At 35.1% G+C, this 60,948-nt stretch overlaps 6 protein-coding genes across 9 annotated transcripts; 3 read left to right on the top strand and 3 right to left on the bottom strand.

Moving 5' to 3' along the window:
- The first annotated feature begins 4,127 nt into the window (after positions 1 to 4,127).
- LOC148587036 (receptor-like protein EIX2) lies at positions 4,128 to 7,326 on the top strand. 2 transcript variants are annotated; one of them, XM_088514936.1, is made up of 3 exons: positions 4,452 to 4,476; positions 5,284 to 5,571; positions 5,716 to 7,326. In XM_088514936.1, exons 1-3 carry the CDS (start codon positions 4,452 to 4,454, stop codon positions 7,293 to 7,295), a joined length of 1,893 nt encoding a protein of 630 aa, XP_088371062.1. In that variant the 3' UTR covers positions 7,296 to 7,326. The 2 variants fall into 2 exon arrangements, with proteins under 2 accessions (XP_088371061.1, XP_088371062.1); XM_088514935.1 differs by having other exon boundaries at positions 4,128 to 4,476; positions 5,284 to 7,326.
- A 172-nt stretch (positions 7,327 to 7,498) lies between these two features.
- On the bottom strand, positions 7,499 to 10,887 carry LOC132174064 (rop guanine nucleotide exchange factor 14). The gene is made up of 6 exons (XM_088514851.1): positions 10,503 to 10,887; positions 9,561 to 9,715; positions 9,401 to 9,475; positions 9,038 to 9,307; positions 8,356 to 8,703; positions 7,499 to 7,945 (listed from the first exon to the last, which is right to left on the bottom strand). The coding sequence occupies exons 1-6, from the start codon at positions 10,885 to 10,887 to the stop codon at positions 7,568 to 7,570; spliced, it is 1,611 nt and encodes a 536-aa protein (XP_088370977.1). The 3' UTR covers positions 7,499 to 7,567.
- Positions 10,888 to 13,797: 2,910 nt separating this feature from the next.
- Positions 13,798 to 22,473, top strand: LOC132174066 (receptor-like protein 15). 2 transcript variants are annotated; one of them, XM_088514718.1, is made up of 4 exons: positions 14,125 to 14,149; positions 14,957 to 15,244; positions 15,389 to 16,089; positions 21,508 to 22,473. In XM_088514718.1, the coding sequence occupies exons 1-4, from the start codon at positions 14,125 to 14,127 to the stop codon at positions 22,408 to 22,410; spliced, it is 1,917 nt and encodes a 638-aa protein (XP_088370844.1). In that variant the 3' UTR covers positions 22,411 to 22,473. The 2 variants fall into 2 exon arrangements, with proteins under 2 accessions (XP_088370843.1, XP_088370844.1); XM_088514717.1 differs by having other exon boundaries at positions 13,798 to 14,149; positions 14,957 to 16,089.
- A 92-nt stretch (positions 22,474 to 22,565) lies between these two features.
- LOC148587035 (rop guanine nucleotide exchange factor 14-like) lies at positions 22,566 to 30,683 on the bottom strand. The gene is made up of 7 exons (XM_088514719.1): positions 30,632 to 30,683; positions 25,471 to 25,860; positions 24,667 to 24,821; positions 24,507 to 24,581; positions 24,144 to 24,413; positions 23,472 to 23,819; positions 22,566 to 23,061 (listed from the first exon to the last, which is right to left on the bottom strand). The coding sequence occupies exons 2-7, from the start codon at positions 25,853 to 25,855 to the stop codon at positions 22,684 to 22,686; spliced, it is 1,611 nt and encodes a 536-aa protein (XP_088370845.1). The 5' UTR covers positions 25,856 to 25,860; positions 30,632 to 30,683; the 3' UTR covers positions 22,566 to 22,683.
- An 11,059-nt stretch (positions 30,684 to 41,742) lies between these two features.
- On the top strand, positions 41,743 to 45,078 carry LOC132174068 (receptor-like protein 14). 2 transcript variants are annotated; one of them, XM_088514991.1, is made up of 3 exons: positions 41,743 to 42,091; positions 42,907 to 43,134; positions 43,289 to 45,078. In XM_088514991.1, the coding sequence occupies exons 1-3, from the start codon at positions 41,743 to 41,745 to the stop codon at positions 45,076 to 45,078; spliced, it is 2,367 nt and encodes a 788-aa protein (XP_088371117.1). The 2 variants fall into 2 exon arrangements, with proteins under 2 accessions (XP_088371117.1, XP_088371118.1); XM_088514992.1 differs by having other exon boundaries at positions 42,067 to 42,091; positions 42,907 to 43,097; positions 43,375 to 45,078.
- Positions 45,079 to 45,398: 320 nt separating this feature from the next.
- On the bottom strand, positions 45,399 to 53,287 carry LOC132176205 (rop guanine nucleotide exchange factor 14). Its single transcript, XM_059588342.2, has 8 exons — positions 53,090 to 53,287; positions 51,594 to 51,784; positions 48,324 to 48,713; positions 47,403 to 47,557; positions 47,243 to 47,317; positions 46,880 to 47,149; positions 46,188 to 46,535; positions 45,399 to 45,776 (listed from the first exon to the last, which is right to left on the bottom strand). Exons 2-8 carry the CDS (start codon positions 51,667 to 51,669, stop codon positions 45,399 to 45,401), a joined length of 1,692 nt encoding a protein of 563 aa, XP_059444325.2. The 5' UTR covers positions 51,670 to 51,784; positions 53,090 to 53,287.
- Positions 53,288 to 60,948: the final 7,661 nt, after the last annotated feature.

The raw sequence follows: 60,948 nt of genomic DNA, 5'->3' as shown, positions 1-60,948 counted from the left end.
ATATGAATCATATCATATAATTTAATGAGACTATATGATTATATAATATCAAATTAAGTAATTGACATTAGATTCAACAATGTGTTACTTATAATCACAATTGAAGTATTAATGTATTTTTTGAACATTTTTTAGAAAAAGAAATTTAACCATTTTTTGAAAAAAAAAAAAAAAAAAAAAAAGAAGAAAAATAACCATTTTTTGAACAATTTTGAATTTTTTGAACCATTTGTAACAATTTTTTTAAAATTGTTACAAATTAACCATTGATGAAGTTTTAATGTTTTATTTGTATCATTTAATGTTTTATTTGAACTTATTTTATATGCTTTGTGTTGAATCTTTTTTTTTTTTATATTTTTTTATATGTTGTGACAGTTGTCTGAAATCTGAACCTTTTTTTGTATTTTTTATTTTTTATTTTTATTTTTTTTATAAAGGTTAACCGGTTATGATTTAATATTTAAGGAAATTTTTTTAAAGTACAAGTAAATGTAAATTTTGGGTAAAATATTTTTGATTTTTCAATATGGGCTCTTTTTATAGCAATTGGACTCAAGAAGATATTAAAAATACAAGAAAAAAAAAATGAGGGTAAAAGAAAGCCCAAAAAAAGAAGTCAAAAAAGCCCTAAAGAAAGTCCAAAAAAAAGCTCAATTTTAAAAAAGCGGTTAGCGGGCGGTTATCTATTTCGCTAACCGCTAACCGGTGGTTAACCGCTAGGCGGTTAGCGGTTGCGGTTAGTGAAATCTACTAACTGCTAAGGCGGTTACAGTTAGCGGTTATTGCCACTAACCGCTAACCGTAATCGCCTTTGCACCCTGTACAAAATCAACATTTAATCCAAAGAATTTATATCCTTAACAGCCTCCAATGGCTTTTCAAATGAACTATTTTGGTGCAGCGAAGGGTTTTATTTAAAAAAAAAAAAATAAAATTAAGAATAGTATTTTTGTTATTAGTGGGAAATTGACGTAACTAATAGTTGGGACTTGAGGACATTGACAATAAGATGATAATTTAAGGAGAACATATTCCACTCGAAAGCTTAACATAAATCAATAGGAATCAATTATGAATATCTTAGACCACCATTATGAATCTAATTAAATGACTATATAACGCATGCTCATTAAAAAAATTTGATGACTGAAAATGGAGATCCGAGAGAGCGTGCATTTCCCGGGACTTCTTGTTGATGATTTTATCGGATTAAATAAATATAACAATTTTTGTAATTAGGAACAAAGCCCATCGTTATTGCTAGGCAGTGGGTCTCCTCTTCTCCAATTTTCCACAACTCATGTGTGAACTACTTTTGTGCAAAGCTTGGCGTGCTTCTTGGTTTGGAGAAAACACAGATTGATTAGACATATTATTCCTTCGTCTTCCATTGAATTTCCATTGCTTTTAAAGCATGCCTCTAATTTTCAAGCTATTTCCAGTACAGACTGACCACTCTCCTGAAAACGCGTGGATTATTCAAGACTTCCGGGCCTCGTTTGAGCACATTATATATATATATATATATATATATGATTGAAGCTTTTTTCTTTTTTTTTTGAATAGCATATTATGGTAGTATGGAAAGCCCTAATTACATTTTCTACGGTTTGGAGCCGTAAGTGCAAAAAAAAAAAAAAAAAAAAAAGGCATTGTGGTTAGGCTTCTCCAAGGCTAGCCATATATATACCTTTATAAAACAGAAACTACGTACTCGCAAAGCTAGCTGTATAGTATTCTATTCTTTAGGCTTTTTGAAGCAAACAAGGGTTAGTTTTAAAAGCAGCTGCAATTTTCAAAAAGATTAAAGAAAAAAAAAGAAAAAAAAAAAGAAAAAGAAAAGGAAAATGCTTTTACAAGGCTCAAATTATCTCTAGCTGACCAAAGTTTAGGGAGAGTTAGGATTAGGCCTGAATCCAATGCAATTAGGATTAGGCCTGAATCCAATGTACACTTTAATTTACACTTTAATTTGACCACTCACAAGTAGGTCTCCGTTTTTTTTTTTTTTTTTTTTTTTTTTTTTTTAAAAACATGTGGTTTACCTAATTTACAATTACTTATACGTAGTATCAAAATAAACTTAGAAGTCACTAAAATATGAAAAAAATAATAATTTACTTCCTATAAACAAATTTAATTTCGTTCACTGACTTAATAGATTCTGTTAATATGACACTAAGTAGGAAACATGTCATAATTTTATTGGCTCTGATGTGTCACATTATCGGAATCTATTAAGTCACTAAACGAAATTTGTCTATAGGGATCAAGTAATTTTTTTTTTTTTTTTTTTGACATACCTCCTTTAAATTCATTTTGATATATATCATAGAGAACTAATTACAAATTAGGCAAACTATAGGGATTAATTTTACGTTTTCTCCTATATTTAAATGTCTTGTGATTAGTTAAGCCAAATTAAAGACTCACCAAAAATTCAGATAGAAACTCCACAAATGGTTTAAGGCTTTAAGCTAGCTAGCCTTTTGGGGCTGGGATGGAATGGGCCGGGGTTATTTTCAAGCATCTTACCATGATTTCTTTTCCAAGCTAGGCCTATTGGCTATTGCTTAGAAGACAGCTTTTAGGTTTCTTTTCAAACACCATGATTATTTTTTGGCTCTTTTAGAGTCAAAAGTTTGTTTGTGTTGCTCTGGAATTTGGCACCAACTCCACCACCATCAACTAACCATGCAATTCCACCTGTCTAGCACTCGATCTTATCCCCTATAACTTCAAAGAAGGTTCGTTGAGGTCTGGCAAAACTTTTTATAACATTTAAAGTCGTTTACGTGATCAAAGCGGCAACGCTAGACTTCAATAAAATTCATACGAGAATGTTGTTTCTCAAACACGAAATGCGCAATAAATGCATAATGATGTTTCTTGGTGCTTATAATTGCTTGCACAGAAAAACAGAAACCTTAATTTCTTGCCACAAAGAAAAAGGCAACAAAATGTCCACATTAATAGACTTTGAGATAGTTGGCGTTCCATTCGTGGCCTTGAGGTTCACACTCATCAATTACCACGTCATCGCTTCCATTTCCGATTTGCTCTAGCCTATAATATATTCTCCAACAAACAAATCAAATCGTTTCAGATCTAGGCAGAATCAATGCACACTTAGAAGGAAGTCATGGTTATTATTCTTCTTCAATATGTGTTCCTGGATTTTGAGAAGAACCATCTGGGTTTCGCTTGGTTGCCCAGGAGATCATGGGAAAGAAAATGTAGATTAATTACTAAGAATAAATGACAAAAAATGAGTGGTCATGGGAATTGGTTAAATCTGAACCCTTGCTTTTTTTTTTTTTTTTTTTTTTTTTTAAGGAGATATGTTGGAGTTTAACTACTACACATCAGCCAGATCCTTTGCCAAATGGGGGTGGCCGTGGCCTCCAATGGCTTTTTCAAATGAACTATTTTGGTGTGGCGAAGGGTTTTTTTTTGTTATTAGTCGGAAATTGACTTAACTAATAGTTAGGACTTGAGGACATTAACAATAAGATGATAATTTAATTTAAGGGAAACATATTCCACTCGAAAGCTTAACATAAATCAATAGGAATCAATTATGAATATCTTAGAACACCTTTATGAAATCTAATTACATGAATATATAACGCATGATCATTAAAACAATTTGATGACTGAAAATGGAGATCCGAGAGAGCATGCATTTCCCGGGACTCGTTGTTGATGATTTTATCGGATTAAATAAATATAACAGTTTTTGTAATTAGGAACAAAACCCATCGTTATTGCTAGGCAGTGGGTCTCCTCTTCTCCCATTTTCCACAACTCAAGTGTGAACTACTTTTGAGCAAAGCTTGGCGTGCTTCTTGGTTTGGAGTGGGCAAAGCTTGGCGTGCTTCTTGGTTTGGAGAAAACACAGATTGATTAGACATATTATTCCATCTTCCATTGAATTTCCATTGCTTTTAAAGCATGCCTCTAATTTCCAAGCTATTTCCAATACAGACAGACCACTCTCCTGAAAACGCGTGGATTATTCAAGACTTCCGGGCCTCGTTTGAGCACATTATATATATATATATATATATATAGGCATGAGTATGATGATAAAGATGCACGCATATACGTACAACCTTTCGAAAATGAAGAATTGTTTTGCTGAAAATGTATTTTTGCTGTGGGTTACTGCTATCGCTTTTTCTCCTTTGGCTTGTGGTGATGGATGCAGCAAAGAACAAACGAGAGCTCTCTTGGAGATGAGAAACTCCACAAATGGTTTCGCCTTTGCTGGCTGGGACGGAAGAGACTGTTGTGAAGCAGAGCAAATTGATTGTGGTAGAAATGGGGGAGTTAGCGCAATCTATTTGAACAACTACGGCAGGGCACCATCAAGTAGTACTACATGGTATCCAAATGTAACCTTGTTCACCTTATTTGATGAACTCGAAGAACTATATCTTATTAACATGCAAATTGGAGGAGGGCTTCAACGTGAGAACTCTTACTTACTTCATTTAATTTTATTTGCTCTCTCACTTCCGCCTCAATTCAGATTGGCTAATTTCTGAAATTCCAAATGAAATGTTATAATTTTATACATCATATATGGTCAATATATAATTGTACCTCTTACACCATACATGACATCTTGCAGATAATCCTACTTTTAGAGTTCCAACTGGTAAGCCTAATAATACATCGATCGTTTGCTTTCAAATACTAGCTTGCGAATTATCACACACTTAATTTTTTTTGTTTATTTGGTACATATATAGTTTATCTGAATTTCCTTATTCCTCAATATTCACATTAAACACACAAGTTCACATAATTCTCAAATTTTTTAATTGCATGCCATAAAATTTCATTAACCTATGCTGCAAAGATGTAACATGAAGTGCAAAATTTCATTATTTTTGTGTTGTTGTATTTGCTTCTTAGAGTAATGCTACTCTTTTGCACTAAATATTTTTACACCAGCTTTACACCAACCAATGTAACATGTTATAAATGGCTTTTCATGTTAGCCAATTTAATAACAAAAGTGTTAGCCACTTAAAACATGCCACATATCAACCCGTGTAAAGTTAGTGTCAAAATCTAGTGCGAAGACAAGCATTACTCTTGCTAGCTTCTTATACTTTACAAATTAAAACTAGTTAGACTAAATTTCTTTTAGAGAAATATTTACTCGCTAGTCACTCCTACCATTTTTAATTCTATTTTAATTCTATGCCTTCTAAGCATATATGTACCCAAATAGGAACTCATTTCTCAAACTCACTTAATTTGTTGCAGCTTTTTGCCAACTAAAGCGATCAAAACATCTATGGATGCTGGATCTTGATTATAATCGATTGGAAGGCATTATTCCCTCCTGTCTTGGGATGATTGAAAACATTGAAGAAATTTTTATATCAAATAATCGCCTTCATGGCAATCTACCTCCATCAATATTCTCCAAACAAAGCAAGATTACGGTTTTTGATGTTTCGAGCAATCAACTAGATGGGGTTTTATCATTTTCTACTTTTACCAATACTTCAAGTCTGGACTCCCTTGATCTTTCGGATAATCTCTTTCATGGTAATTTACCTCAATCAATATTCTCCAAAAAAAGCAAGATTAGGATGTTATATGTTTCTGGCAATCAATTAGAAGGGGTAATCTCATTTTCTATTTTTGCCAATGCATCAAGACTCAAGTTCCTCGCTCTTTCAAGAAACAAAGATTTGGAAATTGAAACCGAGTCTCCCTCATGGGTTCCAACCTTTCAGCTATCATATCTGAACTTAACAAACTGCAACCTCAACAAGAAGAATGGTCATGTTTTCCCAAGCTTCATCTCCACCCAACTTGATTTGAGATGGCTAGACTTGTCTCACAACTTAATAGAGGGAAGCGTACCTTGTGAGCTACTATTCAACACGAGTATCCAAGTTTTATCCTTGAGAAGTAACCAAATTCATGGCTCTCTTTCTTGTGGTTGCTTTGCTAATCAAACTTCATCACTTAGCGCCTTCGACATATCAGAAAATAATGTCACAGGTTCTCTTCCTGAAAATATTGGGCATCTTCTTCCAGACTTATATTATGTTGACATGTCCTCAAATGCATTAGAGGGCATCATTCCTTCGTCTTTTGGTAATTTGTCTTTTGAGATATTAGACCTTTCTAATAACAAGCTCTCAGGTACAATACCTCGAGGTTTGACTAGAGATGGTACCCCACTGGTATATCTAAATCTATCAAACAATAAATTGAAAGGAGAAATGCTCCCAAGGGACTCCAACATGACAAAGTTGAAAAGCTTACAACTCAACGGCAATCAATTTGAAGGAATGATCTCACCCACCATATCAAACAGTCCCAATTTGGTAATCCTAGATATTCGAAATAATCACTTGTCTGGTAATATTCCAAAGTGGTTGTATGATCATCCTCGCTTGGTGGCTGTTCTTTTAAGTGGAAATCGATTTGAAGGTCACCTACTCCGTAGAATGTGTGGAATGCAAAGTTTGCAAGTTTTCGATATCTCTAATAATCATATTTCAGGAGGTATTCCCTCATGCCTTGATAACATTACATTTTGGAAGAAGAGTTCTCCAAACTCTACTGACTCGAACTATTACACAGTACAGTACATTGAACATGGGCAAGACAAGAAATTGCAAATTCAAATGTCCTTGCGAATAAAATATGAGGTATATACTTTCCAAGGTATCCCACTCTCGTTGATGTCTTTAATTGACATGTCATCTAACCAATTGATAGGGAGCATTCCTTCTGAAATGGGAGAATTGTTACAGCTTCGATCCTTGAACTTGTCGAATAATTTTTTAACTGGCCCCATTCCAAACTCTTTCCGAAACTTGAAAAACATGGAGAACTTGGATCTTTCCCACAACAAGTTGACTGGGGGAATCCCTTATGAATTGGTTGGACTCACTTCTCTATCTACATTTAGTGTTGCAAGTAACAATCTTTCAGGAAGAATCCCATTTGAGCGGCAGTTCTCAACTTTCGGGACGCAATCCTATGATGACAATCCAGATCTCTGTGGAGTCCCTTTGCCAAAAAATTGTTCAACCACAAACAAGCTTGAACCTGAACATGAGGATGAAAGGGAAGAGACTAGAATAATTGATAGTCCTTTATTCTTTTACGCATTTGTTGCTGTCTCTTATGCATTTGGATTTTGGGTTTTCTTTGGGATCCTAATCATTAAAAAGAATTGGAGGCAAATCTATTTTAGAGCTGTGGACAAATACATTGAGTCATGTTTCGAAATGCTCTCCAAGTATTGGTGATTCACACAGACAACTTTGTAGTGGAAGTGGAAAACATATTTGTACTTCAGAGTAATGTCTTCAATAAATATGTTATATGTCCTTTGATACATATCGCATTTTAAAGCATTCGAAATCATATTAGCTTAGTTTAGATTTTGGTAGGACCATATGCGTAGTTAATACTTTGCTATATTTCCAAGCAGTACATTCAAAGTTTGCCATGATCTTTACAAAAAGAAGCTATTGAAGACCATGCTTCCTTTTTTTTCTTTTTTTTCTTTTTATTTTTATCAAGGTGAATTTTTAGGAGACACACTTACACAAGCCTCTCTATCGATGCACCAAAGTCTATTCCAACTTGGTGTTGTAGCTACCGAACTTGCTTTGGCATCACTGTATGTAGATTCCAAATCACAAGTACTGCTTGAATTAGAGTCACAATAGTTTCCATGCACCTGGTTCATCTGATCAATCAACGAGTGCCTTACATCTATATCAACAGCTGAAGTTTCACAATGATTTATACCAGAGAAGTAAGGCATTGCCACCGGTGAATTTGAATTGCTCAAACCATCTTCTTCCAAAATATCTCTTATCCTAGACAATATGCTATAGGCCAAGTTTCCAAGAACACGGGAATATGCTTCCAGAATTGAATGTCCAACATCCTACAGGAATTGATAAGGAAAATTACTGCCAAATCTCTACAAAAATATATTTGTATAGGTCACTTCTGATTAAGACAGTTTATCCATGTCAAAAGAATTTTCTAGGGTAAACATGGATATAAAAGATAAAAAAATGCAACTACTTTTCCTTTTGTTCTTTGCCCTCTTTTTAGTAGATAGAAGTAGATGTCCACTACTGCTAGACTATGAACTAGATAACCCAGGTGAAGGTCAATGTAAATATGAGTACCAGTATAATGACAACCAATACATAAGATAGCAGAGAAATCATTCTGGTATGGCGGAAACAAAAATATCTCAATGAAGAACAAAGAAAGCCAAAAAATTGGGGATGAAGAGTGATGTTTTGAGAAAATTGGCAGAATGGACATGAATACGTGATAACTCACCTTGCCATACTGAATTTTTGTAACATTAAGAAATGTATGGGGAAGGTTTGGATATCTGATCTTGAGGTGATGTAAAAAGGCTTCTGCCCGGTCCAACAATAACTCCATCTTATCCATCTCAGACATTGAATCCTTTATGAAGGACCATGATGTTCGAACTGGGGATTTACCACCAACATGTTCTGTAACTTTCACTTTCCAAGAAAATATAGCAGCTTCCAACCTATTAATGACCTCGAGAGCACGATGTTCAAATTTCAAATTAAGAGAATTGAGTATCTCGTCAGATGAGCTTGATTCTGCAAACAACAACTTGTAGAGTTCCTCACCAAGGCTTGCCTTCCCAGACTGCAAGTACATAAATACAAATGCCGTTATAAGTTATAGCACCACAATGAGGATTACAATTTTGAAATTTCATGTGTAAGTTTAATCATAAGCAGTGATGATCAGATGATGTAGACAGTTTTCAAGTCAGAAGCATGCATACTAAGTCCCACTTCAGTTTGATGTGTCAAGGTTAGCTAGCTCAATCTAAAAGCTTCAGTCTACTTTAGCTTTGCATGTGAACCCACTTTTGGCAAGGATCAAAGATGAGGATTTCCCCAGCTCTCTCATCATAGCTTAATATCAGAAAGGCAGATTAATTATGAATGTTTTAAATGGGAGAGAGTTTAATTACCTTGGGAAGAGCATCTTTAATAATGGCCGGCACAGGCATCTCAAGCAAAACATTTTCATTGATTGATTTGGCAGCCTTGAATACTTGATGTACCACTCTTCCTTGATGAAGCAATTTCTTCCTCTCAGTGTCAGAGAGCCCCGTCTTTGGTACTTGAGGTGATGGGAGCCACCATCTCTTACTTTGCCGGCCGCTATTATTCCTTCCTTCTGCCCGGCTACCTCCTTCTGCATACCAAAACTCAGTATTCACCATTGAATCTAACGTCTCCTGTAACATGAAAAACCATTAAGATTAATTTGAGTAATACATTGATGCATAAAAACTTCTCTAGATTATAATGGGAATGAAGAGATCACCTACAATAAGCATAGAGTCCAATTTTTGAAGTGCCGGTAAATTCATGTGAATGTCAGCACGGGCTTTTGGTGTCATTATCTGCAAAATAAATGTCGAATCCAAATCACACCATAAGTAAAATCCGTACTGCTTTATTCTTCTGTCCAATTGAAATAGAAAATACCTCCAGGGTTCGGCCATTTGCACCATTTTGCTTCGCAGGAACTAACTCAACCATATAGTTGGTAGGGGAGAGTAACCAGTCCATTTCTTTTCGCCATTTGCTCTTACTTTCTTCAGGGAGTGGTTCTAATTTCCACAACTCTCCAAAAACCGTCGCTGAAAATTCAATTATTATATTATTCTAAATAGTTAAGAGAAAAAGGTAATTATTCTCATAGGTTACATTATAAAAACAGAAGAAGTTTTCTAAGGAATAGCTAGGGCCCCAAGTTAGTGATAGAAGGAAAATGGTCCGGCATTATATGCTACCCACAAGAAGGAAAAAGTAAATAGATAAAGAAATATTGATGACAACATATAAAAAATAAAAATAAATTAATTAATTAAAAAAAAAAAACTGCTTTGAACAGTCTGAGTTTGATAGGAAAGATTATATGTATTTAGCATAATAAATTTCTGTTCAATCAAAGGCTTGTTATTGTATTCTCACAATCATTTATTTAGGAAAAACTTGAATATTGTTTTTACTTACTGATACAATCACTTCGAAAACATATGAACATCAAAGATTAATTACACTGTTCGCAAATGTTGAAAATAAGATGCTATTAGCTACCCTAGTACATTTAGAATTTTTTTTTTTTTTTTTTTTTTTTTTTTTTTTGACATGTTCATACTAGAGGGGGAAGGGGGATTCGAACTAGTAACTTCCACTTCATGAGGCGTGGTTTCCAGCCAATTAAGCTACTCCTTGGGTACTAGTACATTTAGAATTCTAATCTCACGAGTTTGACACCTCCATATGACACAGAGATATGTAATGCAGTACAAGTATCCCACACTTGTAAATATAAAAATACTTGAAGCAAATCCAGAAACTATAGTAAGGGAAAAAGCATATCCAACTAATTATTTCTATTAAGCAAACGGAACCTTTTCATACCTGCTAGATTTGTGATGCCATTAGACAAAGCTAAAGCAGTGGTTTGGCCCTTGCATCCTCCTGTAACATCTTCACCTAACAACAGCTTTGCAAATTTTTCTTTCATTGCCTCCACATCTGAAAACTGAATGGCATAAGCAGGTTTCTCTTTCACATAAAAATGTGGGGGGCTTTCTGAGAGCTCCCATTCATCATAACTCTGTTCATCCCTCTTCATTGTCAACCACTTTGAAGAAAATGATCCAAAAGCATCTTTGCTGGAAGAGCAGCTTGAGCCACCATCGTCCAAGGAGTCGGTTACACATTCATCCCCTCTGCTTGTTCTGCTTTCATTTTCATAAGATTGATTATTGAGAATGCAACTCTCAAGGCCGTTGTATGTCATTATTCCTGAAAGATTCCATTATAGTTTTTGTTGTGTCAGAGCTCATATGGAAGGTGAAGAAGTTGTTTTAGTTTACCAAACAATAAAGACCAAAAACATAAAGAACAAATTTAATATAACACGGTTGACAGCTTTGGAACAGGACATACAAATGCTCATTGGTTCTCAACATATAAATGATGCGCTTGCAACTAAACAAGGCATACTCCAAAAAAATAAAAAATGATAAAGAGTAAAAAAAATAAAATGCTAAACTACAAACATGGCAATAAAAACACTTGAATATAAAAATTTTAGTTCTTCTAGAGACTTTTTGCTGAAGATTCTATCAGTAAGCATTGGTTGGCATCACAAAGTAAATTATTTGCGTCTGGTCTGGCTATTTATTCCAAAATTGATTAAATTTTCTCATCGTCTGCCTCTTTCACTGTTTTGGCTCTCTCTTAGTCATCATAGCATATTTAATAGTCACAGGCCCTCAAAAGAAGGTTTATTTTTATTTTATTTTTTTTTCCTGGTAAGTAAAGCCCTCAAAAGAAGTTTACTTCTTAAAACGCAATGCTGCCTTTTATTTACATGTTTATGCTCTCATTATCTCAAGGCACATCTGCATATTTGGAGGAAAAAATTGTTAATAAAAATTCATGTTTTGAACAAGAAAGAGGATAAAATATATAATTGTTTAATAAATACTGTGTATAAACCATTACAGATATTGCTGCAACAGTCCAACAAGGTTCATACCAGAATGTGACGTAGGTTATCACTCAAAATAAAGTACATGACATATATAAGGACACATAGTTCATAATTACATCATTTCAGATGTTAGCTGTTGGTTCAACAACGATTATGGAGTGATAATCTCAATTCCAATAATATCTAAGTTAGTTTTCCTTTTCCTCATTTTTACAATAAGGTATCGAACTATAAAACCATCGACTTCCATCTAGTAACACTTGGATTATGTGTTAATAATCCCAATACTTGGACCAATTTTTTTTTTTTTTTTTTTAATACATGTCGAGTGGATCGAAAGTTTGAGACCTGGCTAATAGCTCCAAAATTAAGGATGTTTTCGCCAAAAAAAAAAAAAAAAAAACTTTGGTTTCCTTTCTTTTTTTAGTTTTTCTCTCTATTTTGGTAGAAGCACATAACAATTTAGTTAGAATAAAGAGGTGAATAGAAAGCATATGCATCCATGGCCATGCAGAATGATTTATACCAGAAAAGTAAGGCATTGCCACCGGTGAATTTGGATTGCTCAAACCTTCTTCTTCCAAAATATCTCTTATCCTAGACAATATGCTACAGGCCAAGTTTCCAAGAACACGGGAATATGCTTCCAGAATTGAATGCCAAACACCCTACAGGAATTGATAAGGAAAATTATTGCCAAATCTCGTCAACACAGAAGGTTCGCTGAGAGCAGGCGAACCTTTTTATAACATTCAAAGTCGTCTACGTTATCAAAACGGCAATGTTATACTTCAATAAAATTCATACGAGAATGTTGTTTCTTGTAAACACAGAAGGTTCGCTGAGAGCAGGTAAAACTTTTTATAACATTCAAAGTCGTCTACGTGATCAAAGCGGCAATGTTATACTTCAATAAAATTCATACGAGAATGTTGTTTCTCGTCTACACGGAATGCGCAATAAATATATAGTGATGTTTCTTGGTGCTTATAATTGCTCGCACAGAAAAACAGAAACCTTAATTTCCTGCCCCAAAGAAAAAGGCAACAAAATGTCCAAATCAATAGACTTTGAGATAGTTTGGCGTTCCACTCACGGCCTTGAGGTTCACACTCATCAATTACCACGTCATTGCGATTTGCTCTCTTCGGGTCATGTTAGAGTAGTGAGCCTATAATATATTCTCCAATAAACAAATCAAACCGTTTCAGATCTCGGCGGAATCAATGCACACTTAGAAGGAAGTCATGGTTATTATTCTTCTTCAATATGTACATGTTCCTGGATTTTGAGAAGAACCATCTGGGTTTCGCTTGGTTGCCCAGGAGATCGTGGGAAAGAAAATGTAGATTAATTACTAAGATTAAATGACAAAAAATGAGTGGTCATGGGAATTGGTTAAATCTGAACCCTTGTTTTTATTTATATTTTTAAGGAGATAAGTTGTAGTTTAACTACCACACATCAGCCAGATCCTTTGTCAAATGGGGGTGGCCGTGGCCTCCAATGGCTTTTTCAAATAAACTATTTTGGTGTGGCGACGGGGTTTTTTTTGGTTATTAGTGGGAAATTGACTTAACTAATAGTTGGGAGTAGAGGACATTGACAATAAGATGATAATTTAAGGGGAACATATTCCACTCGAAAGCTTAACTTAAATCAATAGGAATCAATTATGAATATCTTAGAACACCTTTATGAAATCTAATTACATGAATATATAACGCATGATCATTAAAACAATTTGATGACTGAAAATGGAGATCCGAGAGAGCATGCATTTCCCGGGACTCGTTGTTGATGATTTTATCGGATTAAATAAATATAACTGTTTTTGTAATTAGGAACAAAACCCATCGTTATTGCTAGGCAGTGGGTCTCCTCTTCTCCCATTTTCCACAACTCAAGTGTGAACTACTTTTGAGCAAAGCTTGGCGTGCTTCTTGGTTTGGAGTGAGCAAAGCTTGGCGTGCTTCTTGGTTTGGAGAAAACACAGATTGATTAGACATATTATTCCATCTTCCATTGAATTTCCATTGCTTTTAAAGCATGCCTCTAATTTCCAAGCTATTTCCAATACAGACAGACCACTCTCCTGAAAACGCGTGGATTATTCAAGACTTCCGGGCCTCGTTTGAGCACATTATATATATATATATAGGCATGAGTATGATGATAAAGATGCACGCATATACGTACAACCTTTCGAAAATGAAGAATTGTTTTGCTGAAAATGTATTTTTGCTGTGGGTTACTGCTATCGCTTTCTCTCCTTTGGCTTGTGGTGATGGATGCAGCAAAGAACAGACGAGAGCTCTCTTGGAGATCAGAAACTCCGCAAATGGTTTAGCCTTTGCTGGCTGGGACGGAAGAGACTGTTGTGGAGCAGAGGGAATTGGTTGTTGGGGTACAAATGGGGGAGTTAGCGAAATGTATTTGGGCGGCTACGACAGGGCACCATCAAGTAGTACTACATGGTATCCAAATGTAACCTTGTTCACCTTATTTGATGAACTCGAAGAACTATCTCTTTCTAACATGCAAATTGGAGGAGGGCTTCAACGTGAGAACTCTTACTTAATTCATTTAATTTTATTTGCTCTCTGACTTCCACCTCAATTCATATTGGCTAATTTCTGAAATTCCAAATGAAATGTTATAATTTTATACATCACATATGGTCAATATATAATTGTAACTCTTACACCATACATGACATCTTGCAGAGAATCCTACTTTTAGAGTTCCAACTGGTAAGCCTAATAATACATCGATCGTTTGCTTTCAAATACTAGCTTGCGAATTATCACACACTTAATTTTTTTTGTTTATTTGGTACATATATAGTTTATCTGAATTTCCTTATTCCTCAATATTCACATTAAACACACAAGTTCACATAATTCTCAAATTTTTTAATTGCATGCCATAAAATTTCATTAACCTATGCTGCAAAGATGTAACATGAAGTGCAAAAATTCATTATTTTTGTGTTGTTGTATTTGCTTCTTAGAGTAATGCTACTCTTCTGCACTAAATATTTTTACACCAGCTTTACACCAACCGATGTAACATGTTATAAATGGCTTTTCATGTTAGCCAATTTAATAACAAAAGTGTTAGCCACTTAAAACATGCCACATATCAACCCGTGTAAAGTTAGTGTCAAAATCTAGTGCGAAGACAAGCATTACTCTTGCTAGCTTCTTATACTTTACAAATTAAAACTAGTTAGACTAAATTTCTTTTAGAGAAATATTTACTCGCTAGTCACTCCTACCATTTTTAATTCTATTTTAATTCTATGCCTTCTAAGCATATATGTACCCAAATAGGAACTCATTTCTCAAACTCACTTAATTTGTTGCAGCTTTTTGCCAACTAAAGCGATCAAAACATCTATTAGTGCTGGATCTTGATTATAATAGATTGGAAGGCATTATTCCCTCCTGTCTTGGGATGATTGAAAACATTGAAGAAATTTTTATATCAAATAATCGCCTTCATGGCAATCTACCTCCATCAATATTCTCCAAACAAAGCAAGATTACGCATTTTGATGTTTCGAGCAATCAACTAGATGGGGTTTTATCATTTTCTACTTTTACCAATACTTCAAGTCTGGAATACCTTGATCTTTCGAATAATCTCTTTCATGGTAATTTACCTCAATCAATATTCTCCGAAAAAAGCAACATTATGTCTTTATATGCTTCTAGCAATCAATTAGAAGGGGTAATCTCATTTTCTATTTTTGCCAATGCTTCAAGACTCAAGTACCTCGCTCTTTCAAGAAACAAAGATTTGGAAATTGAAACCGAGTCTCCCTCATGGGTTCCAACCTTTCAGCTATCATATCTGAACTTGGCAAACTGCAGCCTCAACAAGAAGAATGGTCATGTTTTCCCAAGCTTCATCTCCACCCAAGTTTTCTTGCTCGAGCTAGACTTGTCTCACAACTTAATAGAGGGAAGTGTACCTTGGGAGCTACTACTAGTCAACACGAGTATCCAAGTTTTATCCTTGAGAAGTAACCAAATTCATGGCTCTCTTTCTTTTGGTTGCTTTGCTAATCAAACTTCATCACTTAGCGCCTTCGACATACCAGAAAATAATGTCACAGGTTCTCTTCCTGAAAATATTGGGCATCTTCTTCCAGACTTACATTATGTTGACATGTCCTCAAATGCATTAGAGGGCATCATTCCTTCGTCTTTTGGTAATTTGTCTTTTGAGATATTAGACCTTTCTAATAACATGCTCTCAGGTACAATACCTCGAGGTTTGACTAGAGATGGTACCCCACTGGTATATCTAAATCTATCAAACAATAAATTGAAAGGAGAAATGCTCCCAAGGGACTCCAACATGACAAAGTTGAAAAGCTTACAACTCAACGGCAATCAATTTGAAGGAATGATCTCACCCACCATATCAAACAGTCCCAATTTGGTAATCCTAGATATTGGAAATAATCACTTGTCTGGTAATATTCCAAAGTGTGTCACGTGAAGAAATGAGAAGCTGTTGCATAAGAGTTGGGAAGCTGAAGGGAAAGGCAGCAGGAGCATGACAGTTAATTCTGTTAGGAGGCATTGCAGCATGTGTATAATAGAAGCTGTTATAGTAGTTGTTGGTAGTTAGTTGCAAAAGTTGTTACAGTTAGTTGTAAACAATTGTAAGCCTAATTGCCTTGACTGCTAAGCTTATATAAGGCTGGTTAAGTGCAAGAAGGGGATTATCTTTGGAGAAGTGTACAAACATTGTATGGAGATTAGCCATCTCGAATTGGCCAAGTTGTTCAATAAGAAGAAGTCATCCATTTCTCTCTTAAAGTCTCTTACTTACACTCTTTCTCTTTCATTTTCCTTTCTAATTCTGGTTTGATAGTAACTTTCCTGTTACAAGTGGTATCAAGAGCCATTTGTTTTCTTTTCATGGAAACTAGGTCAATGGGGCAAAATGCGGATTTGGTGCAGTTCAGGAAGGAGTTTAAGCAGTTGAAGGATGATATTGAAGAGAAGAATGCAAGACTGGAAAAAAAGCAAGATGACCAGTTTGCTTTCTTGAGTGAACAGTTGGCACAAGTGATGAAAGGCATTCAGGAATCGCAGAGGGCACCAGAACAAAGAGATAAAAGTTCCTCTTTTGACACTATGGAGGCCAATTTTGGTTCAACCTCAAAAGGAAGGATTCATGCAACAAATGGTGCAGGGTTTCAGGCAGGAGATGGATTTCACACTAAGTCCATTCGGTTGGAGTTTCCTAAATTTAATGGGGAGGATCCATTGAATTGGTGTTACAAGACTGAGCAGTTCTTTGATCACTACTCTACACCAGATTGTCAAAGGTTGAAGATTTCTTCTTTTCATATGGAAGGTACAGCCTTAATTTGGTTTCAAGAATTGCATAAATCAAATTCTTTTGCTACTTGGGATGATTTTGCTAGAGCATTACAGACTAGATTTGGTATGGGGTCTTATGATGACCCTATGGAAACATTGTCAAAGTTGAAACAAGAAGGATCTTTGCAGGAATATAAGCAACAATTTGAAGTATTAGCTAATAGAGTAGCTGATTTACCTGAAGCACATAAATTGAGTTGCTTTATGGGGGGGTTAAAAGATGAAATTAGATTGGCAGTAAAGATGTTTAAACCTAAGGCTCTAGTTGATGCTTATTCTTTAGCAAAAATTCAGGAAGATTATGTGTGCAATTTCAGAAAAAGCACTAAACCACAATGGAGTCAACTTCCTTATAATAATGCTGCAAGAAGTTTTGGGGGAGAAAGTAAGAGTACTGGGTTTTTGGGAGGAAAAACTACTCTTTTTGGTCAACAGAAGAGTCTTGAGAATTCTGCGAATGGTAATAACCAGAATAAAGCTACTCTTCCTGTTTCTGGTAAGGCAATGTTACCAGTTCAAAAAATTTCTAATGCTGAGATGATGGATAGAAGGAAGAAAGGATTGTGTTATAACTGTGATGCTAAGTGGAGCCGTGGCCATGTTTGTGCTTCACCAAGACTGTTCTTGATTGAGGAGATCGAAGAGAAGGTGAACAATTTGAAAGAGGTTGAAGAAGAACCAGATCCAGGTGAATTTTTTTTAGAAGAATTTCCTGAAATTTCTTTGCATGCCATTATTGGAAATCCTACTCCTAAGACTATGAGTATTGTAGGTATGATAAACAATCACAAGATAATAATTTTGATTGATTCTGGAAGTACACATAACTTCTTAGATCAGGAAAGGATTAAGGGAGTGGGAATTCAGCCTGTGAATAATGAATCTATCAAAGTTAAAGTAGCTAATGGTGATGAGCTTGTAAGCCCTGGTAAATGTAATAACACCAAGGTGAGGTTGCAAGGGTATACTTTTGTTGTTGACCTTTATATTTTACCTTTGGCTGGTTGTGATATGGTACTTGGCATTCAATGGTTGAGGACTTTAGGGCCTATATTGTGGGATTTTCTTAATCTCACTATGCAGTTTGTGTATGAGGAAAGAACTTGTTTGCTGGAAGGGCTGGTTGCTAATCTGAATCTGTGTGTAGAAGATAATGAATCCTTTAAACTAAATAGAAGTGAGAACAAGGGTGTCTTGTTGCAGCTTCTTGGTGATGATAGTACCCAGATGCAAGGGGATGAAGATGGAAGGAAGCAAAACAAAGAAGTTGGTCCTATGGCTCAGTTATTGGCAGAATTTGCAGATGTTTTTGCTGATCCTAAGGAGTTGCCTCCTAAAGGATCTCATGATCATGCAATACATTTGCAGGAGGGTGCACAGCCTGTTTCAGTGAGGCCATACAGGTACCCTTTTTACCAAAAGGAGGAGATAGAAAAGATTGTGAAGGAGTTGCTGCAGTCTGGAGTAATTAGATGCAGTCAGAGCCCATTCTCTTCTCCAGTTTTACTTGTAAGGAAGGCAGATGGCAGCTGGAGGATGTGTATGGATTATAGAGCCTTGAATCAAGTAACTATCAAGGACAAGTTTCCTATACCAGTTGTGGATGAGCTGTTAGATGAGTTGTGGGGAGCTCAATGGTTTTCTAAACTTGATTTAAGATCTGGTTATCATCAGATTAGGGTGGTAGAGAGGGATATTCATAAGACTGCCTTCCGCACTCATGAGGGCCATTATAAATTTTTAGTGATGCCATTCGGCCTTACTAATGCTCCATCTACCTTTCAAAGCCTTATGAATCAGGTTTTTAAACCTTTTCTTAGAAAGTTCATCTTAGTTTTTTTTGATGATATTCTGGTCTTCAGCAAAGATTTGGATACTCATAAGCAGCATTTAAGGATCACTTTGGATTTATTGAGGAAGAATCAGTTATATGCCAAAATGTCTAAGTGTAAGTTTGGTTGTCAGGAGGTGGAGTATCTTGGACATGTGATTTCTGCTTCTGGTGTTAAGGCTGATCATGAAAAGATTCAAGCTATGGTTGAGTGGCCTTTTCCTAAAACTCTTAAGTCTTTGAGAGGGTTTTTGGGACTCACGGGTTACTACAGAAAATTTATTCAAGGGTATGGATCTATTGCAGCCCCATTGACAGCTATGTTAAAGAAAAATGCTTTTGCTTGGGATGAAGCAGCTGTGGGTGCATTTAACAGTCTCAAGGCTGCCATGACAGCAGCTCCAGTCCTAGCTCTTCCTAACTTTTCCCAGCCATTTGTGATTGAGTGCGATGCTAGTGGTATTGGAATTGGAGCAGTGTTAATGCAAGCTGGTAGGCCAATAGCATTCTTGAGTAAAGCCCTCAAAGGGAAAGCTGTTCATATGTCCACTTATGAGAAGGAGTTGTTTGCCCTAGTAACAGCTATTCAAAAATGGAGACCTTATTTGGTTGGGAGGCCATTTATTGTCAAAACAGACCATCAAAGTCTGAAATTCCTATTAGAGCAGAAGGTGGGTACCCCATTTCAGCAGAAATGGATCACTAAATTGATTGGCTATGACTTTATAGTGGAGTACAAAAAGGGAGTGGATAATAGAGTAGCGGATGCTCTATCAAGAAGGGAGGATTGGGAACCTGAGTTGACCTTGTCTCTTCTATCCATACCTACTATTAGTTGGATAAATGATTTAAGGGCTGAGTATGAAACTGATGTGCAACTAAAGGCTTTAATGGAACAATGGAGGACAGGAGAGTTAGATCCAAACAAGTTTTTCCTTAGGGATAAGTTGCTGTTTTATAAGAAGAGGTTATACATTGGGAGTTCTCAGGCCATAAGAGCACAAGTTTTGCATTTTGTGCATAGTGATCCGATTGCAGGCCATTCAGGGTTTGAAAAAACATTGCAAAGAGCCAAGAGAGATTTTTATTGGAAGGGGATGACTACTGATCTCAAGAAGTTTATTAGAGAGTGTGAAGTTTGTCAGCAATCTAAGTATGAGAATATGTCTCCAGCTGGCTTGTTGCAGCCTCTTCCCATTCCTAGCAAAGTGTGGACTGATGTGTCTATGGATTTTGTGGAAGGACTACCAATTTCTCAAGGGAAATCAATGATCTTGGTGGTAGTAGACAGATTGTCTAAGTATGGCCATTTTATTGCTCTTTCTCATCCCTATACAGCTATTAAAGTAGCTCACGTGTTTGTTCAAGAGGTCATCAGATTACATGGAATGCCTACTTCCATTGTTTCAGATCGAGACCCTATTTTCACTAGTGTCTTTTGGAGAGAGTTATTCAAGCTGCAGGGCACTACTTTGAAGTTTAGTACTAGTTATCATCCTCAAACTGATGGCCAAACTGAGATTGTTAATAAGTGTGTGGAGACTTATTTGAGGTGTTTTGTGCAAGAGAGGCCTAAGCAATGGTTGTCTTGGTTGCCATGGGCAGAGTATTGGTATAATACTACTTGGCATGCTTCTACTAAGATGACACCTTTTGAAGCTGTTTATGGCATTCCCCCTCCACGGTTACTCACCTACATTCCGGGGACTACAAAGTTGGATGCTGTAGATGAAGTTCTTCGATCCAGAGAGCAGATTCTGTCTTTGTTAAGGAGTAATCTGCAGCAAGCTCAACAGAGGATGAAAAGGTATGCTGATTTGAGGAGATCAGAGAGAGAATTTGAGGTAGGGCAGATGGTTTATCTAAGGCTGCAGCCCTATAGACAACAATCTGTGGTTACTAGAAGATCTTTGAAGTTATCCCCTAGGTTTTATGGCCCATTTCAGATCATTCGCAGGGTGGGGAAGGTAGCCTATGAGTTAGATCTTCCAGTGGCAGCTCGGATTCATCCAGTTTTTCATGTTTCTCAGTTGAAGTTAAAGTTGGGTAACAAGAATTTTCTTATTCCTAAACTACCTCCAGTGGATGTGCATGGGGTCCCTCAGCCAGAACCCTTGAAAATTTTGGCTAGAAGGAGTAAGCAGCAAGGTCGTCGTGCAATTACTGAAATTCTGGTTCAGTGGGTTGGCCAAACTGTTGATGATGCTTCTTGGGAGGACTTGTTTGCTTTACAGCATGCTTATCCGCACCTTGTGGGCAAGGTGTTTTAGAGAGGAAGGCTATGTCACGTGAAGAAATGGCTGTTGCATAAGAGTTGGGAAGCTGAAGGGAAAGGCAGCAGGAGCATGACAGTTAATTCTGTTAGGAGGCATTGCAGCATGTGTATAATAGAAGCTGTTATAGTAGTTGTTGGTAGTTAGTTGCAAAAGTTGTTACAGTTAGTTGTAAACAATTGTAAGCCTAATTGCCTTGACTGCTAAGCTTATATAAGGCTGGTTAAGTGCAAGAAGGGGATTATCTTTGGAGAAGTGTACAAACATTGTATGGAGATTAGCCATCTCGAATTGGCCAAGTTGTTCAATAAGAAGAAGTCATCCATTTCTCTCTCAAAGTCTCTTACTTACACTCTTTCTCTTTCATTTTCCTTTCTAATTCTGGTTTGATAGTAACTTTCCTGTTACAAAGTGGTTGTATGATCATCCTCGCTTGGTGGCTGTTCTTTTAAGTGGAAATCGATTTGAAGGTCACCTACTCCGTAGAATGTGTGGAATGCAAAGTTTGCAAGTTTTCGATATCTCTAATAATCATATTTCAGGAGGTATTCCCTCATGCCTTGACAACATTACATTTTGGAAGAAGAGTTCTCCAAACTCTACTGACTCGTACTATTACACAGTACAGAATCCTCTGTATGACATTGAATATCCAAATGGGCAAGACAAGACATTGCAAATTCAAATGTCCTTGCGAATAAAATATGAGGTATATACTTTCCAAGGTATCCCACTCTCGTTGATGACTTTAATTGACATGTCATCTAACCAATTGATAGGGAGCATTCCTTCTGAAATGGGAGAATTGTTACAGCTTCGATCCTTGAACTTGTCGAATAATTTTTTAACTGGCCCCATTCCAAACTCTTTCCGAAACTTGAAAAACATGGAGAACTTGGATCTTTCCCACAACAAGTTGACTGGGGGAATCCCTTATGAATTGGTTGGACTCACTTCTCTATCTACATTTAGTGTTGCAAGTAACAATCTTTCAGGAAGAATCCCATTTGAGCGGCAGTTCTCAACTTTCGGGACGCAATCCTATGATGACAATCCAGATCTCTGTGGAGTCCCTTCGCCAAAAAATTGTTCAACCACAAACAAGCTTGAACCTGAACATGAGGATGAAAGGGAAGAGACTAGAATAATTGATAGTCCTTTATTCTTTTACGCATTTGTTGCTATCTCTTATGCATTTGGATTTTGGGTTTTCTTTGGGATCCTAATCATTAAAAAGAATTGGAGGCAAATCTATTTTAGAGCTGTGGACAAATACATTGAGTCATGTTTCGAAATGCTCTCCAAGTATTGGTGATTCACACAGACAACTTTGTAGTGGAAGTGGAAAACATATTTGTACTTCAGAGTAATGTCTTCAATAAATATGTTATATGTCCTTTGATACATATCGCATTTTAAAGCATTTGAAATCATATTAGCTTAGTTTAGATTTTGGTAGGACCATATGCGTAGTTAATACTTTGCTATATATTTCCAAGCAGTACATTCAAAGTTTGCCATGATCTTTACAAAAAGAAGCTATTGAAGACCATGCTTCCTTTTTTTCTTTTTTTTCTTTTTATTTTTATCAAGGTGAATTTTTAGGAGACACACTTACACAAGCCTCTCTATCGATGCACCATAGTCTATTCCAACTTGGTGTTGTAGCTACCGAACTTGCTTTGGCATCACTGTATGAAGATTCCAAATCACAAGTACTGCTTGAATTAGAGTCACAATAATTTCCATGCACCTGGTTCATCTGATCAATCAACGAGTGCCTTACATCTATATCAACTGCTGAAGTTTCACAATGATTTATACCAGAGAAGTAAGGCATTGCCACCGGTGAATTTGAATTGCTCAAACCATCTTCTTCCAAAATATCTCTTATCCTAGACAATATGCTATAGGCCAAGTTTCCAAGAACACGGGAATATGCTTCCAGAATTGAATGTCCAACATCCTACAAGAATTGATAAGGAAAATTACTGCCAAATCTCTACAAAAATATATTTGTATAGGTCACTTCTGATTAAGACAGTTTATCCATGTCAAAAGAATTTTCTAGGGTAAACATGGATATAAAAGATAAAAAAATGCAACTACTTTTCCTTTTGTTCTTTGCCCTCTTTTTTGTAGATAGAAGTAGATGTCCACTACTGCTAGACTATGAACTAGATAACCCAGGTGAAGGTCAATGTAAATATGAGTACCATTATAATGACAACCAATACATATGATAGCAGAGAAATCAATCTGGTATGGCGGAAACAAAAATATCTCAATGAAGAACAAAGAAACCCAAAAAATTGGGGATGAAGAGTGATGTTTCGAGAAAATTGGCAGAATGGACATGAATACGTGATAACTCACCTTGCCATACTGAATTTTTGTAACATTAAGAAATGTATGGGGAAGGTTTGGATATCTGATCTTGAGGTGATGTAAAAGGGCTTCTGCCCGGTCCAACAATAACTCCATCTTATCCATCTCAGACATTGAATCCTTTATGAAGGACCATGATGTTCGAACTGGGGATTTACCACCAACATGTTCTGTAACTTTCACTTTCCAAGCAAATATAGCAGCTTCCAACCTATTAATGACCTCGAGAGCACGATGTTCAAATTTCAAATTAAGAGAATTGAGTATCTCGTCAGATGAGCTTGATTCTGCAAACAACAACTTGTAGAGTTCCTCACCAAGGCTTGCCTTCCCAGACTGCAAGTACATAAATACAAATGCCGTTATAAGTTATAGCACCACAATGAGGATTACAATTTTGAAATTTCATGTGTAAGTTTAATCATAAGCAGTGATGATCAGATGATGTAGACAGTTTTCAAGTCAGAAGCATGCATACTAAGTCCCACTAAAAGCTTCAGTCTACTTTAGCTTTGCATGTGAACCCACTTTTGGCAAGGATCAAAGATGAGGATTTCCCCAGCTCTCTCATCATAGCTTAATATCAGAATGGCAGATTAATTATGAATGTTACTTATCAAAAAAATGAATGTTTTATTAAATGGGAGAGAGTTTAATTACCTTGGGAAGAGCATCTTTAATAATGGCCGGCACAGGCATCTCAAGCAAAACATTTTCATTGATTGATTTGGCAGCCTTGAATACTTGATGTACCACTCTTCCTTGATGAAGCAATTTCTTCCTCTCAGTGTCAGAGAGCCCCGTCTTTGGTACTTGAGGTGATGGGAGCCACCATCTCTTACTTTGCCGGCCGCTATTATTCCTTCCTTCTGCCCGGCTACCTCCTTCTGCATACCAAAACTCAGTATTCACCATTGAATCTAACGTCTCCTGTAACATGAAAAACCATTAAGATTAATTTGAGTAATACATTGATGCATAAAAACTTCTCTAGATTATAATGGGAATGAAGAGATCACCTACAATAAGCATAGAGTCCAATTTTTGAAGTGCCGGTAAATTCATGTGAATGTCAGCACGGGCTTTTGGTGTCATTATCTGCAAAATAAATGTCGAATCCAAATCACACCATCAGTAAAATCCGTACTGCTTTATTCTTCTGTCCAATTGAAATAGAAAATACCTCCAGGGTTCGGCCATTTGCACCATTTTGCTTCGCAGGAACTAACTCAACCATATAGTTGGTAGGGGAGAGTAACCAGTCCATTTCTTTTCGCCATTTGCTCTTACTTTCTTCAGGGAGTGGTTCTAATTTCCACAACTCTCCAAAAACCGTCGCTGAAAATCCAATTATTATATTATTCTAAATAGTTAAGAGAAAAGGTAATTATTCTCATAGGTTACATTATAAAAACAGAAGAAGTTTTCTAAGGAATAGCTAGGGCCCCAAGTTAGTGATAGAAGGAAAATGGTCCGGCATTATATGCTACCCACAAGAAGGAAAAAGTAAATAGATAAAGAAATATTGATGACAACATATAAAAAATAAAAATAAATTAATTAATTAAAAAAAAAAAAAAAACTGCTTTGAACAGTCTGAGTTTGATAGGAAAGATTATATGTATTTAGCATAATAAATTTCTGTTCAATCAAAGGCTTGTTATTGTATTCTCACAATCATTTATTTAGGAAAAACTTGAATATTGTTTTTACTTACTGATACAATCACTTCGAAAACATATGAACATCAAAGATTAATTACACTGTTCGCAAATGTTGAAAATAATATGCTATTAGCTACCCTAGTACATTTAGAATTCTAATCTCACGAGTTTGACACCTTCATATGACACAGAGATATGTAATGCAGTACAAGTATCCCACACTTGTAAATATAAAAATACTTGAAGCAAATCTAGAAACTATAGTAAGGGAAAAAGCATATCCAACTAATTATTTCTATTAAGCAAACGGAACCTTTTCATACCTGCTAGATTTGTGATGCCATTAGACAAAGCTAAAGCAGTGGTTTGGCCCTTGCATCCTCCTGTAACATCTTCACCTAACAACAGCTTTGCAAATTTTTCTTTCATTGCCTCCACATCTGAAAACTGAATGGCATAAGCAGGTTTCTCTTTCACATAAAAATGTTGGGGGCTTTCTGAGAGCTCCCATTCATCATAACTCTGTTCATCCCTCTTCATTGTCAACCACTTTGAAGAAAATGATCCAAAAGCATCTTTGCTGGAAGAGCAGCTTGAGCCACCATCGTCCAAGGAGTCGGTTACACATTCATCCCCTCTGCTTGTTCTGCTTTCATTTTCATAAGATTGATTATTGAGAATGCAACTCTCAAGGCCATTGTATGTCATTATTCCTGAAAGATTCCATTATAGTTTTTGTTGTGTCAGAGCTCATATGGAACGTGAAGAAGTTGTTTTAGTTTACCAAACAATAAAGACCAAAAACATAAAGAACAAATATAATATAACACGGTTGACAGCTTTGGAACAGGACATACAAATGCTCATTGGTTCTCAACATATAAATGATGCGCTTGCAACTAAACAAGGCATACTCCAAAAAAATAAAATGCTAAACTACAAACATGGCAATAAAAACACTTGAATATAAAAATTTTAATTCTTCTAGAGAGTTTTTGCTGAAGATTCTATCAGTAAGCATTGGTTGGCATCACAAAGTAAATTATTTGCGTCTGGTCTGGCTATTTATTCCAAAATTGATTAAATTTTCTCATCGTCTGCCTCTTTCACTGTTTTGGCTCTCTCTTAGTCATCATAGCATATTTAATAGTCACAGGCCCTCAAAAGACGTTTACATCTTAAAACACAATGCTGCCTTTTATTTACATGTTTATGCTCTCATTATCTCAAGGCACATCTGCATATTTGGAGGAAAAAATTGTTAATTAAAATTCATGTTTTGAAGAAGAAAGAGGATAAAATATATAATTGTTTAATAAATACTGTCTATAAACCATTACAGATATTAGGGGTGCAAAGGCGGGCGGTTAAAAACCGCCCGCTAACCGCTAACCGCTATAACCGCCAACCGCCTAACCGCCTAACCGTCTAACCGCATTAACCGCTAACCGTCTAACCGCCATAACCGCCTAGCGGTTAGCGGTTATTAGGTCTACTAACCGTAACCGCTAACCGCTAACCGCCTTTTTATATAATATATTTGTATAATTATAATTATAAAAATATTTATACATATAACATAATCACTTGATCATTAAATCACAATTTGAATATTAATATATTATCACTATAATTTATATGATTATATCACATGAGATTGATTATTAAATCATTTGATTATATAATAACAAATTATACATATATAATATGACATAACTCATAAGTATACCAATTCATACTAATACAACAATTAAATATCTAGAGACTTATTTTCAATGTATGTTATAAACTTATAAGTCTATATAAGTCTACATATGTATATGAATAATATAAATGTATAATATCAATACTTAATCATATGATTCAATGACAATTCAAATACTTTATTCAAGACTTCAAGTGAATCATATTATTAATGTACAATGATAATATGATTCGTATAATATCAAATTAAGTAATTGACATTGGATTAAACAATGACCAATGTGTTACTTATAAACACAATTTAAGTATTAATGAATTATCATTATAATTTCAGTAATTTATATATTATCACTATAATTGATATGATTATATCACATGATGACTTGATCATTAAATCATATGATTATATAATAATAAATAATACATATATAATATGACATAACTCATAAGTCATAAGTCTACAAGTTAATCATATGATTCATGTACAATGATAATCACAATTGATTCAATTGAATTAAACAATATATTACTTATAACTACAAGTTTACAATTTAATTAAAGCATTATTAGATACTTTAGGAATTTAAGATTTAGGAGTTTGAACATTACCATTTACCATTAGATATTAAGTTCAATTCAAAGAAAAAAGATTATAAGTAAATATGATAAGAATTTAAATAATTAATCATATGAATCATATGATATAATTTAATGAGACTATATAATTATATAATATCAAATTAAGTAATTGACATTATATTTAACAATGTGTTACTTATAATCACAATTGAAGTATTAATGTATTTTTTGAACATTTTTTAGAAAAAGAAATTTAACCATTAATACATTAATCACAATTGAAGTATTAATGTATTAATGTATTTTGTACCTTAATATTATTATGTTTAATATTATAACTTTTCTTCTTTTGATGTCTACAGGATTTGCTAGAGGACCAAATGAGAGGATTGATGAAGTTTTAATGTTTTATTTGAACTTATTTTATATGCTTTGTGTTGAACTTTTTTTATATTTTTTTTTATATGTTGTGACAGTTGTCTGAATTCTGAATTTTTTTTTGTATGTTGTATTGAATTTTTTTTTTTTTAAAAAAAAGTTAACCGGTTATGATTTAATATTTAAAGAAATTTTTTTTAAGTATAAGTAAATGTAAATTTTGGGTCAAATATTTTTTATTTTTCAATATGGGCACTTTTTATAGCAATTGGGCCTAAGAAGGTATTAAAAATACAATTAAAAAAAAAACAAGGGTAAAAAAAAGCCCAAAAAGCCCTAAAGAAAACCCAAAAAGCCAAAAAAAAAAAAGCCCAATTTAAAAAAAGCGGTTAGCGGGCGGTTATCTATTTCACTAACCGCTAACCGGCGGTTAACCGCTAACCGCTAACCGCCTTAGCGGTTAGTAGATTTCACTAACCGCTAACCGCTAACCGTTAGGCGGTTAGCGGTTGCGGTTAGTGAAATCTACTAACCGCTAAGGCGGTTACGGTTAGCGGTTATTGCCACTAACCGCTAACCGTAACCGCCTTTGCACCCCTAACAGATATTGCTGCAACAGTCCAACAAGGTTCATACCAGAATGCGACGTAGGTTATCACTCAAAATAAAGTACATGACGTATATAAGGACACATAGTTCATAATTACATCATTTCAGATGATAGCTGTTGGTTCAACAGCGATTATGGAGTGATAATCTCATTCCAATAATATCTAAGTTAGTTTTCCTTTTCCTCATTTTTACAATAAGGCATCGAACTATAAAACCATCGACTTCCATCTAGTAACACTTGGATTATGTGTTAATAATCCCAAATATTTGGACCAAATTTTTTTTTTTTTTTTTTTTGTTAACACATGTCGAGAGGATCGAAATTTTGAGACCTGGCTAATAGCTCCAAAATTAAGGATGTTTTCGCCAAAAAAAAAAAAAAAAACTTTGGTTTCCTTTCTTTTTTTAGTTTTTCTCTCTATTTTGGTAGAAGCACATAACAATTTAGTTAGAATAAATAGGTGAATAGAAAGCATATGCTTCCATGGCCATGCAGATTGGACCAGAGCAAGAGGGAACTTTCCAAGAAACTACAGAAAAAGGTCTTGAAGCTTCATCTTTAGAACGTGGTTGCACTTCCATTACAAATATAGAAAAGCACAAGACAACAAGTCGCAACACATAGACATAGGAACGACACTAAATGGAAAGGAATGAACCTTAGGAGGGAATCCACACAGTGGAGCTGATAAAATAATAAGTTAAATTAACTTTCCAAGAAGAAAAAAAAAAAAAAAAAAGTTGAATTAAACACTGACTTTGTGTCCCCACCCTGTTACTTCATTGTCTCATTTAGTGGGGAATAAGGGCCCACAAATGTCAATCAAAATAAATTGTGCGAGCTATGCAATTTCTGCGGGCTCTGTCCCATACACTTTGAAAAATCAATCACAATCACATGTGGCGGGTGAAGTTAAAAAGGGCTTAGAATTTGTGTTGAAGCAGAACATTACATTTACAGGAGAGCTAGGTTTTCAAACAAAATTTCAAAAATTAAAATTTAATTATTAAATGATGTGTCATCATCTCATATAATTTATTGTTTTAGTCAATATTGTCAAATTATGGAATAGAATAACCCCATCTAGTGGGTTGCACATAGCCACATTCAAAAGAGTAATGCTACTCTTCATATTTATTTATCACATTCATTTTATATTGTTTGATGTGACAAATTTTAAGTAATTTTTTTAAATGATTAGCATAAAAAATCACCTAAAGCACATTATGTCCATCAATATAAAATAAGTGTAATAAATAAATGTAATGAGTAGTATTATTCCATACAAAATAGATCACAAAGGATTACTTGTTAAAAAAATAGACCATATAGAATTAGGCTCAGGGAAAAAAAGAAAAAGACCTTGAAGGATTAGATACCTTATAAATCCACAATTTCCAAAACTGCGCTTAATTTTTTACCCAATGTTATTGATTTACTCTAATGTAAAAAAAAAAAAACATAAAAAAGGTTTTTAAAGACCAAATTTAAAATTTCTGGTGTTTTACACATAAGATTGAAAAATCTTTTGGTTGTCATACTAAATTTCAAAATATGTCAAAATTAAATTTTGAGTAGCTTGGGAGACTAGGCCTTTTATGTTGAATGTTTTGGTGTTTTAACTCGAAGATGATTTTCAGGAAAATTTTTGAAATCTATTGTAATGGTACACCACCATTAATATTCTGTTCAGAAATTGAACAGAGGGACCATAGATGCATGGCAGTCATGGGGCCATGGCTGTCACGCTAAGAAGGATTGATGGGCTCTCTTACACATCTCCCAATCCCCAATTTTATGAGCCTCAAACTCAGCCCTTCAATTCGCCAAATACATCTTCGTTCTTTATTCAAAAGAACAAACAAATTGAAATGGGAAATGATATTTCAACTTTTATATTTGAGCAGCACCACCACCCATCTGACAAAGTCTAAAGCCCCTGTATTTATATTTCTTTTCCAACAGTCACCCCATGTGGTAGGTTCGTTATCCAACTAAAAGCACCGGATGGTCAAGATAAGACTGCTAAATTAGTTTATCAGCTATGACTCACGTGAGACTAAGAAGCATAAATCACGGAAGATTCAATTTAATTAATATTTGTTAACACTAACAAACTATTTCTTCTTGTTTTAATATTACCAAGAAATTATAACAGTGAGGAAGAGAGGGGGCCAAGTGAGTAGGAAAAAACATGAGAGATGCCTTACTCTCTTGCTCATCAAAGTCGATGCTAATCTCTCTGTCTCGGGTGCAGCAAGCAAGCTTGAGATCTTGATTTTATATTTCATGGTCAAGAGTTTTAACTCTTATACCTTGAGATCGTGCAGAGACTTCTATATTCAGAGTTCCAATTGGTATAGTATCTACAACTTTATAATGTCTAGTATACATCAATCACTTGGTTTCAAAACTGAATTCTGATACAATTTTTGTTTATTTGGGGGCATAGTTTATCTGAATTTCAAATTATTGAAAAAGAATTCATAAGAAACACTTGATTATTAATTCTCATAATTCTGAAATTCAACTGCATGACATAAATTCTCATTAACCTATACAACAAGATGTAACTAAAAGTGCAAAAATTCATTATTTTCGTGTACGTACCTATGTTTGCTTCTTCAAAGTAATGATACTCTCTTTACACTAGATTTTCATACTAGCTTTATATCGGCCAAGTTAATCACTTCTAAAAATATGTTACCTACTTAAAGCAAGTCACATTGGTGTGAAAATCTAGTGTGAAGAGTACTGAATTACTCTTACTTCTTTTACTTGGGCAATTAAAACTAGTTAGACTAAATAGTGTTGAAGAAATATTTACTTGCTCCTACCATTTTTATTTCTATTTTAATTTTATGCCTTCTAGGCATATACGCACCCACATTGGAAGTCAATTCTCAAACTCATTTTGTTGCGGCCTTTTGCCAAATAGAGCGATTAAAACATCTACGGTTATTGGATCTTCATAATAATACATTGGAAGGCATTATTTCAGTCGAAAATTTGTCAAATGGAAAGCTTGCAAGTTTTTGACATCTCTGATAATATTATTTCAGAAGGCATTCCTTCATGCCTTGATAATATTACATTTTGGAAGAAGAGTTCTCCAAACCCTCCTGACTCAAACTTTCAAATGGGAGAATTGTCACGGCTTCGGTCCTTGAACTTGTCAAATAATTTATGATAAGCGCCGAATGTTGCACATTCAAGTCCCTTAATTTACATATGTTAATTCCTTAGCATTGTTATTTGTTTGATTTTGTTTTGTTTTTGTGTTTCAAGTCTTATTTGACAAACCATCGAAAATTTGGCTTAAAAGGGCAAAAAGCTGGACATTCAGGATTGAGGATCGAGCGCAGCTGTTCCTGAGCTCGAGCGCACATGCGCTCAAGCGTCTGCGGCCAAGGATCGAGCGCATGCCTGGGCTCGTGCGCACAACAGCTAGGCTCGAGCGCACTGCGCTCGAGCACACAAAATCTCGGATCGAGCGCACTCGGGCGTGTATAGCACGGCAGCAATCCTTTTCCAGCGTGGATTTGGTTTTCAGTCTCCCAATTGGACTGGGAGACTGACCCCCGGCTTTCTGATGGTTTCTAATGTTTTTAAGGTTTTTCTAATCCCTATAAATAGGGCTCTAAACATTGTAAACAGACATACCGCTTTCTAGAGTAAAAATTCAGTAAATTATCTTTGGAGCTTAGAAGATCATGAGCGGCTAAACCCAATTATGGGGTATTGATGTAACTCTTTCCAAGCACAATGGTTTGATTGTATTTACTTTTTAGCTTTCAATTTATGCATGTTGATTGTATAACCCTGAAGATTGCTACAATTGATTTTTGTTCTTCATATTAAATGCAATTGTTCTTTAATTCCAATTCAATATTAGTAAAATTATTATCTTGTCTTAGAAATTATTTTGCTCTTATTGAACTCAAATCATTCTTATTTTCTGTGATTATAAGAATGATGGTTATACAATGGTTCTTAATTGGTATGCAATCAATAGGGTTAGATAGACCATACCTAGGAAAGATGGATCGTACTACACCCTAGTTTAGTGTAATTTAGGTAGACGATCCGTGCCAACCGAAGATGGGTTATGCTATTCCGTTGATTGTATGAAATTATTTTCATGTGTTTTCTTGTTTAAATTATAACATGCATAGAATGAATTGCTCGAATTAAATATGGTTAATCATTGATGTGCGGATCGTGGTGAAGTCAATACCCTACTCTCTCTCTCATATATTTACTCCGTTTTTATTTTCATGCACTTTGAAATTACACAAGCAATTCAGTCTCTTTCGAATTAAGTTAAGTTTAATCTTTTGAATTTTGATAATTAAACCCTTGCAGTCCTTGAGGTTCGACACTCTCAATATAGCCCTATCCTACGGGATTCGTTCTATTGCGAGTAGTAATTTTATAATTGATATTTTTTGTCACAAAAATACCACAATCAGTGCCGCTTGAATCGTCTCAATCGGATATTTGAGCTAAAAGTTATGGCTAAAATACAGAGACGTATGCAAAATCCAAATTTGAATCAAATCCGATTTTGACTTAAGTTTTCTTTATCCTAATTGGACTTGGACTTAAATCTCCGAAATTTTTAAGATTATTAGGGCTTCTAGGACTCTCCTAAGCCCTATAAATAGGCATCTAGCATTGAGAAAAAAGGACACACCCCTTCCTAGAGCTAGAAATCAGAAATTTGTCTTTGGAGCTTAGAAGATCATGAGCGGCTAAACCCCTTCGTGGGGTGTTGACGTAACCATATCAAAGCACAATGGTTTGATTGTATTTAATTTTTAGATTTTCAATTCATGCATGTTGATTGTATAACTATGCGGATTGCTACAATTGATTTCTGTTCTTCATATTAAATGCAATTGTTCTTAAATTTCAAAATCAATATTTGTGAAATTCTTCTCTTGTCTTAGAAAGTATTTTACTTTTATTGATCTCAAATCACTCTTGTTTTCTGTGATTATGAGGATGATGGTTATACAATGGGTTTAAATGACATATAATCAATAGGGTTTGATAGGTCATGCCTAGGGAAGACTGATTGTATTACTCCAGAGTTTAGTGTAATTTAGGTAGACTGTCCGTGCCAACCAAAGATGGGTTACACTTATTCATTGATTGTGTGTATCTTGTTAAAGAATTTGATAATTTATACCTAGGGAAGACGGGTCGTACCGCATCTTAGTAGTTAGGTGGACGATCCGTGCCAACTGAAGATAGATTATGCTTATTCTTTAATAAGGTAGTTTCTTGTTTATTTATAACAGGCATAGAATGAATTTTTGGGATTAATTATGATTAGCCATTGTTGTGCAGATAGAGGTGAAGTCAATACCCTACACTCTCTCTTATTTTAAATCTCTTTTATTTTCATGCACTTTAAGTTTTAAAGAAAATCAAATCAATTCTCTTTTGAATTAAGTTAATTTTAATCTTTTAAATTTTGATAATAAAACCCCTGCAGTCCTTGAGGTTCGACACCCTCTGTATACCCATATCCTACAAAGATTCGTCCAATTGCAAGTGGTTATTTTTATAATTGATATTTTTTGTCACAAAAATACCACATCAATTTTTGGCGCCGTTGCCGGGGACTGCTTAACGGTTTTATTGTCAAATTTTAAGGATTAATTTTAGCTTAATAATCTAATTTCTTGTTTTCCGTTGCTAACTTTAATTCAGTTTTTGTGTTTTATTTTTATTTTTATTGTTTTAAAATTCTCAAACTGGTCTGTAGCTGCCCATCTCTGTGATTGCGATCGAGCGCACGTACGCACTCCACCTTCTGCGCTCGATCCCTCCACGCCTACACTCGCACCCATCGACGGCAGTATGCTCGAGCGTACCCTGCCATGCGATCGAGCGCATTAGCAGCAGTCGACATCCAAATTTCCAAGGCACCTAAGGGCCATTTGTGAGTTTTTATTTTTATTTTTATTTTTCTGTTTTTATTTTATATTAATTCTATTAGTTGGTTCATGTGGGGAGGCATTCCAACACTCCATGGACCATGTTCATATTGCTATAGTCCTTATCATCATGTTAGAGATTGTCCTACAGCAGGACAATTTTCTAATTATTCTTATGAGCATATGAACAGACCATTCTCTAGACCGGGGAATGACCTTTATTCTAATCCCTATAACCTGGCGTGGAGCAATCAATCTAATCTCGCGTGGCAAGCTCAAGCTCCTGGGAATTTTGCTCCACAACGTCATGAACTGTACTATCAGGCATATCCGCAGTTCAATGATCAATCATATTCCCCTCAATATCAAGCAACTCCACTGCAAAAATACCAGGCCGCACCACCTCCCTCAGATTCTAATTTTGAGGATCGGATGCTAAAAATGATGAGTGAGCTGGCAGGCGAGATAAAGCAGATGGTGAAATCTCAACAGGAGATGGTGAACTCTCAATCCATTGCTAATATAGAAGCTCACGAAGAGGAGACATCTCCCATCTATTGGCTTCTACAACAACAATATCAAGAGGAGCCATCTCCGCTGTCAGATGCTGACTTTCAAAATACGATGTTGAAGATTCTTAGTGAAGTAGAGGAGACAAATCAGATTGTGAAGTCTCAACAGGAACTTTATACCCCTCAATTCTTCGCCGAGATAGACGCCAAGATGGAAGCTCATGTTGAACAAATCATCAACCACCTCAATAGGATGGAAGAAGAAAAGTTTCAAAGTCAGCCGGTGGCCAATCCTGATGGACACTACTTGGAGGAAGAAAGTACTTATTGTCATGAGCAAGCTATCACCACACTGAGGAGTAGAGAGGCGGTCGAAAACCACGTGGAAGAAAGGAAGGAGGAGCCAAAGGATGAGCAAATTGAGGTCCCACAAGATCTACATCGGGAAAAAAGTAAGGAAGCGAGCACTAAGGCTTCTTCACCATCACCTCCTATTCTCGAGATGCTATATGAGCCCCGAGCCCCTGTTCCAGGTAATCTGAAATCTTCATTTTTAGGGACAGATGACACTATCCCGGTCATTATTTCTTATAACTTACTAAGAGGCCAGGAGAGTAGTCTGTTAGGGCAGTTAGACGAGCAAAAAGAGACCATCGAGGTAGAAAAACTCCCTAAGTATTCTCCCAATTTTATTCCAATTCATGATTCTTTTTCGGATGAGAAATTGTTTGGGAATACTCAGAGGGATCTACCTCGATATGCTGACATTTGGAATTACCTATTTGTGGGTAAAATTTATTCTCTTTGGTCTAAGAAAAGAAAAGATTGATGCTTCAAGTTTAAACTTAAGGGTCAGAGAACACTGCGTGCATCAAGGATATGGATTCCGTTGACTTGGCAAATTCCATATATTTTGACTAGATGAGTCAGTTTCATAGGATCGAGTGCAGGCCCTGTGTACTTGAACCTCACTTCACTAGGGTACATGATCTTCATCCAGGTTTATTTTATCCATTGTTGTTTCATTATTTGATTATATTTTTACAACAATGTGTACACTTGATTGGTATTTGGTTGGAGTATCACTTTGTTTTGCAGGGACAAGTGTGCTTCAATTCAAGTTTAGGGTGTGCAATGCCATGCTATTTCCAGGCAAATTCTTTCCATATTATACACACATTGGGGACAATGTGTAATTTAAATTTAAGGGTATGGGAGACACTTTACACACACTTTGATATTTTTATTTGTGAAAAATCATATATATATATATATATATATATATATATATGCATGTTCATGTTTGTCTTAAAATTTTGGTTGATCGTAGAAATTGTGATTTGATTTCATTGGTGAGCTTAAAATTTTGAACACATGATCTGATAATTGAATTTTTTTAGTTTGGTTACTTGCTTAGGACAGTTGAGAATTCACATGTTTGATCTAATCTTACACAAGCACATTAGCACATAACTTGTGTGGTATGACATGAAGTCTGATGTGTGTGTTTCTATGTCTTGGGTGAAACTGGATGATTTATTAGATGGATACTTTGGCATATACATATGTGATCAACAAAAAAAAAAAAAAAAAAAAATCATTGATAAGCTTTTTCCTAAGTAATTGGGCCTCTTGTCTCAAAGCATTGAGTGTTTACGTCAAAAGGTGAAAAATTTTGATTTGATTGATGTCATGGTTAGTTTGGTTTCGTAGCCTTTTTTACTCAAGTTAGTAAGTCCTAGGGGTGTCTCTACACCTAATGCCCTAAAACCATTTGGTTTGGGAGTCATTGACTTAACACCCGTTACATGGGTCAATTAGAAAGCTCAAAGGAACCAAACATTGCACAACCTGACGAAAAAAAAAAAAAAAATGACATTGTTGTTCTTTCTAATAGGGATTTCAGTGAACTTTGAGATATGAAGACATTACACATTAGAAATACTTAGAAGCTTCATATTTATGTGCTAGTTCACCTTACACTGTTTTGAACTTGTGATACCTTAGCATGTCTTTTGTAAGTAATTAAATTTTAAAATCCAATTCATTGTAAAGGTGGAGTTTATCTTTTTAAGCTTGCTAATGAATGAAAAATCATGGTTTTGAGTGATACCTTAAGTTTTGGATAACATGAACTCTTGCATGATGTTTGTGGGTAACATTTCTGGAAAACCCTCACGAGACTTCACTCGTCCACTAGGAAATTCCTAGGGGTTTAAAAGGCTTGTTGCATACACTAAATGTAATCGTACATCCCACGAAAGATGGACTTATCTTTTTGTTTTTCAGTTTATTTTCTGTTTTGTATTGCTAAGGGACTAGCAATATGTAAGTTTGGGGGTGTAATAGGCGCCGAATGTTGCACATTCAAGCCCTTTAATTTACTTATGTTAATTCCTTAGCATTGTTATTTGTTTGATTTTGTTTTGTTTTTGTGTTTCAGGTCTTATTTGACAAACCATTGAAAATTGGGCTTAAAAGGGCAAAAAGCTGGACATTCGGGATTTAGGATCAAGTGCAACTGTTCCTGAGCTCGAGCGTCTGCGGCCAAGAATCGAGAGCATGCCTGCGCTCGTGCACACAACAGCTAGGTGCGCTTGAGCGCACAAAATCTCGGATCGAGTGCATTCGGGCGTGTATAGCACGGCAGCAATCCTTTTCCAGCGTGAATTTGGTTTTCAGTCTCCCAATTGGACTATCTCTTCCTCATCGGTCTCCATGAAGGAGAGAAACAAGTGGATGAAGAGCAAGAGGGTAAGCTATGGCGTCAAGGATATTGCTGATATGTGCCGATGGGGAGAGCTGGACAGGGATTTATTAACGTTAATTTTCTTAGGAGTCCCAGAATATGACATTTCCAGAGTTCGACTCGTCTGCAAGTCTTGGCTGGCCGTCGTGGAAGATCCATTCCTTAAGATCATGATTGTTATGGATATTGTGGAGAAAATTCGAGGGGAATACGATGATATGTAGTTCTTCAGCCATGCAAGAAAAAGTTATCTTTTTTTCTTTATTATTTTTAGCACGTTTATTTACCGACATGCATGCATGCATGCATCTTAGTTAGTTAGTTAGTTTGTGATCATGCTTTTTCATTGTTGTTTTATTGTGATTACAAACCAATATATAATTAGGCTTCCATTGTTTCCACGTAAACTGTTTTTTCGTTGAAAAATGATTTTTGCTGAAAGTATTTTCTTAAAAAATGATTCTTTGGAAAACATTTTTTGGTGTTTAGCTTGTACGAAAAATTACAAAATTTTTTATTCAATCATATTAAACTTTAAATTATGAAAATGTCCCGATCAGGTCCCGATGGTGATGTGGTAGCTAATTTATATTTTATGAAAATGAGTATCACTTAGCCGTTTACACATTCTAATTGCTGACATGGTAAATGTTTCATGAATTATAATGTCTATTTGTAAACATGATAAGTATAATGTGAACTACCATGTGACTTTGTGGTTAATATGGTAAGTATATCACGTGGGCTGTTACCTTAGTTTGTAAGGAATTTATAGTAAAATATATATATAGTTCTCTAATAGCATTCCTGAGACTATGATTTCTTCTCGAAATTGACTTATGTTTCATATGGTCGCACATCCTTAATTAGTTTTTTCGTAAGTACAGGTGCTCTCATTTACAATTAAAGGCAAAAAAAAAAAAAAAAAAAAAAAAAGACGGAAACTATCAATCAATTTATTTAAAAAGTAAAATTGGTGCCCCGACATATATACTACTATTGCTTGTCAAATTAGAGTTTTTGCTTCTTTTTTTTTCCAAAATACCATTGAAGTTAATAATAAATAAATAAAAAAAATGAAATAACCATTTGAAAAAAAAAATTAAGAGGGTTAATATGAAAAGAGCCACCCCTTTTTATTGTTTTTAGTTTTTTTTTTAAATAATTTTAATTTTTTGAAGTGATTATTTTTAAATAAATTAATGGGTATTTTGGAAGAAAGATGTAAAAATGTATATTTTCACACATGATTATATATATATATATATATATATATATATATGACATTTTCTACGGTTTGGAGCCGTAAGTGCAAAAAAAAAAAAAAAAAAAAAAGCATTGCACGCCAATTGCAGTAAGCTGGTTAGGCTTCTCCAAGGCCAGCCATATACCTTTATAAAACAGAAACTACGTACTCGCAAAGCTAGCCGAATAGTATTCTATTCTTTAGACTTTTTGAAGCAAACAAGGGTTAGTTTTAAAAGCAGCTGCAATTTTCAAAAAGAATAAAGAAAAAAAAAAAAGAAAAAGAAAAGGAAAATGCTTTTACAAGGCTCAAATTATCTCTAGCTGACCAAAGTTTAGGCAGAGTTAGGATTAGGCCTGAATCCAATGCAATTAGGTGATGGTATGTACACTTTAATTTGACCACTCACAAGCAAACAATTGGTTTACCTAATTTACAATTACTTATACGTCGTATCAAAATAAACTTAGAAGTCACTAAAGTATGCAAAAAAAAAAAAAAAAATTTACTTCCTATATATAGATAAATTTAATTTTGTTTACTGACTTAATAGATTTCGTTAATATAACATTAACATAAGTAGAATACATGTCATAATTTTATTAGCTCTGATGTGTCACACTATCAGAATCTGTTAAGTCAATAAACAAAATTTGTCTATAGAGATAGAGTAAATTACTATTTTTTTTTTTTTGACATACCTCCTTTAAATTCATTTTGATATATATCATAAAGAACTAATTACAAATTAGGCAAACTAGGGATTAATTTTACGTTTTCTCCTATAATTAAATGTCTTGTGATTAGTTAAGCCAAAGACTCACCAAAAATTCAGATAGAAACTCCACAAATGGTTTAGCTAGCCAGCCTTTGCGGGCTGGGATGGAATGGGCCGGGATTATTTTCAAGCATCTTATCATGATTTCTTTTCCAAGCTAGGCCTATTGGCTATTGCTTAGAAGACAGCTTTTAGGTTTCTTTTCAAACACCATGATTATTTCTTGGCTCTTAGTCAAAAGTTTGTTTATGTTAGTCTGGAATTTGGCACCAACTCCATCACCCAACAACTAACCATGCAATTCCACGTACCTATCTAGCACTCGATCTTATCCCCCGTAACTTCACAGAAGGTTCGCCGAGAGCAGACAAAACTTTTTATAACATTCAAAGTCTTCTACGTGATTCAAGCGGCAATGTTATACTTCAATAAAATTTATACAAGAATGTTGTTTCTCGTCAACACAGAAGGTTCCTGAGAGCAGACAAAATTTTTTATAACATTCAAAGTCGTCTACGTGATCAAAGCGGCAATGTTACACAACTTATACTTCAATAAAATTCATACAAGAATGTTGTTTTTCGTCAACACAAAAGGTTCGCTGAGAGCAGACAAAACTTTTTATAACATTCAAAGTCGTCTACGTGATCAAAGCAGCAATATTATACTTCAATAAAATTCATACGAGAATGTTATTTCTTGTCAACACGGGATGCGCAATAAATGTATAATGATGTTTCTTGGTGCTTATAATTGCTTGCACAGAAAAACAGAAACCTTAATTTCCTGCCACAAAGAAAAAGGCAACAAAATGTCCAAATCAATAGACTTTGAGATAGTTTGGCGTTCCATTCACGGCCTTGAGGTTCACACTCATCAATTACCATGTCATCGCGATTTGCTCTCTTCGGGTCATGTTATAGTAGTGAGCCTATAATATATTCTCCAATAAACAAATCAAATCGTTTCAAATCTCGGTGGAATCAATGCACACTTAGAAGGAAGTCATGGTTATTATTCTTCTTCAATATGTGTTCCTGGATTTTGGGAAGAACCATCTGGGTTTCGCTTGGTTGCCCAGGAGATCGTGGGAAAGAAAATGTAGATTAATTACTAAGAATAAATGGCAAAAAATGAGTGGTCATGGGAATTGGTTAAATCTGAACCCTTGTTTTTATTTATTTTTTTAAGGAGATATGTTGTAGTTTAACTACCGCACATCAGCCGAATCCTTTGCCAAATGGGGGTGACCGTGGCCTCCAATGGCTTTTTCAAATCAACTATTTTGGTGCGGCGAAGGGGTTTTTTTTGTTATTAGTGGGAAATTGACTTAACTAATAGTTGGGAGTTGAGGACATTGACAATAAGATGATAATTGAGTGAAACATATTCCACTCGAAAGCTTAACATAAATCAATAGGAATCAATTATGAATATCTTAGAACACCTTTATGAAATCTAATTAAATGAATATATAACGCATGATCATTAAAAAATTTGATGACTGAAAATGGAGATCCCAGAGAGCATGCATTTCCCGGGACTTCTTGTTGATGATCTTATCGGACTAAATAAATATAACAATTTTTGTAATTAGGAACAAAACCCATTATCGTTATTGCTGGCTAGCTAGGCAGTGGGTCTCCTCTTCTCCCATTTTCCACAACTCAAGTGTGAACTGCTTTTGTGCAAAGCTTGGCGTGCTTCTTGGTTTGGAGAAAACACATATTGATTAGACATCTTATTCCTTCATCTTCCTTTGAATTTCCATTGCTTTTAAAGCATGCCTCTAATTTCCAAGCTATTTCCAATACAGACAGATCGATCACTCTCCTGAAGACGCGTAGATTATTCAAGACTTCCGGGCCTCGTTTGAGCATCTTCCATTGAATTTCCACTGCTTTTAAATTAAGCATGCCTCTAATTTCCAAGCTATTTCCAATACAGACAGAACGATCACTCTCCTGAAAACGCGTGGATTATTCAAGACTTCCGGGCCTCGTTTGAGCACATTATATATATATATATATATATAAAGGCATGAGTATGATGATAAAGATGCACGTATATATGTACAACCTTTCGAAAATGAAGAATCGTTTTGCTGAAAATGTATTTTTGCTGTGGGTTACTGCTATCGCTTTTTCGCCTTTGGCTTGTGGTGATGGATGCAGCAAAGAACAGACGAGAGCTCTCTTGGAGATGAGAAACTCGACAAATGGTTTAGCCTTTGCTGGCTGGGACGGAAGAGACTGTTGTGAAGCGGATGGAATCGGATGTGTCAGTACAAATGGGGGAGTTAGCGAAATGTATTTGAACGGCTACACCATGGCAGCATCAAGTAGTACATGGTTTCCAAATGTAACCTTGTTCACCTTATTTGATGAGCTGGAACAACTACAACTTATTAACATGCAAATTGGAGGAGGGCTTCAACGTGAGAACTCTTACTTAATTAATTCATTTAATTTTATTTGCTCTCTGACTTCCACCTCAATTCATATTGACTAATTTCTGAAATTCCAAGTGAAATGTTATAATTTTATACATCATAGATGGTCAATATATAATTGTAACTCTCACACCATACATGACATCTTGCAGAGAATCCTACTTTTAGAGTTCCAACTGGTAAGCCTAATAATACATCGATATATCGTTTGCTTTCAAATTCTAGCTTGCGAATTATCATACACTTAATTTTTTTGTTTATTTGGTACATATATAGTTTATCTGAATTTCCTTATTATTATTATTCCTCAATATTCACATTAAACACACAAGTTCACATAATTCTCAAATTTTTTAATTGCATGCCATAAAATTCCATTAACCTATGCTGCAAAGATGTAAAATAAAGTGCAAAAATTCATTATTTTTGTGTTGTATTATTTGCTTCTTAGAGTAATTCTACTCTTCTACACTATATATTTTTACACCAGCCTTACACCAACCGATGTAACATGTTTTAAATGGTTTTCTATGTTAGCCAATTTAATAACAAAAGTGTTAGGCACTGCCACATATCAACCCGTGTAAAGTTAGTGTCAAAATCTAGTGCGAAGACTACCATTACTCTTGCTTGTTTCTTACACTTAAGCAATTAAAACTAGTTAGACTAAATTTCTTTTAGAGAAATATTTACTCGCTAGTCACTCCTACCATTTTTATTTCTATTTTAATTCTATGCCTTCTAAGCATATATGTACCCACATAGGAACTCATTTCTCGAACTCACTTAATTTGTTGCAGCTTTTTGCCAACTAAAGCGATCAAAACGTCTATTGGTGCTGGGTCTTGATGATAATAGATTGGAAGGCATCATTCCCTCTTGTATTGGGATGATTGAAAATATTGAATACATTTATATATCAAATAATCACCTTCATGGTAATCTACCTCCATCAATGTTCTCCAAACAAAGCAAGATTACTCATTTTGATGTTTCGAGCAATCAACTAGATGGGGTTTTATCATTTTCTACTTTTACCAATACTTGAATACCTTGATCTTTCGGATAATCTCTTTCATGGCAATCTACCTCCATCAATATTCTCCAAACAAAGCAAGATTACCCATTTTGATGTTTCGAGCAATCAACTAGATGGGGTTTTATCATTTTCTACTTTTACCAATACTTCAAGTCTCGAATACCTTGATCTTTCGGATAATCTCTTTCATGGTAATTTACCTCAATCAATATTCTCCCAAAAAAGCAAGATTAGGTATTTATATGTTTCTAGCAATCAATTAGAAGGGGTAATCTCATTTTCTATTTTTGCCAATGCTTCAAGACTCATTTTCCTAGATCTTTCAAGCAACAAAGATTTAGAAATTGAAACCGAGTCTCCTTCATGGGTTCCAACCTTTCAGTTAAGATATCTGAACTTGGCGAATTGCAGCCTCAACAAGAAGAATGGTCACGTTGTCCCAAGCTTCATCTCCACCCAAGTTTTCTTGCTCTGGCTAGACTTGTCTCACAACTTAATAGAGGGAAGCGTACCTTGTGAGCTACTATTCAACACGAGTATCCAAGTTTTATCCTTGAGAAGTAACCAAATTGATGGCTCTCTTTCTTTTGGTTGCCTTGCTAATCATACTTCATCACTTAAAGCCTTCGACATATCAGAAAATAATGTCACAGGTTCTCTTCCTGAAAATATTGGACATCTTCTTCCAGACTTATATCATGTTGACATGTCCTCAAATGCATTAGAGGGCATCATTCCTTCGTCTTTTGGTAATTTGCCTTTTGAGATATTAGACCTTTCTAATAACAAGCTCTCAGGTACAATACCGCGTGGTTTGACTAGAGATGGTACCGCACTGGTATATCTAAATCTATCAAACAATAAATTGAAAGGAGAAATGCTCCCAAGGGACTCAAACATGACAGAGCTGGAAAGCTTACAACTCAGCGGCAATCAATTTGAAGGAATGATCTCACCCACCATATCAAACAGTCCCAATTTGGTAATCCTAGATATTCGAAATAATCACTTGTCTGGTAATATTCCAAAGTGGTTGTATGATCATCCTCGCTTGGTGGCCGTTCTTTTAAGTGGAAATCGATTTGAAGGTCAGCTACTCCGTAGAATGTGTGGAATGGAAAGTTTGCAAGTTTTCGATATCTCTAATAATCATATTTCAGGAGGTATTCCCTCATGCCTTGATAACATTACATTTTGGAAGAAGAGTGCTCCAAACTCTACTGACTCAAACTATTACACAGCAAAGAGTCAACTGTATGTTTTGGTAAATTCAGGAGCCAGAGACATTGAATTGGAAATTAAAACGTCCTTGCGAATAAAATATAAGGTGTATACTTACCAAGGTATCCCACTCTCGTTGATGACTTTAATTGACATGTCATCTAACCAATTGATAGAGAGCATTCCTTCTGAAATGGGAGAATTGTTACAACTTCGATCCTTGAACTTGTCGAATAATTTTTTAACTGGCCCCATTCCAAACTCTTTCCGAAACTTGAAAAACATGGAGAACTTAGATCTTTCCCACAACAAGTTGAGTGGGGGAATCCCTTATGAATTGATTGGACTCACTTCTCTATCTACATTTAGTGTTGCAAGTAACAATCTTTCAGGAAGAATCCCATTTGAGCGGCAGTTCTCAACTTTCGGGACGCAATCCTATGATGACAATTCAGATCTCTGTGGAGTCCCTCTGCCAAAAAATTGTTCAACCACAAACAAGCTTGAACCTGAACGTGAGTATGAAAGGGAAGAGACTAGAATAATTGATAGTCCTTTATTCTTCTACGCATTTCTTGCTGTCTCTTATGCATTTGGATTTTGGGTTTTCTTTGGGATCCTAATCATTAAAAAGAATTGGAGGCAAATCTATTTTAGAGCTGTGGACAAATACATTGAGTCATGTTTCGAAATGCTCTCCAAGTATTGGTGATTCACACTGACAACTTTGTAGTGGAAGTAGAAACATATTTGTACTTCAGAGTAATGTCTTCAATAAATTTGTTATATGTCCTTTGATACATGTCGCACCTTAAAAGCATTTGAAATCATATTAGCTTAGTTTAGATTTTGGTAGGAATTGTTGTCCATTGAAGAACTATGGTTGTCATCACCATATAAGTAGTTAATACTTTGCTATATATTTCCAAGCAAAGTTTGCCATGATCTCAACTACACGTTTTTAAGAGGCAAACCAAAATTATCTTTACAAAAAGAAGCTATTGAAGACCATGCTTTTTTTCTTTTTTTTTATCAAGGTGAATTTTTAGGAGACACACTTACACAAGCCTCTCTATCGATGCACCATAGTCTATTCCAACTTGGTGTTGTAGCCACCGAACTTGCTTTGGCATCACTGTATGAAGATTCCAAATCACAAGTACTGCTTGAATTAGAGTCACAATAATGCCCATGCACCTGGTTCATCTGATCAATCAACGAGTGCCTTACATCTATATCAACAGCTGAAGTTTCACAATGATTTATACCAGAGAAGTAAGGCATTGCCACCGGTGAATTTGAATTGCTCAAACCATCTTCTTCCAAAATATCTCTTATCCTAGACAATATGCTATAGGCCAAGTTTCCAAGAACACGGGAATATGCTTCCAGAATTGAATGTCCAACATCCTACAAGAATTGATGAGGAAAATTATTGCCAAATCTCTACAAAAATATATTTGTATAGGTCACTTCTGATTAAGACAGTTTATCCATGTCAAAAGAATTTTCTAGGGTAAACATGGATATAAAAAATAAAAAAAATGCAACTACTTTTCTTTTTGTTCTTTGCCCTCTTTTTTGTAGATAGAAGTAGATGTCCACTACTGCTAGAGTATGAACTAGATAACCCAGGTGAAAGTCAATGTAAATATGAGTACCATTATAATGACAACCAATACATATGATAGCAGAGAAATCAATCTGGTATGGCGGAAACCAAAATATCTCAAGGAAGAACAAAGAAAGCCAAAAAAATGGGGATGAAGAGTGATGTTTTGAGAAAATTGGCAGAATGGACATGAATACGTGTTGACTCACCTTGCCATACTGAATTTTTGTAACATTAAGAAATGTATGGGGAAGGTTTGGATATCTGATCTTGAGGTGATGTAAAAAGGCTTCTGCCCGGTCCAACAATAACTCCATCTTATCCATCTCAGACATTGAATCCTTTATGAAGGACCATGATGTTCGAACTGGGGATTTACCACTAACATGTTCTGTAACTTTCACTTTCCAAGCAAATATAGCAGCTTCCAACCTATTAATGACCTCGAGAGCACGATGTTCAAATTTCAAATTAAGAGAATTGAGCATCTCGTCAGATGAGCTTGATTCTGCAAACAACAACTTGTAGAGTTCCTCACCAAGGCTTGCCTTCCCAGACTGTAAGTACATAAATACAAATGTAGTTATAAGTTACGACACTGCAATGAGGATTACAATTTTGAAATTTCATCTGTAAGTTTAATCATATGCAATGATCATCAGATGATGTAGACAGTTTTCAAGTCAGAAGCATGCACACTAAGTCCCACTTCATTTTGATGTGTCAAGGTTAGCTAGCTCAATCTAAAAGCTTCAGTCTACTTTAGCTTTGCATAGCTTTGCATGTGTACCCACTTTTGGCAAGGATCAAAGATGAGGGTTTCCCCTGCTCTCTCATCATAGCTTGATATCAGAAAGGCAGATTAATTATGAATGTTTTAAATGGGAGAGAGTTTAATTACCTTGGGAAGAGCATCTTTAATAATGGCCGGCACAGGCATTTCAAGCAAAACAGTTTCATTGATTGATTTGGCAGCCTTGAATACTTGGTGTACCACTCTTCCCTGATGAAGCAATTTCTTCCTTTCAGTGTCAGAGAGCCCCGTATTTGGTACTTGAGGTGATGGGAGCCACCATCTCTTACTTTGCCGGCCGCTATTATTCCTTCCTTCTGCCCGGCTACCTCCTTCTGCATACCAAAACTCAGTATTCACCATTGAATCTAACGTCTCCTGTAACATGAAAAACCAATAAGATTAATTTGACTAATACATTGATGCATAAAAACTTCTCTAGATTATAATGGGAATGAAGAGATCACCTACAATAAGCATAGAGTCCAATTTTTGGAGTGCCGGCAAATTCATGTGAATGTCAGCACGGGCTTTTGGTGTCATTATCTGCAAAATAAATGTCGAATCCAAATCACACCATAAGTAAAATCCGTACTGCTTTATTCTTCTGTCCAATTGAAATAGAAAATACCTCCAAGGTCCGGCCATTTGCACCATTTTGCTTCGCAGGAACTAACTCAACCATATAGTTGGTTGGGGAGAGTAACCAGTCCATTTCTTTTCGCCATTTGCTCTTACTTTCTTCAGGAAGTGGTTCTAATTTCCACAACTCTCCAAAAACCGTCGCTGAAAATCCAATTATTATATTATTCTATATAGTTAAGAGAAAAGGTAATTATTCTCATAGGTCACATTATAAAAACAGAAGAAGTTTTCTAAGGAATAGCTAGGGCCCCAAGTTAGTGATAGAAGGAAAATGGTCCTGCATTATATGCTACCCACAAGAAGGAAAAAGTAAATAGATAAAGAAATATTGATGACAACATATAAAAATAAAAAAATAAAAAATAAAAATAAAAACAGCTGTGAACAGTCTGAGTTTGATTAGGAAGGGTTATATGTATTTAGCATAATAAGTTTCTGTTCAATCAAAGGCTTGTTACTGTATTCTCACAATCCTTTATTTAGGAAAAACTCGAATATTGTTTTTACTTAATACAATCACTTCGAAAACATATGAACCTCAAAGATTAATTACACTGTTTGCAAATGTTGAAAATAATATGCTATTAGCGACCCTAGTATATTTAGAATTTTTTTTTTTTTTTTTTTTTGACATGTCCACACGAGGGGGGAGAGGAGATTCGAACTAGTAACTTCCACTTCATAGGGCGTAGTCTCCAGCCGATTGAGCTACTCCTTGGGGACTAGTACATTTAGAATTCTAATCTCACGAGTTTGACACCTCCATATGACACAGAGAAACGTAATGCAGTATAAGTATCGCACACTTGTAAATATAAAAATACTTTAAGCAAATCCAGAAACTATAGTAAGGGAAAAAGCATATCCAACTAATTATTTCTATTAAGCAAACGGAACTTTTTCATACCTGCTAGATTTGTGATGCCATTAGACAAAGCTAAAGCAGTGGTTTGGCCCTTGCATCCTCCTGTAACATCTTCACCTAACAACAGCTTTGCAAATTTTTCTTTCATTGCCTCCACATCTGAAAACTGAATGGCATAAGCAGGTTTCTCTTTCACATAAAAATGTTGGGGGCTTTCTGAGAGCTCCCATTCATCATAACTCTGTTCATCCCTCTTCATTGTCAACCACTTTGAAGAAAATGATCCAAAAGCATCTTTGCTGGAAGAGCAGCTCGAGCCACCATCGTCCAAGGAGTCGGTTACACATTCATCCCCTCTGCTTGTTCTGCTTTCATTTTCATAAGATTGATTATTGAGAATGCAACTCTCAAGGCCATTGTATGTCATTATTCCTGAAAGATTACATTATAGTTTTTATTGTGTCAGAGCTCATATGGAAGGTGAAGAAGTTGTTTTAGTTTACCAAACAATAAAGACCAAAAACATAAAGAACAAATTTAATATAACACGGTTGTCAGCTTTGGAACAGGACATACAAATGCTCATTGGTTCTCAACATATAAATGATGCGCTTGCAACTAAACAAGGCATACTCCAAAAAAATAAAATGCTAAACTACAAACATGGCAATAAAAACACTTGAATATAAAAATTTTAATTCTTCTAGAGACTTTTTGCTGAAGATTCTATCAGTAAGCATTGGTTGGCATCACAAAGTAAATTATTTGCGTCTGGTCTGGCTATTTATTCCAAAATTGATTAAATTTTCTCATCGTCTGCCTCTTTCACTGTTTTGGCTCTCTCTTAGTCATCATAGCATATTTAATAGTCACAGGCCCTCAAAAGACGTTTACATCTTAAAACACAATGCTGCCTTTTATTTACATGTTTATGCTCTCATTATCTCAAGGCACATCTGCATATTTGGAGGAAAAAATTGTTAATAAAAATTCATGTTTTGAACAAGAAAGAGGATAAAATATATAATTGTTTAATAAATACTGTCTATAAACCATTACAGATATTGCTGCAACAGTCCAACAAGGTTCATACCAGAATGTGACGTAGGTTATCACTCAAAATAAAGTACATGACATATATAAGGACACATAGTTCATAATTACATCATTTCAGATGTTAGCTGTTGGTTCAACAACGATTATGGAGTGATAATCTCAATTCCAATAATATCTAAGTTAGTTTTCCTTTTCCTCATTTTTACAATAAGGTATCGAACTATAAAACCATCGACTTCCATCTAGTAACACTTGGATTATGTGTTAATAATCCCAATACTTGGACCAAATTTTTTTTTTTTTTTTTTAATACATGTCGAGTGGATCGAAAGTTTGAGACCTGGCTAATAGCTCCAAAATTAAGGATGTTTTCGCCAAAAAAAAAAAAAAAAAACTTTGGTTTCCTTTCTTTTTTTAGTTTTTCTCTCTATTTTGGTAGAAGCACATAACAATTTAGTTAGAATAAATAGGTGAATAGAAAGCATATGCTTCCATGGCCATGCAGATTGGACCAGAGCAAGAGGGAACTTTCCAAGAAACTACAGAAAAAGGTCTTGAAGCTTCATCTTTAGAACGTGGTTGCACTTCCATTACAAATATAGAAAAGCACAAGACAACAAGTCGCAACACATAGACATAGGAACGACACTAAATGGAAAGGAATGAACCTTAGGAGGGAATCCACACAGTGGAGCTGATAAAATAATAAGTTAAATTAACTTTCCAAGAAGAAAAAAAAAAAAAAAAAAGTTGAATTAAACACTGACTTTGTGTCCCCACCCTGTTACTTCATTGTCTCATTTAGTGGGGAATAAGGGCCCACAAATGTCAATCAAAATAAATTGTGCGAGCTACGCAATTTCTGCGGACTCTGTCCCATACACTTTGAAAAATCAATCACAATCACATGTGGCGGATGGAGTTAAAAAGGGCTTAGAATTTGTGTTGAAGCAGAACATTACATTTACAGGAGAGCTAGGTTTTCAAAAAAAATTTCAAAAATTAAAATTTAGTTATTAAATGATGTGTCATCATCTCATATGATTTATTGTTTTAGTCAATATGGTCAAATTATGGAATAGAATAACCCCATCTAATGGGTTGCACATAGCCACATTCAAAAGAGTAATGCTACTCTTCATATTTATTTATCACATTCATTTTATATTGTTTGATGTGACAAATTTTAAGTAATTTTTTTAAATGATTAGCATAAAAAATCACCTAAAGCACATTATGTCCATCAATATAAAATAAGTGTAATAAATAAATGTAATGAGTAGTATTATTCCATACAAAATAGATCACAAAGGATTGCTTGTTAAAAAAAAATAGACCATAAAGAATTAGGCTCAGGTAAAAAAATAAAAAGACCTTGAAGGATTAGATACCTTATAAATCCACAATTTCCAAAACTGCATACTTTTCTATTTTGGTTTACATTTTAAAATTGTGTCTTTATCGCTTAATTTTTTACCCAATGTTATTGGCATGTCAAAAAAAAAAACATAAAATGGGTTTTTAAAGACCAAATTTAAAATTTCTGGTGTTTTACACATAAGATTGAAAAATCTTTTGGTTGTCATACTAAATTTCAAAATATGTTAAAATTAAATTTTAAGTAGCTTGGGAGACTAGGCCTTTTATGTTGAATGTTTTGGTGTTTTAACTCGAAGATGATTTTCAGGAAAATTTTTGAAATCTATTGTAATGGTACACCACCATTAATATTCTGTTCAGAAATTGAACAGAGGCACCATAGATGCATGGCAGTCATGGGGCCATGGCTGTCACGCTAAGAAGGATTGATGGGCTCTCTTACACATCTCCCAATCCCCACTTTTATGAGCCTCAAACTCAGCCCTTCAATTCACCAAATCCATCTTCGTTCTTTATTCAAAAGAACAAACAAATTGAAATGGGAAATGATATTTCAACTTTTATATTTGAGCAGCACCACCACCCATCTGACAAAGTCTAAAGCCCCTGTATTTATATTTCTTTTCCAACAGTCACCCCATGTGGTAGGTTCGTTATCCAACTAAAAGCACCGGATGGTCAAGATAAGACTGCTAAATTAGTTTATCAGCTATGACTCACGTGAGACTAAGAAGCATAAATCACGGAAGATTCAATTTAATTAATATTTGTTAACACTAACAAACTATTTCTTCTTGTTTTAATATTACCAAGAAATTATAACAGTGAGGAAGAGAGGGGGCCAAGTGAGTAGGAAAAAAATGAGAGATGCCTTACTCTCTTGCTCATCAAAGTCGATGCTAATCTCTCTGTCTCGGGTGCAGCAAGCAAGCCTTCTCCTCATCCCCATCATCTTAGCTCTTATTTTTTAACACCTTCTTGTCTTTGTCTGTCTTTTGGATTGGAAAAATAACACTTAACTTTTAGAACATGATTTAGCAGACAATCCCACAGCTGTGCTCCACGCCCTACATCAATTAAGAACCATTATATACTTACAGTAATTATGTTATTTTATTAAAAAAATATATATTCTCAACAACATGAGAGATGTTCCATCAAGACTATAATTTGAATTTTTCTTTCAGATAAAATAAATGCTCGGACCACATGAACCATAATGTCTGTTTTTTTTTTTACAAACTACATGGACCCTTGCAAGCAGGTTTTTCAAGAGTGAATTCTACTTAAAATATGTATCATTTGATATCAAAGTCGTCATCATGCCGAGTATAAGACCAGACGAAACGAGATTGAATGAGTTGCAATTTTGTGGCAAATCTCGAAGGAGACAACCTATAGGCTTGATGAAAATGTCTTCTTACTATATATATAGGCATATGTTAAGTTATTGAAGACTAATAAATGAGTAAAATGAAAATAAAATAAAAAATAAAAAAACAAAAAACCTATTGGGTTAGTGCCAACAATGTCAACTACGGTTCATGATGGCATGTTACGGTCCTAAGTGTCCCACGTAAATGAAGTACAAAACTTGTTGGGAACCCTTCTATTTCAAGTTGATTTCTACCAAGCACTTGAATTACAACTAGCCTACTCAATACTTATTTTAAAAAAAGCCCAATTAAGTCATTTAAATTTTTTTTTTTTTTTTTTTTTTTCTTCGGAGAATCAGAGTGTCTAGTTGAACCTCAATGTGGAGCCAAGAGCAAAAAGACGACTTGAAGCTCAGTATCTTTTGCTTGATATCATTGTGGAACAAAAGCAAATAATTAGAAAGTGTTTCATTAATGAATAATAAAAAAAAATAGTGAAAAAAATGATTGTGTAAGCTTTTTGGACCGACGGTCAAATCTAAAGAAATTAGAAAAAGTTTTTTACCATTTGTCAGTAAGAATATAATTTAGATTCTGTCTTTGATATCAAACAATAGCGTACGAAAAGTTGCAGGTAAAGTTCAAGAAAAAGGAGGATTATTTTGATCCAACCAAAAAGTATCAGCGCAAAGGACAGAGATCCGACCACACTCTCCCGAACGCTTTGCAGATTAGCATTTTCAAAACATTTTTTTTTCTCACAAAGAAAAAAAAAAGCACTGATTTTGGTTTTTGAAAACAAAAACAAAGAGAAATTACAGTTTTCTCTGCTAAACCATCACCAATACACATTTATGATAAACTTTAATTCAGTTATTTGAAGATTTTAGTATCAGATATAAGAGATTGAAGAAACTAATAAAAGGAAAAATACCCAAACAAACATTCATCAAAGGAAATGGGAAAAAGAAGAACAAATGGGAAATGGGAACAGACCTTAGTGAAGGGGAGCAGAATCCTCAGAAGCCAAGGCATTTCTTCTTCAGAGCTGCAATTTTTCGAGTGAATGTTTTCCCATGAACTTGAATATGCAATGTAAAAGCTATTGATTTCAAACAGACCCTCTGAGAGAAAGAAGGCAATGGAGTTGGTGAGAGAAGAGTGCAGAGGAATGCATTTAAGGAGGGAGAGAGAGAGAGAGAGAGAGAGAGAGAATGGATATGAGAGAGCTTGGGGGAGGCTCCTCTCCAGTATCCGGACCCAACTGCATCTCGGCCGTTGGATATTTGGGTCCTTCTTTCTAAACGCATCAGGACTGTTCGTACACGTGCGTTTTGTAGTTTCTGCGGGTGATGTTGAGGGATTGACGGTCGAGATTTGAGAGGGCTCTTTTTCTTTCTGTCTGATGTGGGTTTGGGCCCACTAAAATGGTAGGCAGCGGCAGCGGCAGCGCCGATTCTTATTTCAAAAATCACTATAAAAGCACCGATTTCTCATCTCATTTCAAAAATCACTATCAATCGTACCCGATTTGGCTTACATTTTAATTATGCTTAATCGAAGGTTAAAATTAAATTTTTTAAAATATTTTTCTTTTTTTTTCTTCTATTAAAAATTTTAAAAAATAAGTCAATTTTAAAATTCAATCTTAACCGTTAATTAAATTTGTATTTTTCAAGATTTAGCTCAATCAACTGGGACCATGCTTTATAAAATGAATGTCACTAGTTCGAATTCATCTTCCCCTCTTATGCGGACATGTCAAAAAATAAATAAAAATATAAATAACAGCATGTAAGCCGAATCCCAAAGCACCAATTTCAAAAAATTTGTGTAAGAATACAAAAATAAATAAATAAATAAGAGAAAGGTTAAATATTTATTAATTAAAATAAAATTGAGATTCATTTTAAGGACCAATAAACATTATAGTATGAGTTTGTCGAGATGAGCTATAATACGTAGAATTGTTTATTTATAAAATATGTATGTTTTTAATGCATTTTTAGAAGTATATTTATTTTTAATTTTAATTTTTTGTTTTGAAAACAACAAAACAAATAAGCCATGAGATTATGGGACATAAAAAGATTGTTAGTTCTAGATCATTGATGGTTTTAATTGAATCCTTAAAATCTTTAGAAAACAAAATTCAATGTTAATATTTGATGTGATATATGTTAAGATACATGCTACCCAAAAGGATTGTTTTTCTTCCCTTTATTACTCTTGATGCACAGTATTTCTAAAAAAATCAACATCAAAACATTTTAATTTTTTTTACTTTTTATATCGCATCATCGACTTTTTATTACTAGTCAAATAAAAAAAAATCATTACAAAATAAATTTTTTTACTTTTTTTTTTTTTTTTAATACCAAAAAGAAAAGGCTTTGACAAACAAACAAACCCTTGATAAAATCAGAAGAAATGAAGAAATATACAAATATAGTGATAGTAGGGATTGCAATATTTAAAAAGAATTGTGGGCTACATGTCCATGTGCTTAAGCATGACTTCTTTAGCACTGTCATCAATTTTCAAATGTTCTATTGGCAGCCTTTAAGGAGGAAATTGTTTAAATTGACTTTCGCCGTCCCACTTTTCATCCATTTTAGTTTTACAAACATAAAGCACAACACATTGGATCTTGAGCCATGTCTCCCCAAACACATATATGAAATTTGAAAAATGTTAAGCATAGTATATAGTGTACACTTTTAAGTGTTATATATATATTTGTTATTTTATTTAATAGTAATTTTTACTGTCATTATAAAAAATGAACACTTGAATTTAGGAGTGACAATCCTAATGATATTTTAGGAAGAATACATGTAAGCACCTAATCCGTTCACGGTTCACCTATGAACTACGTACGAGCGCACCCTTAATGGAAATTAGGGGTCCAATGGAATCCTTAATCTCAAAGGCCTAAACAAGCCCCTATAATTCCAAAACCATGAAAGACAATGATAATTTGGGTTCGTTTGCTAACACATTCTCTTTTTTATTTATTCATTCTACCAAAAAAACAAGGATAAAAATATTAATAAATAATTTAAAACACAAAAATCACAAAATTATTTTTATTTTTATGTCACGTGAAAGTACTTTTTAACAAAAAAAAAAAAAAAAAAACGGATAAAGTACTCTTCTCATTCCATTCAAAATTTAACTGAGCTTTTTTTTGTCTTTTCAATCCAAATGTCATAGAATGTATTAACAATTTTATAGAAAATAAAATATGTAGATATATAAAAAAAGAAAGAAAGAAAGAAAAAAAGAAAAAAAGGACATTTTTATTAGTTATATCATTCGCATACCGCCTGAATCTGAAGTCAATGATACATGCTGTATATGTAAATATATAGATGTAAGAATGTGTAGTGTGTCCATGAAAAGAATTAAAATAAAGGCTATAGTGTGTCCATGAAAAGAATTAAAATAAAGGCTAGACTTTATTTAAAATATAACTAAAATTTTAGTATAAGATTATATTAGATCAATTATAATTCGATCAATTTAATTAAATAGGTTAAACTACTCAGCTCTAACCTTTTAATTTTGTATTGGATTCGTGTGTCGGCCAGATTCACGCTGAACATATCAAAAATTGCCAATCATTATATCGTGCTCCGTCGCATTGAGTTTGGATCGTAAGATTATATTAGATCAATTATAATTCGACCAATTTAATTAAATAGGTCAAACTACTCAGCTCTAACCCTTTAATTTTGTGTTGGATTCGTGTGTCGGCCAGATTCACACTGAACATATCAAAAATTGCCAATCATTATATCGTGTGCCACCGCATTGAGTTTGGATCGTATTAAGGCATGAATATAAGACTATGTTGATCAATCATAACCCGATCAATTTAATTTAACGGGCCAGACTATTCAACCCTAACTATTTAATTTCGTATTGAATTTATATTAAGTACACGAGTCATTCCAAAAATTGTAAACTATAAATTTCTTTTTTTTTTTCTCCATTCTCTTCCTCTAATCAAAGCAAAGTTAATTCAGAACTGTAAAAAAAAAAAAAAAAAAAAAAAAAAAACCTAAAACTAAATCGAACCATCCAAAAAGCTACTACCCCACCACCAATGGTCCCAACAGGCTACAGCCCTACTTGGCGACAAAATCACAGCCATGGCCCATAGCCACTCATGCCCACCAAAAGTTTATCACCATAAAATGAGCTCCAAAATCCAAAGATGCTTTATGAAACTTCAAAATCCGTACCATTATTAAAATTTGGAAAAAAAAATACAACATTAGTCCTAACGGTTTACCTGATTTACAATTAGCTTCACGTAATATCAAAATGAACTTAAAAATTCTTAAGGTATGCCAAAAAAAAAAAAAAATTAGTTTCTACAGTCAAATTATATCCACTAATTTAACAAATTCTGTTAATGTGATACTGACTTAAATATAATAAGTATCACAATTTTATTAGTCTTTCACGCTATCAGAATAATTAATCTACATTGACTGATTTTGCATTTTTTTTCCTTTAAATTTTACATAAAACCCCTCCTACCAAGCACAACACCATTAATGGATAACATCTCAAACGTTCAAATCAATCAAACTTGATATGGATAAGAAGAGCAGTCTCTTAAATCAACACCGAAAAATTTGATTTAGATCCAAGTTGTTAACGACGCAATCTTCAACAAATTGAACAAGTATTAATCCAACTACTAAACATAAAATTACCAAAATTAAAACAAGCATAAAACAAATATTTTGGTAAAAAAGTGGAACCCTTTTGTATAACTCTTCAAAAGTATAATCATTAATCTACTATACCATAGAAGATTTGTGTTACTACTCATTGATTTTACTTACAAAACGTTTGCAACTCACAAAACTTAATATGTAATCTCAACAAACGACTCCTTCATCTTTCACTATCTAGCTCAAGTTCAATAAGAATCATCTTCACAAATAAACCTTGTCCGGTACAATCCAAAATTCTAGTAGTTGAAGATTTTTCTATGATTTAAATGATGATGATGAAACAATTAATGGAAAGGTTGGAAACTATTTAGGCTCAATAACAAAGCTGAAAATTCTTAAACGACTCCAAACAACACCTATCCAAATGTCTAGGTGTTTCACAAATATTGAACAGAAAAAGATCTAACCTAGCAGTTAAAAGATCAACCAAATACTGATATGAAATAAGCAATCAAGAACACAGATATTTAGTTACGAAGAGAAAACCATTTAGAGAACTCTCTAAATGTAAAACTTCTCCAAAGCAGCCAAACCCAGAAAATCAATCTATTATAAGAAAAATAAGGAATACAAGAAGAATTACAAAACTTTTGACTCTTCCTTGCACACGACAAGTGACCTACTTGACTTCTACGTCAGTAGCCATTTTCAGAACATCTGGTACAATTCTTCTAAAAGATTTCCTTTCACCGGAACTCCGATTGGCTTCACGTATTTTCTCTTCACCAATAAAAATTAAAACAATATCTCTCTTTTTAAGCTCTCTAATTTTGCTCTCTGAAATACGTACTTTTTCTAAGCAAAATAAAGTGTTTAAAGAGAGAATAAACAATCCATCAGCAGCCATGTCCGGACAGGGCTAATCTGGGGTCCGGACATGGCTAGGGTTACATATGCGTAACCTAGTGATGTCCAGACCTCCAACTCTTGTGTCCGAACATCTCATAAAATAAGGGCTTTTTGGAAATGGGGTCCGGACCCAGCTTCTGGTGGTCCGGACCTCCTTATCAAATAACAATTTTCTAGAAATCAGGTCCGGACCCAGCTTCTGGCGGTCCGAACCTACTCTTCAAAACAAACTTGTTGGCTTTTGTGTCCAGACCCGGCTTCTGGCGGTCCAGACATGCCTCTAGAATCTGCTTCCTGAAACATGTTGAGGTGCTCATTTTCAACAACGTACATGCAAACCGAATGTGCCAAAACCTAAACTAACAAAAGCTATTACTTTCCAATAACACTAAAATATAGCATCACATGTCCTATAAAAGTCATGCATATAAGGCTTATATAGATGGAGAGGAAACTTAAGTTTTTAGACTAAGTCAGTTAAGTTTAAAACAACTTGTCGTAGTCTTTTTCGAGTGGGGATTGAGTCGTGTTTGAATAGGATCTAGGGTTCCACAAATTTTGCATAGCGGCTGTCAAATAGGGTTCAAACGACACTTTAATCAATGCATGTGTAAGTTAGAGTAATTCTAGAAAGCCTACTTGTGTCCTACTAAGAATGAAGTGGCTATTAAAATTATCATTTAATCAAAATTCAATAATAATCAATCACAAGCTCAATGATAATTTTTATAGTCACATCATTCTTAATAGAACACAAATAAGCCTCTTAAAATTACTCTATGTGTTGAGATTGCATTCTCCACCTTCAAGGATACCTCCTTGGACGGTTGGACCCGTGGTCATGGCCGGTCTCTTCGGTCATGGCTAGAGACACATGAACATGGGTCCCTAATTTGGTAGTAATTAATGGGTGAAAAGTTTTAGGGGTAATTTGTTACTCTTTTTGAATATGGTTTATATCTCTCACCTCCTTTGTTTGTTTGTTTTGTTTTTGGTTGGTTTTTTTTTTTTAGATGAGTAAAAACAAGTACAAACGAATAGCATAGTTATAAAAACAGAAAATAACATAATCCAAAAAAAAAAAAAAAAGACGAAAAAGAATATTCAATTTTGACCACGATCTAGCCATAACTCTAGAGAGTATTCCACGAAGGGAGGTTAAAGATCTTATTATTCGATTGGCAGGGGTGCCAGTCACCCAACGGTATGACACATATCTGGGACTTCCAGCTTTAGTGGGAAAGTCTCGAATTAGAGAATTTCAGAGCATCTCAGAGAGAGTCAGGCGACGGGTTACGGATTGGAAGGTGAAGCTCCTCTCACAAGCTGGAAAAGAGATCTTATTAAAAGCCGTAGTTCAAGCTATTCCCACGTATAGCATGAGCATCTTTTTGCTCCCAAAAGCCTTATGTAAAGAGATCAATGGCATTATGCAGAAATTTTGGTGGGGGAATAAGGAGAATGAGAAGAAAATACATTGGATGAGTTGGGAAAAAATGGGTCGGGCTAAGTCACAAGGGGGGTTAGGCTTCCGTGACCTCCAGGCTTTCAACAAGGCGCTTCTTGCAAAACAATTGTGGAGATTAATAACTCAGCCAGACAGCTTGGCTTCCAAAATTCTAAAGGCCAAGTATTTCCCACATGGTACCCTTAAGGAGGCCAAAGTGGGAAGTAGACCGTCCTTGGCTTGGAGAAGCATACTTGCGGCTAAGGATTTATTTTTCGCAGGCTTAATTTGGCGTATTGGGAATGGAGAATCAGTGTCAATTTGGGGAGACAAATGGATTCCAACTCCATCGTCTTATTCTATTCAATCTCCTTGCCGAATCCTCTCAAGAGAAGCAAAGGTGTGTGAATTGATTGAACCGTCATCTTCAAGGTGGAATATTCCTCTGATCAAGGAAATATTTTGGGAAGAAGAAGCGGAATTAATTTGTGGACTGCCACTGAGTAGATATAACAAGCATGACAGATTAATTTGGAAGTTCACAAGCTCTGGAGAATTTTCGGTGAGAAGTGCATACTATTTGGAGCTTGATAGAAAGACAGAAAATTGTGGTGGAGGCTCAAATCAATCGAGGCTCAAAAATATTTGGAAGACTATATGGGATTTGAGGGTGCCTAATGCTACGAAGATGTTCATATGGAGGGCATGTAATAATATTCTCCCCACAAAAGTAAACCTTAAAGCTAGAAGGGTGTTGGAGGATGCTACGTGTATATTTTGCACTAGAGCAAGTGAGACAGTTTCCCATGCACTTTGGGTCTGCCCAGCAGCGCAGGACGTATGGAGCACCAGCCGCAGGTCACTGCAGAAATGTGCTTGTATGGAGGACGATTTTTTGGAAATCTTTGAGTTTTTGTCTTGCAGGTGCACCACGGAAGAGATGGGAATATTTGCTTGTACTGCTCGGGATATATGGAAGAGAAGAAATGAAGTCATACATGGTGGGCTTTTCAAGCACCCAAAGGCGTTGGCACAAGAGGCAGAGACACAATGGCAGCTATGGGAAAAATCTGTTGAGCAGCAGGAGGACCAAGCCGAGACAGCACCCAACGAGCCTGCTCCTCTCCTGCGGTGGACAGCGCCAGCTTTTGACACATACAAGGCCAACTGGGATGTGTCGGTGAAACCAGTTTCCAGGCGGTATGGTGTGGGCATCATCGTTCGGGACTACATGGGCCAAGTGTGTGCAGCCGCATGTTTTGCCTTCGAAGGACGTCCGGACCCTACAGTGGCGGAGGCGATGGGGGCTCTTTGCGCCGTGGAATTTTGTCGAGATTTGGGCCTCCACAATATTATGTTGGAAGGTGATTCCAAATCAGTGGTCCAAGCAATTAGAGAAGGGGCAAGTTGGTGTAATTTTGGCCAAATTATTGAAGATATCCATGCTATTTTGCCGGGTTTTAGGAGCTGGAGAACGGAACATGTACGCCGTGCCGCAAACGAAGCAGCTCATGGATTGGCAAGGGCAGCTGAAATTACGGGGGTTGATAAAATTTGGATGGAAGAAGTCCCGGAGGTTGTTCATGATATAGTTGCTTTAGAGCAATCTGCTCTTATTGTTTAGAGCTTTTTAGCTCTTGGTATTTAGAGCTTTATGCTCTAGATGTTGTATTTCCCCAGATAATTTTTTGAATGAGATGAGTCCTTTATTCAAAAAAAAAAAAAAACTCTAGAGAGTATTCTCGAAGTCGAAAAAAGACAATCAAGAATGCGTCAACAAAGCAAGTTGTAACGGCCCATGGTGG

This window comes from Corylus avellana, chromosome 3 (assembly GCF_965113065.1).
Source record: "Corylus avellana chromosome 3, dhCorAvel1.hap1.2, whole genome shotgun sequence".
NCBI lineage: Eukaryota > Viridiplantae > Streptophyta > Magnoliopsida > Fagales > Betulaceae > Corylus > Corylus avellana.
The sequence above is the reverse complement of the archived record's forward strand: the minus strand, read 5'-3'. Positions and strand labels throughout refer to the sequence as shown.

Bases quoted from the DNA above. Each gene is read 5' to 3' on its own strand.
- LOC148587036 (XM_088514935.1), top strand. From the start codon at position 4,128: ATGAAGAATTGTTTTGCTGAAAATGTATTTTTGCTGTGGGTTACTGCT. The intron at 4,477-5,283 runs GTGAGAACTCTT...AATTTGTTGCAG, and splicing joins AATTGGAGGAGGGCTTCAAC to CTTTTTGCCAACTAAAGCGA.
- LOC132174064 (XM_088514851.1), bottom strand. From the start codon at position 10,887: ATGACATACAACGGCCTTGAGAGTTGCATTCTCAATAATCAATCTTAT. The intron at 9,716-10,502 runs GTATGAAAAGGT...TTGAATTTTCAG, and splicing joins TGGCATCACAAATCTAGCAG to CGACGGTTTTTGGAGAGTTG. The intron at 9,476-9,560 runs GTATTTTCTATT...TTTATTTTGCAG, and splicing joins CAAATGGCCGAACCCTGGAG to ATAATGACACCAAAAGCCCG.
- LOC132174066 (XM_088514717.1), top strand. From the start codon at position 13,798: ATGAAGAATTGTTTTGCTGAAAATGTATTTTTGCTGTGGGTTACTGCT. The intron at 14,150-14,956 runs GTGAGAACTCTT...AATTTGTTGCAG, and splicing joins AATTGGAGGAGGGCTTCAAC to CTTTTTGCCAACTAAAGCGA. The intron at 16,090-21,507 runs GTCACGTGAAGA...CCTGTTACAAAG, and splicing joins CTGGTAATATTCCAAAGTGT to TGGTTGTATGATCATCCTCG.
- LOC148587035 (XM_088514719.1), bottom strand. From the start codon at position 25,855: ATGACATACAATGGCCTTGAGAGTTGCATTCTCAATAATCAATCTTAT. The intron at 24,414-24,506 runs GTAGGTGATCTC...TTCATGTTACAG, and splicing joins AATTGGACTCTATGCTTATT to GAGACGTTAGATTCAATGGT. The intron at 23,820-24,143 runs GTAATTAAACTC...ATGTACTTGCAG, and splicing joins TTAAAGATGCTCTTCCCAAG to TCTGGGAAGGCAAGCCTTGG.
- LOC132174068 (XM_088514991.1), top strand. From the start codon at position 41,743: ATGAAGAATCGTTTTGCTGAAAATGTATTTTTGCTGTGGGTTACTGCT. The intron at 42,092-42,906 runs GTGAGAACTCTT...AATTTGTTGCAG, and splicing joins AATTGGAGGAGGGCTTCAAC to CTTTTTGCCAACTAAAGCGA. The intron at 43,135-43,288 runs CTACTTTTACCA...CTACTTTTACCA, and splicing joins AGATGGGGTTTTATCATTTT to ATACTTCAAGTCTCGAATAC.
- LOC132176205 (XM_059588342.2), bottom strand. From the start codon at position 51,669: ATGATGGGGATGAGGAGAAGGCTTGCTTGCTGCACCCGAGACAGAGAG. The intron at 47,318-47,402 runs GTATTTTCTATT...TTTATTTTGCAG, and splicing joins CAAATGGCCGGACCTTGGAG to ATAATGACACCAAAAGCCCG. The intron at 46,536-46,879 runs GTAATTAAACTC...ATGTACTTACAG, and splicing joins TTAAAGATGCTCTTCCCAAG to TCTGGGAAGGCAAGCCTTGG.